The sequence below is a fragment of the Nicotiana tomentosiformis genome, chromosome 10, assembly GCF_000390325.3.
Source record: "Nicotiana tomentosiformis chromosome 10, ASM39032v3, whole genome shotgun sequence".
NCBI classification, from domain to species: domain Eukaryota; kingdom Viridiplantae; phylum Streptophyta; class Magnoliopsida; order Solanales; family Solanaceae; genus Nicotiana; species Nicotiana tomentosiformis.
Genome location: NC_090821.1, coordinates 29,786,879 through 29,858,967, shown reverse-complemented (window position 1 = coordinate 29,858,967; position 72,089 = coordinate 29,786,879). Strand labels below are relative to the sequence as shown.

At 40.9% G+C, this 72,089-nt stretch overlaps 1 protein-coding gene across 1 annotated transcript; it reads left to right on the top strand.

The window, feature by feature from the left end:
* The first annotated feature begins 25,680 nt into the window (after window positions 1-25,680).
* On the top strand, window positions 25,681-28,737 carry LOC138899940 (uncharacterized). The gene is made up of 2 exons (XM_070186641.1): window positions 25,681-26,180; window positions 28,659-28,737. Exons 1-2 carry the CDS (start codon window positions 25,681-25,683, stop codon window positions 28,735-28,737), a joined length of 579 nt encoding a protein of 192 aa, XP_070042742.1.
* The last annotated feature ends 43,352 nt before the right edge of the window (window positions 28,738-72,089 follow it).

The following is a 72,089-nucleotide window of genomic DNA, read 5'->3' as shown; positions in this document are numbered from 1 at the left end:
TGCGATCAGTATAAATAGATACGTATAGGTCGCAAGCTAAAGTATAGTAAAGCGACAAGGATTTATGAGCGGAATAAGGATAAGAAAGGGCGAGTGAGAAGGTGACGAGAATGGATAAGTCCTCAGGATTAAGCCCAAGAAAACAAGAGAGTTGATGATTTTTCTAAGTTATAGAAAGCTCAGTATAGCCTGAATGAACTCAAAGGAGTCTAAGACTAATAATATCTAGAAAATAATGGAATGCTGCCCTGGTAGTGGAATGAGGGTGAGATTGTGATAGATAAAGGATGACGTTTGGGCCTTCGACTGAGTACTGATTTGAAGAGGATTTCATGGATTATACGGAATTAAAAACGTAGGGTGAATCACATTGGGATGCTATAAAATACGACTATTGAAGTACAGTATCGCCCCTAAGTGGATCAGGAAAATCACTTCAAATATTCCTCGATACAGCATAAGCCTAGTGGCAATGTATTACGTAAGAAGTTTCAAGTTATCAATGGAAGATTGTAGATCAACATTGAGGTGAATCGACAATGGATGGATAAAAGATACAAAGTACGAGATGAGATTAGACCATCATTCTCAAGATGAACAGTTATGAAAGAGCGTTAAAAGACTTAGCTTTATGCATATAGGATAAGCAATAAGAGTAACCTAGAGTTTGGTCGCAGACCTCAGTAACAATAAATCGAAGTAAGAGTTATGGTATAGTATGATCAGACTTGAAGGTCTTCAACCATACTCACCCCTACGAGTTCTCAGATAGTTCGGGATGATCCAAGATGTTCCTATGTGGACAAGGACAACGCTATAAGAGGATGAGTACAACGGACAGATTCCAATCCCCGGGATAAGAAGGCTCCAAGAAGAGTGGAACGACCTGGTCACAATGCCGATGGGTCAAAACTCGTGGTGCACTCCTAAGTATTATGTCTAGATCAATGAGGAAGATGAGCTAGCCCGGTCAAGCTGAGAGGGTATAGCCTGGTTAGAGGTCGCAGTGGCTACTTTGAAAATTTACCATGAGATACTGCCATATTACCTTGTGACTACTTTGATGTACCGTCAAGTGGTCCTAGGATCCATCGATCATATGTTGCCACCTGCTGAAGATGACGACCGGGTAGTGGAGTGCATCCAAATAGAGTCTATCATAAATATAGAAGAAGATCCAGAGTAGTAGTCAGAGTTCAACGATGACGAGTTTGAAAAAGACCCGGAGGAGGATCCGGAAGAAGAGCTAGAAGAAGAAGAGGAGATAGGAAACGAGTCAGGGGATGATTATTAGAGTTGGTTGATTTCCCCTTCTTTCCTACTTTGTACCCTTATTCCCAGCTATCTCTTACTTTCTATAAGGGCAACTTGTCTAAGCCCATGCAGTTCTATGAAACAGTAATGTAATCTTTGTTCCCACTTATATCAGTCCAAATTCTCAATGAAAAAAAACTTACTTCGGATCTAAATGTGTCAAGTCTAAATATTTGTATAATATCTGCGATTTAGTCCTACCTCCGGAAATGAGAGGTCCCCCACGAATTCTAGGAAACACGCTAGCCTTAATGCACGAATTAATTTGTGATTTCCTTATTGTATAAACGAAGAAGGTGACTCCTGTTTCTTTTTCTTTTTCTTTCTTCTTATTTTTATTTTGCTTTATTATTACCCCCAAAAGAAAAAAGATAGTTGGTTTATGTCGACCGAAACTGGCGGAACCACCATACAATCTAAGATCAAAGGGAAAGATGTCATCTACAGAAAACCCGACTGAACATGCTCTGGTCATAGCCAACAGCCCGGGGAGATCGGGGGAGAAAGATGATACTAGGAATGATGAATACGTGGCCAGGATGGCCCAGGAAATGGAGTCTCTAAGGGAGGAAGAACAACATATTAGGGAACTGGCGCATCTGGATGTGACAACGCTTCCTCAACCACCTCGATTTCCTTCTTTGGATTGAATTCCTGACCACTTTCCTTCCACATCACACCAAAACAACAATACCCCAACTTCAGCTCCAACCACACAAGTCATACCTCTAGTAACCCCTGCAAACCCACCAAATCCCACTATACACACTCCGTACGCACCACAGTACGTTCAGACACCACAAAACCCTCCTATCACCAGCAATGCAACTCACACCCCTCCCCATGACTGAGTCACTTTTAACACTAACCAGCACATACATGTGGCAGATACCGCCACCCATGAACGGTATGCTCCCCCTGTATATGCCATTTTTGAACTTACCTTTACCGTGCCTGTCATGGTTAGGGTGCCTTATGAGATTGACCAATACACCGAGATGGAAAGGGAGGCCAGGTGTAAGGAAGAGGAGTCAATATCTGAACAACTACAAATCTTGAGAATGCAAATAAAGAACCTCCAAGTTGCCCGAGGAAGTGAAAGTTTGAACTACGAGGATCTGTGTATTCATCCAGATGTGGATATGCCATTAGGGTATAAGCCTCCAAAGTTTGATATCATCGATGGGACAGGTGGTCCCCATGCATATTTGAGGGCATACTGTGACAAGTTAGTCGGAGTGGGGAGGAATGAGAAGCTAAGGATGAAGTTATTTATAAAGAGCCTGACGAGAGAAGCTGTTACATCCTGTACTTTTGAACGTAGGATTTGTCATAAGATAATTGACATAAGTTCAAGGACAAGACTATTTTTGAGGTTATAAGTATTTATAATATTTGTATCAAGTGATAAGTAAGTGTTATCAAGGTCAGGGGGTAAACGAATCGAAGAAAGTGAATATCGCCGAAGTTTGATATTTTGGGATGAAATATGCCATGATCATAAGAAGTGCTAGTTCTTATTCAAAGATTTAAAGGAGCAAAACTTGTTCTTGGAAAGCTCAAGTGAAAGTAGTTGATAATTTCATCAAGTAAGGTATGTTAAGGGTATCCCTTCTTTTCTTTTGGCATGATCCATATGATACACACTAAATGAGTAAATGCACAACTTTCATAAATGACTCTATTTATAGAAGTAATATGGTTGCCTATGTTCTTGATTCCCCATATGTCCTACTATAATATCGTCTGTTCATGGGCCTCGTGACATTCCAAGAGATCGTATTGACTTACTTCATTATGCATTGCATTCATTTATACATGTGTATTTACCCATGACCGGATGGCATTATATATGCATATATTATATGTATATGGGGTATGTAAAAAGGTTACGGCGTTATATACGCACCACTACCTGATCAGTTGGTATACGTTAATAATTTTTCCCATAGAGGTCGAGATGATATGATGGGATACCCTCAGAGGCTTGATGATGTGCATTATATGATATTTATATGCATATGCATGACATTATACATATTTCATGATTTACAGAGCTATACAGATTTATAGGTTGAGTCCTTTATTCCATGTTTCTTCCATGTCCTTTATATACTGATTTACATGCCTTACATACTCAGTACATTACTCGTACCGGCGTCCTATTATTGTGGATGCTACATTTATGCCTGCAGGTATAGATAGTCAATTTGACGATCCCTCATAGTAGACGAGGTTAGCATTCAACGAAGGATCGGTAAGACTCCAATTCATTCGGAGTGAAGCCGAGTCTATAAGTCATCATGTCGGAGTTTTGCTATAGACTTAAGGGTACGCCGGGTCTCTATTCCAACCATGTTTTCATGTCGAATAATCTTAGAGTCTTTGTAGACACACACAGGGGTTTATTTTTTACAGTATGTCAAAGGCCTTGACGGCCCATATACATTCTTATTTTAAGAGCGATGGTTCATTGATACAGCGTTTGCCCACTTATAGTTATACATTACGAGTCGTGGCCATGTTGGCCCATGATAGTTGCAGAAGAAAAAGAAATGAGTTACAAAGTGGTTCACTCGGGCCAGTACAACACCGGGTACCAGCCACACCCCCCAGGTTTGGGGCGTGACAGAGTGGTATCATAGCGGGTCGTGTCCTAGGAAGTCTACAAAGTCGTGCCTAGTAGAGTCTCACTTATGGGTGTGTTGCGCGCCACATTTATAATTGAGAGGCTATAGGGAATTTAGGAAATGTTACCCTTCTTTTTTTTCCAGATCGTGCCATAGAGCTGAGTCGTAAGAATTCAGTATGAAGATTTCACCGGATTTTGTATGCACCAGAGGTGCAGGTATCATAGTAGAGCTTTAAGGCGTAGATATAATTTCTACCTATGTGGAAGGGAGGTTATGAAAGCGCTAGAAGATACGATGCGAGATTGAAAGGTAAGTAAGGTAAAGGTGAAGAAGATATGAGATACTCGGGTACAAAAGGTTGTGAATAGTCAAGACTTCAGATAGAGGTTGGGTTTTAGATTAGTTTACAGAGGAGACCCTAGCAAAAATTTTGTAAATCTCTAAGAGTTAACATTCGAGGACGAATGTTTCTAAAAGGGGGAAGGATGTTATATCCCGTACTTTTGAACGTTAGATTTGTCGTAAGATAATTGACATAAGTTCAAGGATAAGACTATTTTTGAGGTTATAAGTATTTATGATATTTATATCAAGTGATAAGTAAGTGTTATCAAGGTCAGGGGGTAGACAAATCGAAGAAATTGAGTATCGCCGAAATTTGATATTTTGGGATAAAATATGTCATGATCATAAAAAGTGCTTACTTCTTTGTTACATCTCGCATTTTCGTATGTTAAAGTTTCGTCTTCAGTTAATTGACATAAACTCAGGGATGAGATTATCTTGAGGTTAGCATATTTATGCTATTTATAACAAGCAATAAGTAAGTGCCATGAAGGAAAGGATACACGAATTAAAGAAAATGAGTTTCGTTGAAGGATGTCGATTTAGGATAAAATACGGCACGAGCTATAATAACCGATATTGATGGACTAGTACCATGCAAGGTACCATATTACCGTGATAGTATGATGTATAAGGTATATTAAAAAAGAATAAATAAAATTTTAAGTAATTTCAGACAATTCTTAATTATGCGGGTAATTGATTAATTACCGGATAACGGGATATTACCTAATTAGTTAATTAATTATTAGATAGGATTAAACTTTCCCACCCCCATCCCCACGTGGCAGCCCCCTCACCGTCTAATTAATGACTCATTAGTCATTTAAAATAGGTGTCACATTGTTAGAAGATATAGTCCACTTTACTGATGCTATAACCTTGCACCTATCGATTGTCTTTAGTTGATGTATTTTGACCCAAAAAAAAATAGTTATCTACTTAGGGATCAAGGTATAGCTATTGTGTATAGCTACCTAAAAACAAGATTTGAAATACAAAAAAAATTCCAGAAGTATCAAAATTTAAGGGGATGTTGAGTTGTCAAACCAAACGTGTTTCTTCTTTGTTTTCAAATATATGGTAAATGGGGTATGGTGCAAAGTTTGATGCATATGATGGCTTACACTTGATCGCTGAACTTCAATATGAATCTGTCCATTTCTGAGAATTTGCATATAGCTATCTTTAATGTCGCACTTGACGTATATTAAAAGGATTGTCAAGAGAATCGGCTCAGGTATGTTAAGGCTATTCCTTTTTTTTTTGGCATGATCAATACGACACAAACGAAACGAGCAAATGCACAATTTCCATAAATGACTCTATTCATAGAAATATTAGGGGTGTCTATATTCTTCATTCCCCATGTGAATTATTATTATATCTTCTGTTCATGGTTCTCAGAAGAAACGTATTTGATAAAATTTATCCAACAGGCATATTATTTTTATGACATTCCGAGAAAATCTTATTAACGTATTTTCTATGCATTTCATGCATTTATACATGTACATTGACCCATGACCAGATGGTGTTATATACACGTATATTATACGTATATGGGATATGGGAAAAGGTTACGGCGTTATATACGCACCACCACCTGATCAGCTGGTATACGTTGATGATTTTGCCCACAGTGGCCGAGATGATATGACGGGATGCCCTCAGAGGCCAGATGATGTTATGTACATCTATACCTATGCATGACATGACATTTATACGCACGTGTATGACGTTATAAATGTTTCAGGATCTGCAAAGTTATATGGATTTTACATGCAAAATTCATTATTCCATATTTTATCTATGTCTTTTATGTATTAATTTTCATGCCTGACATACTCAGTACATTATTCATACTGACGCCCTATTTCCCGGGGCCTATGTTTCATGCCCGCAGGTACAGGTAGGCAAGCCGACGGTCCCCCTTCTAAAGATCCTTGATCAGCGAGAGTTGGCGTGCTCCACTTGATCCGGAGCTGCTTTTGATTTTGGAACGATATGATTGTATATATATATATGGGTATGACATGGCTCAGTCCCGTCTTTATACAGTTGTATTTCTATTAGAGGTCTGTAGACAGTTATGTGTAGTTGGATAGTATGTGGCCTTGTCGGCTTTCATTTTATGGTATATTGTTGTCTATAGCAGCCTTGCCGGCTCGCCCTACTGTATTCCGCAGTATATGTGCATATGTCTTTTGGACAGGTTTCCCTCATGTATGTTATTTATGTTTATATCTTTGATGCATGCTTGAGGGTGTTCGATAGGTAGGACTCGGGCACCCATCACGGGCCATCGATTTGGATCGTGATAAAAGTGGTATCAGAGCAGTTCTGTCCTAGGGTTGTCTACAGACCGTGTCTAGTAGAGTCTTGTTTATGGGTGTGTTGTGCACCACACTTATAGACAAGAGGTTACAGGACATATAAGATGTTATCCTCTCTTTTCATCTTAGATCGTGCGATATAAGAATTCATGTTCCTAACGATATGTTATATTTTCAGCGATGCCTCCAAAGACTATGGCCGCCCAGAAGGGAAAGTCCGTGGCTGGTGAGAGTACTAGTCAAGTGCCACGAGCGACCAGAGCTCGGGGGGAGTCTCATAGTGAGATTCCATCTCAGACTTCACATACCCCGCCCTCTCCAGGAGAGCTCCGAGGGACACCAGCTCCAGCGCCCGCCCCTGTATGTTCAGCCCCTCAGCCAGATGCACCAGGTCAAGAGATGAGAGATGCTATTCTGCTATTAACTCGATTAGTAGCCACACAGGCTCGGCATCAGGAAGTAGGTATTGGTCATTGCAGATAGGTCTGTCAGTGCGAGGGTTCGTGGTTTCATTAATTTAGACCCTCCGATATTCATGGGGGCAGATCCAAAAGAGGACCCTCAGATATTTATTGATAGAATGCAGAGGACATTGAGGGGTAATGAAGGCCACTGCGACTGAGTCAGTTGAGCTAGATTCCTATAGACTCCAAGATGTTGCAATTAATTGGTACGAGTCTTGGGGATTGTCCAGAGGTGAGGATGCCCCTCCAGCAATATGGCAGGAGTTTACATAAGCTTTTCTTCGTCATTATCTGCCAACAAAGCTTAGACGGGCCAGAGTTGATAGGTTCTTGACCCTTCGGCAGGGTAAAATGAGTGTTCGAGAATACAGTCTTCAGTTTGATTCGTTGGCTAGGTATGCTCCCACTATTGTATCTAAGATGGAGGATCGGGTTCACCGGTTCATGATGGGATTAGAGCCGCACTTGCTTAATGATTGTATGTCGGTCTCACTTCAGCCAGACATGGATATTTCTCGTATTCAGGCATACACTCAGGGTGTAGAGGAGCGTAAGCAGAAGAAGAGGGCCGATCGTGAGCATAATAGGGCCCATAATAAGAGAGCGAGGTCTTCGGGTCCTTCTGGTGAGTTTCGAGGTGGTCAAAGACCATAATACTCGAGGTATCCAGCCCAGCCATCGACTAGCGTGCCCCCTCAGTTGGGCGGTAAGAGATTTGATCGTTCCACATATTCAGGGTCTGGTCAGAATTTCAGGGCCTCAAGTTCTCATTATAGGGATGAGTCAAGTCAGATGAGGCCGGCCTTGCCACGATGTGCTCGGTGTGGTAAGTAGCTTGTCGGGCAGTGCGTATGGGGTTGGGTGTTTGTTATACTTTTGGTTATTCGGGCCACGTTATGAGGGATTGTCCGACGAGAGGTGATGCAAGCATAGCTCAGCCAGCAGGATCTGTACCTGCTTTGTCATTATTAGTATGCCCCCTGGGCAAGGTTCACAAGCACCAATGAGTCGTGGTAGAGGCAGAGGCAGAGCATCTAGCTCAAGCGGTCCTCAGAACCGCATTTATACGTTGGCAGGACGATAGGATTAGGAGTCATCGCCTGATGTTGTTACAGGTATATTATCAGTCTTCTCATATGATGTATATTCACTGATTGACCCAGGTTCCACCTTATCATATGTTACTCTGTTGGTTGCTAGTAAGTTTGGGATAAAACCTGAATGGGTTAAACCTTTTGAGGTATCTACACCTGTTGGGGACTCAGTGGTAGCTTAGCGAGTATATAGGGGTTGTATAATAGTGGTTCATAGTCGATCTACCATAGCGGACCTAATCGAGTTAGACATGGTAGAATTTGATGTTATAATGGGTATGGATTGGTTGGCTTCTTGTCATGCCAACGTTGATTGTAGATCAAAGATAGTCCGATTTCAATTTCCAAGGGAGCCCGTTTTGGAGTGGAAAGGTAATACAGCGTCGTCGAGAGGTAGATTTATTTCCTATCTCAAGGCAAGAAAGATGATCAGAAAGGGTTGTATTTATCACTTAGTTCGGGTTCAGGATGTGGAAGTAGAGTCACCAACCATTCAGTCCATCCCTGTGGTTAATGAGTTTCCCGATGTTTTTCCTGATGAACTTTCGGGTCTTCCGCCAGAGTGAGAAATTGAGTTTTCTATTGACCTACTACCAGATACTCACCCAATATCTATTCCTCCTTATAGAATGGCCCCCGCAGAGCTGAAGGAGTTGAAGGAACAACTAAAGGACTTGCTTGAAAAAGGATTTATTAGACCTAGTACATTACCGTGAGAGCACCTGTGTTATTTGTGAGGAAGAAAAATGGTTCCTTACGAATGTGTATTGATTATAGACAGTTGAATAAGATGATGATCAAGAATAAATACCTGCTCCCGGGGATTGATGATTTATTTGATCAGTTGCAAAGTGCCAAGTATTTTTCAAAGATAGACTTGAGGTCCGGATACCATCAGGTAAGGGTTAAGGAGGAAGATATTCCGAAGACAACATTCAGGACCAGATACAGGCACTTTGAATTTCTTGTTATGTTGTTCGGTTTGACCAATGCCCCAGCAGTATTGATGGATTTGATGAACCGTGTGTTCAGGCCCTTTTTAGATCTATTCGTAATTGTATTTATCGACGATATATTGGTGTATTCTCGTTCAGAGATTGAGCATGCAGATCATTTGCGTACTGTACTCAGAGTTCTACAAAAAGGAACGTTGTATGCAAAATTCTCTAAATGTGAACTCTAGTTGAAGGTAGCTTTCCTTGGGCATATCATTTCAACTGAAGGTATCCGGGTTGATACACAAAAGATTGAGGCAGTAAAGACTTGGCCTAGACCCACGACACCGACGGAGGTTCGTATCTTTCTCCGTTTGGCAGGTTATTACAGGAGATTTGTAGAGGGATTTTCTTCCCTTTCAGCACATTTGACAAAGTTGATTCAGAAAGGAGCAAAGTTTCAATTAACTGATGCTTGCGAACGGATTTTCCAGGCATTAAAGGACAGATTGACTTTTGCACCGGTTCTAACGCTCCCAGAAGGGACCGATGGTTATGTTATCTATTGTGACACCTCGGGCGTTGGGTTGGGTTGTGTACTGATGCAGCATGGCAAGGTTGTAGCTTATGCTTCTAGAAAACTGAGAAAGCACAAGAAGAATTACCCGACCCACGATTTAGAGTTAGCCGCAGTGATTCATGCACTAAAGATGTAGAGGCACTACTTGTATGGCATTCATGTTGATATCTATATGGATCATAAGGGCCTCCAGTATATCTTCAAGCAAAAAGAATTGAATTTACGTCAAAGGAGGTGGTTGGAGCATCTTAAAGATTATGACGTTGATATTTTATACCATCCGGGGAAAGCGAACGTGGTAGCCGATGCCCTCAGCCGTAGATCTATGGGTAGCCTATCATATTTACAGCCAGAGAAGAGGGTAATAGCCCATGAGATTCATCAACTAGCTAGTCTTGGAGTTCGATTACTGGACTCAGGTGATATTAGAATTACTATTCAGGATACGGTAACATCCTCGTTAGTAACTGAAGTGAAGGAATGCCAGTACGAGGATCTTGTGTTAGTTCATTATAGGGATACCACCCCACAGAAGGAGAAGACACCATTTGAGATTACAGAATATGGGGTCCTCAGATATCGAGGACGATTATGTGTCCCTAATGTTGCAGGGCTGCGTCGGCAGGTTATGGGAGAAACTCACTATTCTCGTTATTCTATCCATCCAGGAGCAACAAAGATGTATCATGATATCAAGGAGGTATATTGGTGGGATAGAATGAAAAAGGATATAGCGGAGTTTGTTGCTCAGTGCCCTAACTGTCAGCAAGTTAAGATTGAGCATCAAAAGCCCGGTGGATTATTGCAGGCTATGGAGATTCCGACTTGGAAATAGGATGTAATTAATATGGATTTCATCGTAGGCTTACCTCGTACCCAGCGTAAGTTCGATTCTATATGGGTGATTGTTGATAGGCTTACAAAATCAGCCTATTTTCTGCCCGTTAGGACTACATATTTTGCAGAGGATTATGTAAAGCTTTATATTAAGGAGATAGTACAACTACATGGTGTCCCTGTCTCTATTATCTCGGATCGAGGAGCTCAATTTACGGCTAACTTATGGAGGTCCTTCCAAAAAGGACTAGGGACTCAGGTAAGTCTTAGTACAGCATTTCATCCCCAGACAGATGGACAAGCTGAGCGTACTATTCAGACACTTGAGGATATGTTACGAGATTGTGTAATAGACATTATGGGTAGCTGGGATGATCATCTGCCGCTTATTGAGTTCGCATATAATAATAGCTACCATTCCAGTATTCAGATGGCTCCATATGAAGCTCTTTACAGACGAAAGTGTAGGTCGCCTATAGGGTGGTTCTATGTTGGGGAAACTACGTTAGTAGGATCAGAATTGGTACAGCAGGCAATCGAGAAAATTAAGCTTATACAGGAAAGGCTATTAGCAGCTCAAAGCCGTCAGAAGTCTTATGCGGATAATCGACGGCGAGACTTGGAATTTCAGGTTGACGATTGGGTATTCCTAAAGGTATCACCGATGAAAGGCGTTATGAGGTTCAAAAAAAGGGGAAAACTTAGCCCTCGGTACATTGGACCATATAGGATCATACGGAAGGTAGGCCAAGTAGCATATGATTTAGACTTGCCTTTTGACTTGGAGTCTGTACATCCAGTCTTTCATGTGTCTATGCTCCGTAAATGTATCAGAGATCCTTCCATAATCGTGTCAGTTGACGACATTCAGGTCACCGAGCAGCTATCATATGAAGAAACTCCCATTGCTATATTAGACAGACAGGTTCGGAGATTGAGAACTAAAGATGTAGCTTCGGTGAAAGTATTTTGGAGAAACAATAATGTGGAAGAAATGACTTGGAAGGCCGAGGAAGACATGAAGTCTAGATATTCCTACTTATTTCCTCCTCCAGAGAAGGGTCCGACTGAGACGTCATAACCTTAAGGTACGTGTATGGATTCTTGTGTTAGTTATTGTCATTGGTCGTGTGAGGCCATTGTCATTATTGATGATTGTGGTCCTATGTGGCATTGAATTATTGAGTTTCTACAGGAAGAGTTGGTAGTAGTATTGTTACAAAGGCGACTCTGCCAAAGTTATACAGATCCTGGGGAGATAAAAATTTGAGGACGAATGTTTCTAAGGGGGAAAAGATGTTACATCTCGCATTTTCGTATGTTAAAGTTTCGTCTTCAGTTAATTGACATAAACTCGGGGATGAGATTATCTTGAGGTTAGCATATTTATGCTATTTATAACAAGCAATAAGTAAGTGCCATGAAGGAAAGGGTACAAGAATTAAAGAAAATGAGTTTCGTTGAAGGTTGTCGATTTGGGATAAAATACGGTTCGAGCTATAATAATCGATATTTATGGACTAGTACCATGCAAGGTATCATATGACCATGATAGTATGATGTATAAGGTATATTAAAAAAGAATAAATAAAATTTTAAGTAATTTGAGACAATTCTTAATTATGCGGGTAATTGGTTAATAACCGGATAACGGGATATTACCTAATTAGTTAATTAATTATTAGATAGGATTAAACTTTTCCACCCCATCCCCACGTGGCAGCCCCCTCACCGTCTAATTAATGACTCATTAGTCATTCAAAATAGATGTCACATTGTTAGAAGATATAGTCCACTTTACTGATGCTATAACCTTGCACCTATCGATTGTCTTTAGTTGATGTATTTTGACCCAAAAAAAAAAATAGTTATCTAGTTAGGGATCAAGGTATAGCTATTGTGTATAGCTACCTAAAAACAAGATTTGAAATACAAAAAAAATTCCAGAAGTATCAAAATTTAAGGGCATGTTGGGTTGTCAAACCAAACGTGTTTCTTCTTTGTTTTCAAATATATGGTAAATGGGGTATGGTGCAAAGTTTGATGCATATGATGGCTTACACTTGATCGCTGAACTTCAATATGAATCTGTCCATTTCTGAGAATTTGCATATAGCTATCTTTAATGTCGCAATTGACGTATATTAAAAGGATTGTCAAGAGAATCAGACTCATAGAGCCCGGTATTGTTATTTATTGTCACTACCTCCCCGTGTCAGGATTGGGTAATTTGCGCGCCTGCTGCCTTCCTTGGATGTGGTAGCCGTTTCTCAGGCTCCCTCTCCGGAATCGAACCCTAATTCTCCGTCACCCGTCACCACCATGGTAGGCCACTATCCTACCATCGAAAGTTGATAGGGCAGAAATTTGAATGATGCGTCGCCGGCACGATGGCCGTGCGATCCGTCGAGTTATCATGAATCATCGCAGCAACGGGCAGAGCCCGCGTCGACCTTTTATCTAATAAATGCATCCCTTCCAGAAGTCGGGGTTTGTTGCACGTATTAGCTCTAGAATTACTACGGTTATCCGAGTAGTAGATACCATCAAACAAACTATAACTGATTTAATGAGCCATTCGCAGTTTCACAGTCTGAATTTGTTCATACTTACTGTTACGCGGCGCCTTCCTGAAGTTCCTTGGAAGGGCGACGTAAGGCTAGGCAACCGATGTCAGTACGGTTGCTGTCCGCCAACTGAGGTCCCCTCCGTACGCTAGACTAGATTGTCAGTGCCGTACGGGAAAACCAATGTCATGAGCAATTGAAAGAGAGCAGAAAAGAGAATTGAGAATGAAAGAAAGCTTGATTGCATTGAATGAAAGCTATTACAGAAAACAAGACGGTGTCGGGGGGGAGAGACACCAGTACAGAGAATTGTTTGCTTGCTTGAAAGTTTTGATTGCTTGGTCCCCCTTAATAATGCTTAAAAAAAATAAACCAAAGTTACATGACTAGACCTATGAAAGCTGGAAAATCACACTTAAAGAAAATGCAGCAAAACTACTCTATATTTACAATGAAAAGGACTTAGTCTTCTACAAAGCAGCAGCAAGTCCGTTGGCAGCAACTTTGTCTTTAGCATCAGGGTCTGCGCGCGCGGCATTGTCTGCGCGCGCGGCGCTGTTGGCTTTTGCCTGTGGCTGGGCGCTGGCGATGGCTATCGGTGGGGCGACAGAGGCACATGCGCGCTTGTCACTTGGAGCTGCCGAGACCACGGGGCCGACCGTGGCGACGGGCGTTGGGAGGCTGGCCAGGACGCCACGGGGCGCGTCCAAGGGATCATGGGGCATGGCTGGAAAGCCGCCCATGACATTCTCCCCCACCTGAGTTGGCGACGTCCTCGGCGCCTTCCTTGCAAGGTAATCATCAATCAGGCTCTTGTAGGCTTTGAGGTTTGTTCCCCTCTCCCAAGTATTCTCCTCTGCATCACATCCCTGCCATTTCACCAAGAACTCCTGGTGATCTTTTCTTGAGGCGTGAATCACTCGATCATCAAGAATAGCTTCAGCACGCCTTTTCCCGGTTGAATTGGGGCCTCGAATACTTGGTATTGTGAGTTGGCTTCGTGAAGGATCCTCCATATCTTCCCGAAAAGGTTTCAGGAGACTTGACATGGAAAACAGGATGGATTTTCCACCAAGCTGGGGTATCCACCCGGTATGCAACTTTCCCAATGCGCCTTTCAATGGACAAGGGTCCAATATATTTTTGCAATAGGCGAGGGTCATGGACCCCTGCAAACAAGTACCGCTTTGGGATTTTGACCATCACTTTGTCTCCCACCTGGTATTCCACAAAGCGGCGATTCTGATCAGCATGCCTCTTCATCCGCTTTTGGGCTTTGACAAGATAGCTCCGCACTATCTCCAAATTTTGCTTCCATTCTTTTGAGAAGCTAGCAGCCCGAGGAGATTTTGACATGTTTGGTGCGTTCACTGTGTGTGGGAGTAGCGGTTGCTGTCCGGTAATAATTTCAAAAGCGCTTTTGTTGGTACTTGAGCTCTTTTGTGAATTGAAACACAGTTGAGCAGCATCCAGAAGCTTCACCCAATTCTTCTGCGATCCGGTCACAAAGTGCCGGAGATATTCCTCTAGCATGCCATTGAATCGCTCCGTCTGGCCATCAGATTGCGGATGAAAACTTGAGCTATGACTCAATTTTGACCCGAGGCACTTAAAGAGTTGGGTCCAAAAATTGCTAGTGAAGCGTGAGTCGCGATCACTAACAATGTCTTTAGGTAAGCCCCAATACTTGACGACATGAGAGAAGAATAGTCGAGCTGTATCTTCTGCTGATATATATTGTGGGGCTGCTATAAAGGTAGCATACTTGGAAAACCGATCCACCACAACCAAGATAGTTGTGAGATCTCCGACCTTGGGCAATCCGGTGATGAAGTCCAGGGAAACGCTTTCCCAAGGTCTTTTTGGTACAGCTAGTGGTTCCAAGAGCCCTGCCTGCGTCAAGCGGTCTGACTTATCTTTCTGGCATACTAGACAAGTCTTCACATACTGAGCGACGTCATCGACCATTTGAGGCCAATAATATGCACGGCGAAGCAATGCCATGGTGCGTTCCTCGCCGGGAATGACCGGCCCACAAAGTATCGTGGCATTCTGCAAGAAGAGTCCGTCGCAGATCTCCTCCTTTAGGAACATAAAGTCGGTTCCCTTTCACCTTCAGGAACCCATCTTCGGTGTAGAACTGGCGAGTCTTGCCCTGTCCTACCAAATCAACCAAATACTGTGCAGCAGGATCCTTGATGAGTAGATCCTGTATCTGGTCTTTTATGGTGGTGGTTACTTCGCTTCCCTTTAGGGCGGCGAGAACACACATCGATGCTAGATCAGCTCTCCGACTGAGTGCATCAGCAACATGATTGGTCTTTCCACTTCGGTACTCCAGGTTGAAGTGAAATTCCGCTAGGAGTTCCTGCCACCTAGCCTGTCGTCCATTCAGCTTTGGCTGGGTCATGAAATGGCTAACGGCTGTATTGTCTGTCTTGACCACGAATGGGGCTCCCAGTAGATAATGCCTCCAAAGGCGTAAGCAATGAACGACAGCCAATAATTCTTTCTCATGGGCGGCATAGCGTCGCTCTGCATCCTTCAGTTTCCGGCTCTCGTACGCTACGGGATGCCCTTCTTGTAGCAATACTCCACCAAGTGCATAGTCGGAGGCATCCGTTTGCACTTCGAATGGCTTGGCCAAGTCAGGGAGGGCCAAGACTGGGCTACTGGACATAGCCATCTTCAATGCGTCGAAGGCCTTTGCCCGCTTGGGGCCCCAATCCCACGGGGTGGCCTTCTTGAGAAGTTCTGTCAGCGGCACTGCAATGAGGGAGTAACTTTTCACAAACCGCCGATAGAAGTTGCATAGGCCAAGGAACGACCTCAAGGCATGTATATCCTTAGGAGGCGGCCATTCTGTAATGGCCTGAATCTTCTGCTGGTCCATCTTGATCCTCCCTTCCTCGATGACATGTCCGAGGAAGTCAATTTGTTTCTGAGCAAAGGAGCACTTGGATAGCTTCGCATATAATTCGTGCTCCCGCAATCGGGCTAGGACCTTCCGCAAATGCTCCAGGTGTTCTTCTAGTGTCTGGCTATATACCACAATGTCATCCAAATAAACCACGACGAATTCATCAATGTATTCTCGGAAGACTTGGTTCATCAAGGTGCAAAATGTGGCTGGCGCGTTAGTCAAGCCAAAGGGCATAACCAGGAAGTCGTACGACCCATATCTTGTCACACAGGTCGTCTTGTGCTCATCACCATCGGCAATCCGAACTTGCCAATAACCTGTCCTCAGGTCTATTTTGGTGAATACCGTCGCACCACCCAGTCTATCAAACAAGTCTGCCATTAGCGGAATAGGGTACTTGTTTTTCACGGTGATTTTGTTTAGAGCCCGGTAATCCACGCAGAGTCGCAAACTACCATCATGTTTCTTTTGGAATAGCACAGGGGACCCGTATGGGGACTTAGAGGGCACAATGATCCCTGTGTCTAGCATTTCCGTCAATTGTCTCCGAAGCTCGGCGAGTTTGGGTTGTGACATTCTGTATGGCGCCCGGGCAGGTGGCTTCACACCCGGCACCAACTCAATCTCATGGTCCATAGTTCGCCTAGGCGGAAGACGCTTTGGCATGTCTTGTGGCATAATGTCTTCAAATTCCAGAAGTAACTCCTTCACGGGTGTAGGAATGGGACCCGAGGAGCGTTCTATATCTTCCATGCAGAGGGTAGCCAGGAACGTGGGTTCATGTCTTTTTACCCCCTTCTTCAACTGCAAGGCTGAGATGTTCTCGGCTGCCATCTTCATGGGAATGCACGGAATAATGCAGGGCTTGGCCCCATTTGCCCCCATCATCAGTAGCATGTCTGCATACGGTGCGGGCATGGTATTGGTCTGTCTCAGGAATTCCAACCCCATGATTAACTCAAAGTCATCTATGATCACTACGCGCAGGTTGAACTTTCTTTCATAAGGGCCAAGCTTCACTGGTACTTCTTTGGCTATTCCACCCACTGGTTGAGGTGGTGAGTTGATAGCCTTCACACGACCTTTGCCCTCTCCTACAACTAGTCCAAGACGCTCCACCTGAGTCGAGGCTAAGTAGTTGTGGGTGGCACCCGTGTCTATCATTGCCCGAATGGGCTTGCCATTTACCTTCATGTCAACGAACATTAGGGTCCTCTCTTGATGAGGAGGAGTCCTCAAATTCGCCTTCTTATTTCCTTTCCTGGCAATTGGACAGGGGTCCTTCTTCTTGCGGATACCGGCACTGGTTCCCGCTAAGGGCTCAGAAATGGAGCCAACAATTGCATTGAATGCACCTACTGGCTCGGTCTGGTCCGCATCATCGGCGTCGTCATCCGTCCCATCCTCATAAGCTTGATGGGCGTTCATCTGTGCATGTGGACATTCATTATTCCAATGTGGTCCGCCGCAATGGCGACATCCTGAGGGGGGCTTCCTCCCCCGATCATTGTTGTTAGATGCAGCACTAGTACTGCCGGAAGAGGGAGTCTTGGATTTGGGTGCACTCCGGTCTCCTCCACTTCTGCTAGGGCCACTAGTGTTTGGTTGGCCCCCTTTGTATCCTCCTCGGACAGGCTGTTGAGGCCTATCCTTCCGGGCTTCCACTTGGTAATCCCCAAGGCACTCTGCTGCTTGGATTGCCTTAGGCAACGTGTCTACCCTTTGTCTCTGCAACTCCATCCGGGCATAAGGTTTCAACCCTTCCAGGAAGGTGAAGAGTTTGTCTTTGTCCCCCATGTCACGGATGTTCAGCATGAGCGCGGAGAATTCCCGCACGTAATCTCGCACTGATTTGGTCTGGCGGAGCTCCCGCAACTTTCTCCTGGCATTGTACTCAACATTTTCGGGGAAGAACTGTAGGCGTATGGCTGCCTTCAGTTCCGCCCATGTGTCGAGGGCATCTTCACCTGCCTTGATGGCTTCGTACTTCACCCGCCACCAGAGTTTGGCATCACCCTGAAGATACATGGCAGCAGTTGCTACCTTCTTAGCTTCTTCCAGGCTTCCCACGGCATCGAAGTATTGCTCGATGTCGAAAATGAAATTTTCCACTTCTTTGGCATTCCGAGCTCCACTGTATGGCTTTGGCTCAGGAATTTTCAGCTTTTGTGCCATGGGGGCGAGGTTCACACCACCCCCAAATTGGTTTCCGCCTCCTCGAAGTAGGCCTTGTAAAGCAGCATTGACAACATTGAGCTGGCCTGTCAAGTTGTCAATGGTTTGTTGCATGGCAGTCACCCTGTCTGCCTCTTGTTCCCTGTTGGCTAAATCCTCGGCACGCTCCTGCTGGAGGACCTCAAATTTACCAAAAATTTCAGCTGCCTCTGTGGCTGCTGTTTGCCGGTCTCCTTCAGAGTCGCGGCTGATGTTTTCTATGTCAACTTCGGCCTGGATGAGTCTGCGGTCCAGGTCGTCCAACCTTTGCACTAGGCTGGTTTTTAGATCGGGCACCATTTCCACGATGGGCCGTAATGCGTCAACCGTTCCCTCAAGGGTCGCGATGCGATCCCCATAATTCACCATGGTCAGAAATGGTGGTAATTGCAATGTGATCCCTCGTCCGATGTCGAGCCTAGGCTCTGATACCAACTGTTACGCGGCGCCTTCCTGAAGTTCCTTGGAAGGGCGACGTAAGGCTAGGCAACCGATGTCAGTACGGTTGCTGTCCGCCAACTGAGGTCCCCTCCGTACGCTAGACTAGATTGTCAGTGCCGTACGGGAAAACCAATGTCATGAGCAATTGAAAGAGAGCAGAAAAGAGAATTGAGAATGAAAGAAAGCTTGATTGCATTGAATGAAAGCTATTACAGAAAACAAGACGGTGTCGGGGGGGAGAGACACCAGTACAGAGAATTGTTTGCTTGCTTGAAAGTTTTGATTGCTTGGTCCCCCTTAATAATGCTTAAAAAAAATAAACCAAAGTTACATGACTAGACCTATGAAAGCTGGAAAATCACACTTAAAGAAAATGTAGCAAAACTACTCTATATTTACAATGAAAAGGACTTAGTCTTCTACAAAGCAGCAGCAAGTCCGTTGGCAGCAACTTTGTCTTTAGCATCAGGGTCTGCGCGCGCGGCATTGTCTGCGCGCGCGGTGCTGTTGGCTTTTGCCTGTGGCTGGGCGCTGGCGATGGTTATCGGTGGGGCGACAGAGGCACATGCGCGCTTGTCACTTGGAGCTGCCGAGACCACGGGGCCGACCGTGGCGACGGGCGTTGGGAGGCTGGCCAGGACGTCACGGGGCGCGTCCAAGGGATCATGGGGCATGGCTGGAAAGCCGCCCATGACAATACACACGTGCATGGCGTTATAAATGTTTCAGGATCTGCAAAGTTACGTGGATTTTACATGCGGAATTCGTTATTCCATGTTTCATCTATGTCTTTTATGTACTGATTTTCATGCCTGACATACTCAGTACATTATTCGTACTGACGCCCTATTTTCCGGGGCCTGCTTTCCATGCCCGCAGGTATAGGTAGGCAAGCCGACAGTCCCCCTTCTTAGGATCCATGATCAGTGAGAGTTGGCGATCTCCACTTGATCCGAAGCTGTTTTTGATTTTGGTACAATATGATTGTGTATATATATATATATATGGGTATGACGTGGCTCAGTCCCGTCTTTGTATAGTTGTATTTCTATTAGAGATCTGTAGATAGTTTTGTGTAGTTGGATAATATGTGGCCTTGTCGGCTTCCAGTTTTGGGTATATTGTTGTCTATAGTAGCCTTGCCGGCTCGTCCCACTGTATTCCGCAGTATATGTACATATGTCTTTTGGACAAGTTTCCCTCATGTATTTTATTTATGTTTATATCTTAGACGCATGCTTGAGGGTGTTCTATAGGTAGGACTCGGGCACCCGTCGCGGGCCATCGGTTTGGGTCGTGACATTCTTGTTCAAAAATTTAAAGGGGCAAAAATTGTTCTTGGAAAGATCAAGTGAGAGTAGTTGATAATTTCATCAAGTATGGTATGTTAAGGTTATCCCTTCTTTTCTTTTGGCATGATCCATATGATACAAATGAAACAAGCAAACGCACAACTTTCATAAATGACTATATTCATAGAAGTACTAGGGTTGTTTATGTTCTTGATTCCCCATATGTCCTACTATTATATCATTTGTTCATGGGTCTCATGACATTCCAAGAGATTGTATTGACTTATTTCATTATGCATTGCATTTATTTATACATGTGTATTTACCCATGACCAGATGGCATTATATACGCGTATATTATATGTATATGGGGTATGGGAAAAGGTTACGACGTTATACATGTATCACCACCTGATCAGTTGGTATACATTAATGATTTTGCCCACAGAGGTCGAGATGATATGATGGGATGCTCTTAGAGGCTTGATGATGTTATGTACGCACAAACCTATGCATTATATGACATTTATATGCATATACATGACATTATAAATATTTCATGATTTACAAAGCTATCCAGACTTACAGGTTGAGTCCTTTATTCCATGTTTCTTACATGTCCTTTATATACTGATTTAAATGCCTTACATACTCACTACATTATTCGTACTGATGTCCTTTTGTTGTGGACGCTGCATTCATGCATGCAGGTATAGATAATTAGTTTGACGAGACCTTATAGTAGACGAGGTTAGCATTCAGCGAAGGATCGGTAAGACTCCACTTTATTCGGAGTGCAGCCGAGTCTATAAGTCATCGTGTCAGAGTTTTTCTATAGACTTGTGGGTAGGCCGGGTGTCTGTCCCGGCCATGTTTTGATGTCGAATAAACTTAGAGGCTTTGTAGATACACACAGAGGTTCATTTTGTGCAGTATGTTAGATGCCTTGACGGCCCATATGTATTCTTTTTTTAAGAATGATAGTTCATTGATACAGCGTTTGCCCACTTATAGTTATACATTACGAGTTGGGGCCATGTTGGCCCATGATAGTTGCAGAAGAAAAGAAATGAGTCACAGAGTGGTTCGCTCAGGCCAGTACAGCACCGGGTGGCAGCCACGCCCACCCAGGTTTGGGGCGTGACAGAAGTACTCACCTGGTATACTCGACAGGATCCGCGAAATTGTAGAACTTGGCAAGATATGGCAAAGGACTTCATGAATCTCCTTCGATTCAACACAGAGATCACTCCCGATCAGTTTGCACTGGTGAACCTGTAGAAAAAAACCATCCGATTCATTCCAAGAATATGCACGTCGGTGGAGGTCAGAGGCCGCCAGGGCACAACCTCCGTTGGACGACAGTGAATTAACCAAGTATTTCATCAGAGCCCAGGAAGGGATATACTTTGAAAAGATGATGAGAATGATGGGATAGAAATTCCCCGAGCTGGTCAAGATGGAAGATTTCTTAGAAGAAGGTATAAAATCCGGTAAAGTACAATCCATGGTAGCACTGCAAGCGGCCAGCAAGGCTATCCAATCAGGGTCAATCGATAGCGGAAAGAAGAAGAAAGAGGAGGTCTCGGCAGTCGTCCCTTACTATAAACCCAACCCACAATACAAAAACACTTCCTATTCCCCAAACAATCATTCACCACCACCCACTTACGTTTCAGTCTTTAACACCCAGCCATATTATCATCCTCAACCAAAATACAACCCTCCTCGAGCCAACAACAACCCGAACCTACAATGACAATATACTGTTGTCCAAACCACTACTCACCAAAACCGACCCGCTTATGCGCCACGCCCTTGTCCCAACTTTGAAGATAGGGATCCTAGAAATTATACCCCGATTGCTGAGCCTCTGGACCAATTATTCGACAGATTGGGAAGAGCAGGATTGATACATCCAGTTGAAGGAAGGGTTCCTGAGTATCCCTCCAAGTATTTTGATGCAACTAAAAGGTGCGTATACCATTCCAATGTACCTTGTCATGATATTGTAGATTATTTTTAGCTGAAAATAAGATTGAAACACTGAACAAGAGCGGAGCCATCCAGTGCACTCCGGCACCATCCAATGTGAATCGCAATTCGCTGCCAAATCACTGAAACTAGGGAGTTAACAATATCACACTGGATGAAGAGTATGACCTAAAGGGAATGATTCTCACTATAGGAAATACAGAAGTCACTAGGATCCCTCCTCAAAGGGCTCTAATGATTACAGTACAAGTGAGGCCTACAGTGATATTTCAGACTTATCAACGACCACCTGCCGTTGCTACAGGAGACGAAGAAAGTTAGGAATACAAAAACCGTCCCATGGACGTACCAGCAAAAGTGGAAGGCCAAAATGATAGACTCTGCCGAAGCCTGGTATGACTAGGTCTGGGAGATGCTACGCTCCTGAAGATGTCAATCGAGGGAATTTGGGAAGAGAGAAAATTCAAAGAAGGAACATAACATACCTAGAAGTTGTCGAGTTCTAGAAGAGAATGTCAACCAAAGAGTATTCCGTGGAGGAGCAACTGAAGAAGACTTCAGCACAGATATCAATAATGGATTTATTAATAAGTTCTGACAGTCATAAGGATGCCCTATTGAAAGTACTAAGTGGGGTAAGTGTAGCAAGTAACACCACCAGTGAGGCGTTGGCCGCAATAATTGGGAAAGTGGTCGAAGCAAATATGATCACTTTCAGAAAAGACGAACTTCCTGTCGAAGACGCAAGTCACAACAAAGCTCTTCATATCACTGTCAAATGTGGGGACAAAGTGGTGTCCCGAGTGCTGGTCGATTGAGGGTCAGGAGTCAACATTTATCCACTCTCCACCCTATGGGAATTAGGAATTCATTTGAGGGAAGTCAAGGAAAGCTACGTAAGGGTGAGGGCCTTTGACGGTTCGCAAAAGGATGTTACTGGAGATATTTATTTGGCCTTGGAGATCGGGCCGGTCGAATTCCAAATATTGTTTCAAGTAATGGACATCTCTTATTCCTACAACTTGCTGCTGGGAAGGCCCTAGATACACATGGCAGGGGCCGTCCCATCAACTTTACACCAATGCATGAAATTTGAGTGGGGATGTCAGGAGACCGTGGTCCACAGAAGGTGGGGTCACTCCGCTTATTTGGAGCATGTTGTTCCATTCATCGAAGGGCTAGACGGAGTTGCTTTCCATGTAGGGAAATCATGCAGACTACCGAAATGGAAGAGACTAAACAAAACCTGGGAATGCAGACACCGTATAGATCCAAGATGGCTATGAAGGAGATGATAAAATATGGATACATGCCAGGAGCAGGGTTGGGAGCCAAGTCGGACGGGATCACAGAGCCAATTGAACCTAACAGGCAGAAAGGAAGGGCCGGCATAGGATATCAGCCTCCAGAGGGGAAAGCTCTGTTAGCTCCGGGAAAAGGGTTTTTATGCCACAGCATGATCATGTCCGGGTCAGGTTTCAATACTAGAAGATGATATCATCGACGGGATGGGAAAGTTGTTCGTGCATATGATTGAAGAATGCTGTGAAGGGACTAACATCAAGACACCGATTATCAAGGATACCGAACCAGGGAAAGAGGTACAGAATTGGACTGCCAGTCCGTCTTTGGTTCGCGGGAGTCTTGGTAATATGGAACTGTAAATGTTTTCTTTTGAAAAGCTCACAGTCAATTGAGGCTTGCACCGTGCCTGTACCTTTTTGTCATTTTCCTCTTTTGAATGCTTAAGACGTTCCCCTTTTGATGAAATAAAAAGAATCATTTTCTCAAATATTGCAACTTTCTTTGCCGCTTCATTTATACTTAGATGTCTTTTCAGTAATCAAAATGCTAAAACCCCGCGTTCCGCGATTGTGACATGTAATGAAACCATCGAGCGCAACGACCTAGATTACAAGGAGTATGATAAGAGTATGATGCCAGAAAATCTCCCGTAGGAGATTGAACTGTTGGAGAGTCAGAAAAATCCCAACCTCAAAGAAATTAAAGTGGTCAATCTTGGAAGTGAAGAAGGCGTGAAAGAAACCAGAATCAGCATTCATCTAGAAGCCAAGCAGAAGGTAAAACTGGTTGAGCTCCTCCAACAGTACATCGATGTGTTCGCATGGTCATATGATGATATGCCGGGATTAAGCACTGATATTATCTCGCATCGACTGCCCACCGATCCTACCAGACCGTCGGTCAAGCAGAAACCCGGGAAATTCAAACCAGATTTAAGTTTGAGGATAAAGAAAGAAATGACCAAGCATACAAAGGTAAATGTGGTGAGGGTCACCAATTTATCCCATCTAGTTGGCAAATATCGTCCGAGTACCCAAGAAAGACAAAAAGATCAAAATATGTGTGGATTACCGAGATCTCAAAAAAGCCAGTCCAAAGGACGATTTCCCTCTGTTAAATATCTACATCCTCATCGACAATTGCGCGAAGCATGAACTGCTGTCGTTTGTGGATTGTTTTGCTGGGTATCACCAAATCTTGATGCACGAGGAAGATTCAGAGAAGAAAGACTTCACCACACCTTGGGGAGTTTACTGCTATAGAGTCATGTCGTTCGGTCTCAAGAATGTTGGCGCCACCTACATGAGGGCCATGATGACCCTTTTTCATGACATAATTCATAAGGAGTTTGAAGTGTATGTGGATGACATCATCATAAAGTCTCGAAAGAGTTCAGAGCACTTGGACGATTTGAGGTAATTTTTCGAGCGCCTGCCAAGGTACATTTTGAAATCGAACCCGGCAAAATGCGTATTCAGAGTCCTTGCAGGAAAACTATTAGGCTTCATCGTAAGCAGGAAGGGAATAGAACTGGACCCATCAAAAATCAATGCCATTCAGGTATAACCATCACTGAAGAGTAAGAAAGATGTAATGAGTTTCCTGGGTAGATTGAATTACATTAGTTGCTTCATAACTCAATCCACAGTAATTTGTGAACCCATTTTCAAGCTGCTGAAGAAGGATACTGCCACTAAATGGACAAAAAAGTGCTAGAAAGCCTTCGACAGAATCAAGGAGTATCTGTCAAATCCACCAGTGTTGGTTCCGCCCGAACCCGAGAAGTCATTGTTACTATATTTGTCAGTCTTGGATAATGCCTTCGCCTGTGTGTTGGGACAGCATGACAAAACTAGGAGAAAGGAGCAGGCCATCTACTACTTAAGTAAGAAGTTCACGCCATGCAAGGCTAAGTATACTTTGATAGAATGCACTTGTTTCGCTCTGATTTAGATTGTCCAGAAACTAAGGCATTATATGTAAGCATACACTACGCATCTGATATCTCGGCTCGACCCACTAAAGTACATCTTCTAGAAGCCAATGCCTATCGAAAAGCTAGCTAAATTGAAAATTCTCCTCGGTGAATTTAACATTGTGTACATAACTCAGAAGGCTATCAAAGGGCAAGCGTTAGCCGACCACCTCGCAGAGAATCCGGTGGATGGGGATTACGAGCCACTTACTACATATTTTCCCGATGAAGATTATTTGCTGGAGAAGATATTGCAGAATCATACCCTGGATAGAGAATGTTCTTGGATGGAGCAACAAACTTCAAAGGAGTCGGAATTGGGGCAGTACTAATTTCGGAATCTGGGCAGCACTATCCAGCATCCGCAAAGATAGGATTCCCTTGTACCAATAACCTGGCTGAATCCAAAGCATGCATTATAGGGATCAGAATGGCAGTCGACATGAATGTCAAAGAACTTATGGTCATAGGGTATTCCGATCTATTGATACACCAAGTCCAAGGGGAATGGTCCACCAAGAATGTCAAGATACTTCCATACCTGCACTGCATGAAGGAGATATGCAAGAAGTTCACAAAGATTGAGTTCAAGCACGTCCCCAGTATTCAGAACGAGTTCGCTGACGCCCTTACTACCCTATCATCTATGATTCAGCATCCAGACAAGAACTACATCGACCCTATCGGGGTAGAGATCAGGGATCAGCATGCCAATTGCTTCCATGTAGATGAAGAACCAGATGGTAAACTATGGTATCATGACATCTGGAAATTCCTTGCAACCAGAGAATACCCAGAGAATGCTACTAGTGGTCAAAAGCGAACCCTCAGGAGGTTGGCAAACCACTTTTTCCTCAACGGGCAAATCCTGTACAGGAGGACCCCAGATTTAGGTTTGTTGAGATGTGTAAATGCTACCGAGCCAACCAGGTTATTGGAAAAAATAAATACAGGAATATGCGGACCCCACGTGAATGGGTTCGCATTAGCCAAGATGCTCTTGATAGCCGGATACTTTTGGATGACTATCGAATGCGACAGTATTCATTATGTACAGAAGTGTAACCAGTGCTAGATTCACAGGGATTTCATCCGGGTTCCGCCAAATGAGTTAAACGTAATGGGTTCACCCTGGCCGTTCGCCGCATGGGGCATGGACGTGATTGGACCTATAGAGCCTGCCGCATCAAACGGGCACCGCTTCATCTTAGTAGCTATTGACTATTTCACTAAATGGGTCAAAGCGTCTGCTTACAAGGCCATCACAAAAAAGGTAGTGGCAGATTTCGTCCGGAACATTTGGAAAACCGGAATCTATCAACACTGACAATGTCGCTAACCTCAACAACGACCTCATGAGAGAAATCTGCGAGAAGTTCAGAATCGTCCACCGCAATTCTACAGCCTACAGACCACAAATGAATGGTACAGTCAAGGCAGCCAACAAGAATATCAAGATGCATGTGCGAAAGATAGTGGACAATTGCAGACAATGGCATGAGAAACTATCTTTCGCCTTACTAGGTTATCGGACCACCATGAGGACATCCACCGGGGCAATGCCGTACATGTTAGTATATGACACTGAAGCCGTGATACCCCACAGAGGTCGAAATACCATCTTTAAGGGTCATTCAAGAGGCAAAACGGGACGACGCAGAGTGGATACGGGTCAGACAGGAGCAGCTCATGCTCATCGATGAGAGAAGAATGGATGCAGTATGCCATGGTCAGCTATATCAAAACAGGATGGCCAGTGCATTCAACAAGAGAGTTAAGCCTCGCCAGTTCACACCGGGGTAGTTGGTCTTGAAGAAAATCTTTCCTCACCAAGAAGAAGCCAAAGGAAATTTCGCACCAAACTGGCAAGGTCCTTACGTGGTTCCCTGAGCATTGTCGGGTGGAGCTCTAATCTTGGCAGAAATGGATGGACGAATCAACACGAAGCCCATCAAATAAGAGGCAATTAGGAGATACTATGTTTGAAGAAAAATAGTGTTAGGTTTTGCTATAACAGAACTACGTTCAACCTGACTTCCCACAAAGAGATACGTAGGCAACCCACATAGGGTTTGGTTTCTCTCCCCCTTCTCATTTTTAATAGAAACACCAAATATCACTTTTGTATGTTCCTAAGGAACTACGCCGACTTGATTTCCTTAAAAAGGAATACGTAGGCAATCCTCATCGGATTCAGTCATCTTTTGAACTACGTTCGGGCCTGACTCTATTTGGATACGTAGGCAGTCTGAGTCAGACTCAGCCATTTTCATTCTTAAACTCATCATTTTGTGTCTATTATAATCGAACTACATCTTGACCTGATTCCATTTGGATAGGTAGACTGCGTGAGTCAGGCTCGGTCATCTTCATCATATTTATCATAATCCACGAACTACATTCAGACCTGATTCCATTTTGGATACTTAAGCAACCTGAAAAGGTTCGGCCATAACCTTATGAAATCCTTTGTAATGCATTAGTTCGAATTAGGACGCACTAGCTACGGCAAGCGGCCGCGTTGTCAGGAGCATCACAGAAGATCGACATCAACAGGACGAATTTTTCAAGAAGAAACATTCGCGTATGGAGAACTTTTCGTAACATGTCATAATCCAGAACGACGACATTTTCTTAAAAACAAAGTATTTTAAAAATGTTTTTTAAAAATATAGTAATTTGTTCTGCCTACCGAACTTCGTGGCGCAACCATATCAAAAGTCGGGGCAAACCAACACTGTGGTTGACACAAACCAACTTCCCCGCCCCCACTAAAAAATTTTCTTTGAATGTAGTGTCAGCAGGGAGCAAGGAAGCACTAAGACCACACTGGGGCAAATGACGGATCCGCCACTTGCCTAAAATTATCTCTCTTTCTCCTTTACTTGAATTTTTCTGGTACAACTAAGGCTAATCTTTGAATTCTTTGCAGGTACCTCGGATTCAGACCGTTGATACGGAAAAAACCTGTACATAGCAAACTGCCTGCTCAAACAATCAGAGCACCCTATACAAAATGGACTGTTGGCTTCATAAATTAAAGCCCTGTATATAGCAAACCGCCTGCTCAACTAATCAGAGTACCTTGTACAAATGAGCCATCGGCTTCACCAATTGAAGTCTTGTATATAGCAAACAGTCAGCTCAATCGATCGGAGCGCCATGTATAAATCGAATGTCGGCTTCGCCAATCTGAGCCTTATATATAGCAAACTATCCATCTCGCCAATAGAATAATTTACATCGTCGTTCCGTCGCAACGGATGCCAGAATAGACAGTCGCGAACTTCGTCACTGACGTTCTACCAATCGATGGCCGCACTTAGCTTCGCAGTCAAGAGTATCTCTTAGGCATGCTTTTATTTCCTTTGTTATTACATTGAATGTTTTGACGTTTTGCTCATGCAGCTTCAGCATGATTACAGTTTTAATCAATCACTCCCAAGAGGAGATTACTGTACATTTTAGTGTAAAGCTCTCCCAATAAACGAAGACGCACTCTACAAATCAAGATCTCCCAGCAAGCAGAGACATTTCTCAATGGAAAGCTCTCCTAACAAGTGGAGATGCACTCTACGAATCAAGCTCTCCCAACAAGCGGAGACAATTTTCAAATGCTCCGACATCTGCGAAACGGTACACAACCTGGCTAACAAATTGAGTCAAGATCAAGTATCCCATCATCTCGATCCCAAAATAACGGCTCACCGGCAGCCATGCATCATTATTCCTACATCATTTAGATAACATCTTAATATATTCCGCATTGCAATATATGGGTATACGTGTATTTTATTTGTTTTGTAGGAACAAACATCGCAGTGTGGAACCTGTTCTAAGCATCAAACCAAACAACATGTCACGCCCCAACCTCGGGAAGCGCGATCAACGTTCAACCGAGTGAATTCGGCCGAGCAAGCCTGTTAGATACTTTCTAACCAATTCACCCAAGATCAAGACAATACGTGATTTCATTAATTAACAGTAGGAAGCTCATTCATAAAATCCTAAATCGTTTCATTAGACATTGCGCCGTTAAGTCTCAAAATACACATTTTTTATAGTTCGAGTTGAACAAGTGATCAAAGACAACATAACTTGTTTAGCATTCCCAACACCCATATACAACCACATAGTGTCTACGGAGCCTCTAAAGATACAAAAGAGAGTAAAGATGGTGCCGGCAATAAGGCCTCGGCTATACCTCAAAAAGTGACTATAATATAAACAAAAGGTACAATACATGATCCCGGAATGAAATGGGGCTCACCGAGTCCGCTAAGAAGAGGATGCAGCACTATCTGTGATCAACATTGTCTGCTATGTAACCGCCTGCATCCTTTTAAAGATGCAGCTCCCCCGATAAAAAGGACATTAGTACCGTCGAATAGCACTAGTATGTAAAGCTAAACACCAACTCAATAGAATGAATAATAATACAAGAGGAACAGTCAAGAATTCAATAAGGGCTTCAAATAATATTAAAACAACAAGTTAAGGATCATATACGTTTTCAAGTCAATTTCCATATTATTAGGTTGGGTGATCTTTAGTACCGATATTCTACATTTCACAATACCTCCGTATTCTTACACGGAGTCCGATCTCGGCCCGATTGGCTAGGCCATCTCATTTGAGACATTACCACAATTTCATTATAATTTCCAGCACATTGCCACCATGTGTTCGGTATGGCGTCCGATCACGGCCCGATCGGCTAGGCTATCTCATTTAAGACATCAACCCTTTTCACAATTTCATCCACAATACCACTGTGTTCTTACAGGGAGTCCGATCTCGGCCCGATCGGCTAGGCCATCTCATTTGAGACATCACCCATGTTCAATCTGTCATCTCAATTCATATTTCTTTCCCATACTTTCAATACAATGGCACTAGTGGCCCCAATTATAAAGTTATTCTTGGCGCTAGGCCGTATTTCATAATTCAAGTTCTTTTCCACATTCTAACATTATTATTATCAACAACAATAAGGCTTCCCATTCAAGCTGTTAAATTCATATATGAGCAATTTGGGAGTCTTAGACACATAGAGGCTTTTCATACAATTTGGCATAACAACTTTTATTTCGATCTCGACATGAAGTCTTAACCTTGCTAGCACATATTCCACATTTGGAACGCATCCTCAAATAACAAGATAACATGATTAAGCATTTAGAATAAATATTGAACTTACATCCTTCAACACAAACACATTAGAAATCGCCAATTCTATGATGATCAAGGGCTTACTCTAATTACATGAACACCGTGGGGTTCAATTCTAAGAAGAAGGGGATTTAGCCAACATACCTCAATTGAGCTTCTCAAATTCTAAAATGATCTGAAATTCTTAGCAACTTTAATCTATTTTAGAAATATAACAAGTTGGACCAAAATTAGGAAGATGAACATGGTTTTAGCTCATTTGAGCATATTATCAAACACTAGGTGTGCATCAAGGTTCTAAGGCTCTTTTGTGAAAGATTCCATCATTTTCCAACCCACTCTCTACCATTTATAGCTCACAATCTTTCCACATACTTCAAGGACACATGCATGCAAGACAACAATCTACACACACCCACACCCAATAATTGCCTCTCTAATTACCCCATTTTTACAAAATTTCGAAATTGAGAGCTAGGACATAGATTCTTACCTTTAGGGTGAATACTTCCTTTGTTAATCCTCATTGATTGAGCAAAAATTGATGGGTAATGGTTAAATATTGCTCCCCCACTCTAACAACTCTCCCTCTCACTCTAAAATATCAGAAATATGCTCAAAATGGTCTATGGTGTGTGTTTTAATGGAATTGGTTCGGGTTTAAATACCACAAAAATGAAGCTCTAATTCAGGTTTTTAAGAAAACTTTTACGGGGTCGCTCAACCGAGTGAACCCGGTCAAGCAAGCCTATTAAACCTTTCCTACCCGACTCATTCATAATCCAAAAAGGGATCGCATCACCATTTGTAAAACAAGGGGGAGATCAGTTATATAAATATATAAACGTTGCTAGTTTAGTTTTCCTTATATACAATATGTCATAGTTGAGTTCCCAAAATACAACTCGATCCAACGACCACCCCAACATACATACATGACCCACATAAATGTCTACGGATCCTCTAATAGTACAAAAGAGCAACATGACAATACCGGCAACAAGGCCCCGGCTATACCTCAAAATATGAAAACCTATACAAAAGAAGGTCTACATGACCCCTGGGAGAAATGAGGCTCACCAAGATTGCTATGAGGGGAGAAAGAGAGCACCACCTATCTGCGATCGGCACTATCTGCGATGGAACCACCTACATCCATTCAAAGATGTAGCGCCCCCGGCAAACGGGACGTTAGTACTGTCGAATAGTACTAGTATGTAAGGAAAACACCAATCTTAGTAGAATGAACAGTGAAACAAAGATAAGGCAGTCATAAAAATCAATAAGAGTTTCATAGAAATACAAAGAAAACACCAAGTAAGGGTCACATAGTTTCCAATTCAATCTTTCCATCTTTTTAGATTAATAATCTTTAGTGCCAAAGCCATAACCCATAATGCCACCGAGTTTTTACACGGAGTCTGGTCTTGGCCCGACCGGCTAAGCCATCTCGAGTGAGACATATCCATATCCACAATGTAAATCAATAATTCCAACACAAATGCCACCATGTGTACAGCATGGCGTCCGATCTCGACCCGATCGGCTAAGCCATCTCACTTGAGACATAACCTCTTTCAATTGTTCACTCAATTCACATTTCTTTCCCATCTTTTGTTACATGGCACAACAGCCTCATTTATTAAGTAGTTCTTGGCACTTGGGAACATTTTACAATTTAAGTCTTTCCCTTTTTATTCGTTCAAATAACATCATAATTCATGTCGATAAGTACCATCACATAAGGCAATGCGCACATACGGGAAGGAGCTTGGAAAATCATAATTACATTCTCAAATAGCATGATGACATGATAACCATCTAAAACAATTAGGGAACATAAATCATTCAATCCAACACACTAAGGCAAACAATTCTAGTATGATCCAGTTGGAACTTACACCAATTATTCGGACACCAGGAGTTCGATTCAAAGAAGAAGAGAATTAGCCATACATACCTCAATTGCGCTTCTTTAGACTCTACAATTATCCGAAACCCTTAGCAACCACAATCTATTTTTGTAATATACAAATTGAACCCAAAATTAAGAAAACGTTCATGGTTCTAACTCACTTTTCCCCCACACTCTTTATCACACATGCATGCAAGATAAATCACCCTCATACCCATGAAGTATCACCCTAGTACCCCATTATAGCTATGTTTGAAATTAAGAGCTGGGGTGATGAAGTCTTACCTTTTAGGGTGAAGAATTTTGGTGCTATACTTGAATATTTCCAAGGCTTTGAGTGATGGTTGAAGATCAATTGATGAAAATTAGGTCCTCCCTCTAGAACCCCCTCTCTCTCTCACTCTAGAAATATCAGAAATGAGCTTCAAACTAGACTAAATGGGTGTTTTAACGGAATGGGGGTCGGAATTTAAATTAAAAAAAATGATTCCCCGACACAGGTCAGCGGTCGCATATGCGACCGCATAATGGTTATGTGGTCTGCAAAGTGACCGCAGAAATGGCCCTCAGGAGCCTAAACTTTTGGCTCAGGTATGTGACCAGTATGCGGTCCGCATACTTATTCTGCGGTCGCATAATGCACCGCAGAACTCCCTCCGCAAAAACCCAAGAGGAATTATGCGACCGATATGTGGTCCTCTTATCGATTATGCGATCGCATAATCCACCGCAAAACTGACCTCAAGTTGGCCAAACTAATTGCTTCACTCTGCGGCCATTATGCGGTACGCAGAGTGATTATATGGCCGCATAATGGGTCGCAGAAATGCATTCTTCTGCGAAATATTTTCCTCTCAGTCCGTAGGGTACTGTGCAATCCGAAGAATTTCTACTATAGTAATGCATGAATCTATCTTGGCACCACGAAACCCCGAGTATTTTGGTTAAAATTTTTACGGGCCCTTACACAAACACATACAAGATGCACATATTAAGCTTTCCAGAGTGATTCTATGGGAGAGCATGGTTCAGAATTAGTCCAAAAGGGATTTTAAAGCTATGAATCTAAGTCAGGAAGGTCTGATAGAGTCATAGTCAGAGGATGACAATTACATATAGTAAATAAGCAGATAGGCATGATCTATAACAGCAAATAAGAATCTCAATCATGTTGAGTACACAAAGGTTCCCACGTTCAAAAATATCATAGAAGGAAGACATGTCAACTTAAAGTCAAGTAGAGTAGACAGATTTCAGAACTTAAGCCAGTCAACCATGCATAATACAAAAAGATAAGTATATTGGGATTCAACTAGATACCTAGGCAATACTAAAGAGTGTAGGATTGTCCAAACACCACATTACAGTTCTTAAAGCCACATGTTTGGTTAAAACATTGCGACAACAATGGGGTTCATGTAAGCAAGTAAAAAGTAGAGCCCACATAAAGGATTTATCAGGAGAAGTTCATTAAAGCAAGTTCTGGGTAGGAGATGATTCCCTATGAATTTCAGTGCGAGAATCCAAGACAAGGCATGAAAAAAAAACTCGCAATAAACAATAAGTGATCAGAACAGCAGAGCAGACTTAAAGATATACAAATCATTCAAGCTAAACCTAATGAGCATATATTAAAGTTTAAGAATCTAGGCAGGTTGTGACACTAGGAGGTTCAGAAGTGCAGAATAGCTTTAAAGTAAAATCGCCAATGAAAAATAACACAATATCAAAGTCATATTGATTCACAAAATTCAAACAACATGAATATGCCTGGTAGAAGTTATGGATTTCTCTTCTAAACTTGCCTGTCTTAGCTGATGAGAAATATTTATCAAGAAATATTCTGGTCATCTCATCCCATGTTCGAATCGATCCATTAGGTAAGCTTCGAAGCCACTGCTTTGCATCATCTTTGAGTGTGAAGGGGAATGCCCTTAAGTAAACTGCATCTTGTGACACACCATTGTATTGAAAGGTGTTCATAATCTCCTCGAAGTTCATTAGATGGTTGATTGGATCTTTGTTCATCTTCCCTCTGAAGACACAACTGTTTTGAAGGGTTTGGAGCAACCCTTGCTTCAACTCAAAATTATTAGCTACAATTGGAGGTGGTCGAACACTAGATAATCCTTGATTGTAGACCGGTTTAGCATAATCCCCAAGTGGTATCCCATGAAAGGGTTGATGTTGATTAAGTCCGAGACCCCTCTCTTCTTCATAGATATTCTACGCATCTCTAATAGCTGCTTCCTCAGCATCCCGTGCAGCTCGTTCTCTTCGTTGGGCTGCTTCTCTCACAGCCAAATCCATATTATCTTCACCTTTTCCAGCCATATCTTTGGTTGAGGATTGCCCAACCTTTTCTAATATCTCAGTGAGATTTATTTCCTTCTTCAGCTGTCGCAGTTGTTTTTCTATCTTAGGTTCGTATGGTAGCACTTCCTTCGCAGAAGTTCTAGTCATGCACCACTCTGAACCTGTAATCTGCGCACAGTCAAAGAACACCAAAAGTAAAAAGGGAAAAATAAAATAAAATAAAAAGAAAAATTCCTGAATTAGCACTAAAACTACTTCAAACACTATTGATTGCCAATCCCCGGTAACATCGCCAAACTTTGACGAGCACAAAACACACACTTAAATATGCGAGCGCTAGTCAAATATAGTATAATATAATATCATATCCATAGGGATTGGAGTTAAACAGTATTATCGTAGTTTGTAGCTAGATTGCTATCCAAGATGATCAAGAATTTTGATTTATGTGATTAATACTAAAATTAACTAAGAACCTAGAGCTAATTGACTAATGACAATCGGAGCAAAGGTAAGCAAGGAAGTTATTAATGGGAGAAAATAGGGGTTGATAGGATAGGTGCAAGATAGTTGTTTGGGATCTAACTCTAGATGATTCACTTCTAACGTTCAAGTGAGTCTATCGAATTTACTCAATTATTAGTTCAAACGTTTAGTAGAAACTCCTCCCTCGATTAAGTCTCAACCTCACAAGATGAACTAATTTAAGCACGTGAAGATATGCAAGAATGCGTAATGGATTGGTCTTTAGGAGAAACTCTTTCGATTACTAAGACGAATTAATGAACACAACCAACAAGATGATGCAAAGATATCACAAGTTATGCCTCTCTCGATTACATGATCAAGTGAATATAGATGCAACAGTTAATTTATCCAAAAATGCTTCAATACATAAAACTAGAGTTATAATCCAAAAACAAATATCAATACACCAAATCCATCAAACCCTAAAGGGAACTACTCCATAGATATGGGGGCAATTCATCACAAGTATGTTTAAAGTAAAGGAAAACATAAAATGATCCAAACATGGGTCTTGAGTGAGGATTGAATGATGAACTCCTTGTGCTTTTACTTCTCCAACTCCTCCTTAGCCTCCTTAGGTCTCCAATATGTCAAAAGTCCAGAAAATAATTTTTTTTCATGTATTTATACCAAGTAGGGTCGGGCCCAAATGAAATCATCTTTTTCTACGCGAAATAGGACAATTACTCTGTAAAGTTTACACAGGCGTGCCGCATGGGGCGACGCGCCATGTAGGGTGTTAGTGGAGAAATACAGAGAGTTGAAATCTATCAGGCAGCAGCAAAATACACACACGCCGCGGCTGTGGCGATTTCTCAGAGTATGAAATTTTCCTTGCTTTTTGATATCCAGACGTGGTTCTCGACCCCGAACGCGATCTCGACTTAATCCCTTGGGATTTTACTCAGACTTCAAAGCTCCAAATAGCTCGAATTCATTCCATACATCTACATAGCTCAGAATCACTCCTACAAGGCATAAAACACATAATAAGTACAAAATACTAGCTATTAAAGCTCAAACACAATAAAAGTGCAGTAAATTAGAGTGCAATAAGTGACTAAAACACAAGATTATAGCCTACCATCAATTCATAGCTGGCACAGTCTGGTTTGTATAGATAGGGTTACTTCTATATCTGTGAATAATCACCTCTGATGATTCCACTTGAACTTTACAGCCTGGTGCAGGGTAGAAGCGACTGCCCCAGCTGCGTGTATCGATGGTCGTCCCTGTAACAATTTATAGGTGGCGGATATATCTAGCACCTGGAATTCCACGTCGAACCAGGTCGGGCCCATCTGCAGGTCGAGGTTGATTTCTCCGATAGTGACTCTCTAAGACCCATCAAACGCCTTCACATTCATGCTTCCCATCTGTATCTCAAGCAGGCCTATACCCAGTATTTTCAAAGTAGTCAGTAGGCATATGTTCCGACTCGAACCCCCGTCTATCAGAACCCTGGCAATGAACTTATCTTCATATTGCACAGTGATGTGCAATACTTTGTTGTGACTCAACCCCTCTGGTGGTAGCTCATCTTCGTGGAAGGTAATCTTGTGGCTCTCCAGTATCTTCCCTACCATATTAGCCATCTCCCCACTAGTGATACCGGTAGGCACATAAGCTTCACTTAATACCTTCATCAAGGCATTCTTGTGCGCATTTGAGTTTTGCAACAGCGATAAGATGGATATCTGGGCGGGAGTCTTGTTCAGGTGATCAACAACGGAGTATTCCCTCGCATGTACCTTCCTCCAAATATCATCAGTTCATGTCTCCATGACATGTGGAATAGATGTGGTCTCTCTGCTTGTTCCTCCAAGATTCTCGGGTGTGTAAACTATGCCAATTCTGGTCATTCCTTGTGCAGCACCTATCTCTTCCATCTTGGCTTTTCCTTTTCTTCTTGCTTCCACCACATAATCCCACGGGACAACATCAAACTTATAAGATGGTGTTGGACATCACAGTGAAGGGCGTAGCTACCTCGACCACAAATGGAGCCTGAGTTTGCACCACAATCAGCGAGAGGATGACCGGAGATATTTTGGGAGCATCCCCCTCTCAAATAAGTCCAATGGATCCCTCCTGATCCCATTCTTCATCAGTTCTATCACATTCACTCCCCTATATGATGAGGAAGAGGGTTATTGCGGACATTTGGCACGGACTCCTTTGCTTGTATAACTTTGGTGCCAATCAGCATCTGGATCTTGTCCTTCAATATGCAGCATTCCTCAATAGTATGACCCTTCATGCCTGAATAGTAGGCACAAGTCTTGTTGGGATTAACCCACTAGGAAGGGTTTTCAACAGCAACAGCAGGAATGGGAGTGACGTAACTAGCTGCCTTTAGTCATTCATACAGTTGGGCTATGGGTTTAGCGATAGGGGTGTATTGTCTAGGAGCTCTGCGGTCAAAGTTTGGTCATGGCTTTGGGTAGTTTTGGCGAGCGGGAGGAGGTGAATGGTAATATATAGGTTGGGCGTTATAGGTATGGTAGGTGGTGGCAGGGTATTGGTATTTTGGAGGTAAGGGTTGATTTGTGGGTAGAGGTGTTTGGTATGTAAGGGGAGACTTAGGGCCCTGGGCTACCATCACGGCACCTACTTCTTTCTTCTTCGAAATACCTCCTAACTGTAAGGCTTTGTTGGTGGCTTACAGTGCCACGAAGTTTGTCACCATACCGCTCTTGATCCCTTCTTCTATCCTTTCTCCCAACTTGATAATGTTGGAGAACTTGTGATTCTCTATAACCATCAGTCTTTCGTAATATTGTGGATCTTGAGCTCTGATGAAAAACTTGTTCATTTGTTCTTCTTCTACTGGTGGCCTCACCTTGGCGGCCTCTGATCTCTAATGAGTAGCATACTCGCGGAAGGTTTCTATTGGCTTCTTCTTGAGGTTCTGGTTATAGAAAACATCTGGCGCGTTCTCTGTGTTAAACTTGAATCTATCTATGAAATTGGATGCCATGCTTACCCAATTCGCCCACTTCTTTGGATTTCAGCTAATATACCAAGATAAGGAATCACCTATGAGACTTCACATGAATAGTTTCATACGGATTTGCTCATTCTTGCCCACTCCTACAAGCTTGTAGTAGGTTCTCAAATGTACCTTAGGATCACTGGTGCCATCAAACATCTCAAACTTGGGAGGTTTGTAACCCTCCGACAGTTCTACATCTAGCAGGATACACAAGTCTTCGTAGTTTAAACCTTCAACGCCCTTTCTGCCTTCAACACTCTGGACTCTTCCTGTCAGTTTCTTTAGCTCCTCCGCCATATTTTGGATAAGAAGTGATAACGACAAGGTCGGGAATCCAAACTAGAGTAAGAATTTGAAAAGTAAATGCAGAAGCAATAACAATAAGGAATTGAACAACTAGAACTAAAGGGCAAAAAATAAAGGATATGGAAAAATTCAAGGAAAGAATTCCAAGAACTTCCATGAACGCAAGTTCTATAGCCTTGACAAGATCAAAGCAACAACGTCTTGATTTATTGAAGAAATCAAACGCCTTTACTTAAAAGCAAATCAAAACAATAGATTCGGATCTTGACCGCTTTACAAGTAACTTGAGACAATAATTAATAACTAGTATTAATCACCTTCTAAAAATACCACAAAGAAATCAAAGATATCACAATAGAGAAGTATTCTTACTACCTTGAACTATGAACTAGTAAAGGTTGAAAGATAAATCTCAAAGCACAAGTAACAAAGGTTTAAAAGAACTCTCAAAGTATGATATACTTAATCAAAAATGAAGTGTCTCAATGAATGAGAAGAACTCCTTATTTATAGGAGTACTAAGGCATAAAAAGTCATTACAATTAGGTAGGGGACTGCTAAGGGGTAACAAAGTCATCAAAATTAGGTAGGGTGGTTGCTAAGAAATAAGAAAAGTCACAAAATTAGGTAGGGGCGGCCAAATCCCTTTGGGGAAGATTTGGGCCTTAAAACTACTAGTTTGGGCCATTGGTTTGGACTCCAATTGGGCTCCATTTCAAACACCCCCATTTGGACCTCTTTTAAGCTCATTTTGGGCTCTTCTGGGTGCCTTTTTGCTAGATTTCAAGGGCCGAGTTCGGGACTCAATCTTCCTCCTCTTGGACTTCAATTTGGGCCACCAAATAACTGTAAAACTTGTATAATTTATCTCCTTTGGTCTTGAGCTCGTCCTCCATAATTAAAAGCTTCTTTATTTGCACTTGAAGTCTAATGGCCTTATTTTGTAACTCTTTAGCTTGACATATTGTTAAAGGCCATCTTTGAGATTCCAAAGCTTCATCCTTGTCCTTGAATAGAGTTGAGCTTCCTAGGATGCTATCATTCCCCTCTTCTTGAAGAAAATTCATCCTCGAATTTCGACCTTGCAAGAAAAAGAAAACACGCCCTTGTAAATGGCATCCACTAATCTGAAAAACTAGTAGGAATAAAATAAGATAGTGACCATGTGTCCATTTAACCCAATTAATCCTAATAGGTGTAAATAAAGCATATGGATATCATCATCCCAACAAAATTTATGCCTACCTAGATCAATACAATAAAAACCTCTCGTAGATGCGCCATGCAATGGAACTTGCAATTCGATCTTGTCGGTAAGGTAGTCCATAGGTATACATGACAAAGAAATTATAAAAGATTGACCACACATCCATTTAATATAAGTATCTCTACCACATGTATCAAAAAAGATACTTTTATGATATAGCCAACTATCTACAATTAAAATCTCATGGATTCCTCTACATGAAAGAGTATTTGATCACAAGTGTTACAACAATCATGCATATCATCTTTACTAGTAACAAATACTTTTACAAGCTCACATTGAACATGACTTGAAGAATAACTCCCCATCACATAACAAAAATCAGATTCTAGCAATTTATCACATGAAAACTCATTAGCCACTTGAATAAGAGAAGAAGAAATATTTAACTCATTCACAAGCCTCTTCTCATAAATTTCATGCCTCTTTCCACCAAGTTGGAATACATAATTATTTATGTCATAAACAATTTCAAAAGGAAGCAAATTACTCTTGCACTTTAACTTAGATCTTACAGTTAATGACTTGATGTGCATCAAAATATCATCATCCACAAAAATTATAAAGTCACCAATATAAGAAATAAGAGTGTAATTCATTACCTCCAAAAATACTTTAGGTGTTCTAGAAAGGCCAAGAATGCAAATAAACCAATTATACATACCATACTTGGACTTATTTACCAATGGAACATCATCACCTTGTATTCTTTTATGCAATGGCTCCAACTTAGCAATGCTTTTAGGAAACTCCATGTCATAACACTGTAAATAAGAATGAAAATAGTCAAAAGGTTCAATAACAAAGAATTTAACCAAGCTTTTATCTTTCACCATCCAACAAGAATAGATATCGCCAAATTCATGTTGGAATCCAATTGGATCTTTTGCTACCATCTCCTGCGCCTCACCACCCCTTTCAAAAGGTATTTCAACACGTGGTTGCACAAAATCACAAGAACTAAAACAAGAAAGAGTTAATGAGTTAGGAAGAAAAGAAACTTTTTTCTTGCTTATACTCTCTTTGGCTTTTATCACAAGACTAACGTTTTCCTCGCCCTTAGCCTCTTTTCTCTCACTAAAGAGTTTTTCTTTGCTTTCACTCAATCCCTCTTGCTTTTCTCTCTCTACCTCACAAACTTTGTTCATCTCATTACCTTCTCTCTTTTCTTTTCTTTCAATATCACTCTTTACCTCACTTGACATCCCACTCTTTTCACTCAAGACAACCTCTCCTTTTTCCTCTCTTGGAATGTCAACATGCACTCCCTTACACCTCTCATTCTTTTCTCTCTCATATTTTTTCATATTCTCTTTAATAATCTTTTCATCTTCACAAATTTGTGAGGGAGCAAAAGGCCCAAGAATGAGTTTCTTCCCATTAATCTCAAAAGAGTATCTATTTTTTTCAATACTATATGAAGCACTTCTATAGACATACCATGGCCATCCCAACAAGATATGAAAACTATTCATCGAAATGACATCACACCAAATCACATCCTCATACCTTCCAATAGAGAATGGCAAGAACACTCTTTTATCTACTTTTACCCCTTTCAACATATAGGGTTCAATATGTTCAACACAAGGCAAGTTCAATTTCTCAACCATATAAGTTCTAATTAAGTTATAGCCAAATGCTTTGTCAATTCTAAGGGCATAAATTGCAGACATCACTTTAGCTCTTGTTTGAAAAATAACTTTACCATTGTCTTCCTTCCATTCGGTATACTGTAAGTTCGACTTTTCAAGTTGTTGAGTCATAGCTTTCCTCCTTCCACTGTAACTACCTGTTTGAGACATCTTGACATAGATTAAGGGAAATATGTATCTCTCAAATTTGGCTTTTTCCCTACAATGCTCTCACCTCTCTTGCCTTTTTTTCCTCTCGAAATAACCTTTGAACAAAATACTTTGTAGATTTATGGTTAAACCCAACTCATATAAAGTTCTTAGTAGTAAAATATAGATTTTTGGGGAACAAATGAAAGAAGAACCAAATCCTAGAACTATTAGGCTCGGTTGAAACAAGACACGAACAAAAAGGAAATGATTACATATTTAGATTAGAAAGAGTAAGAAAAATTAAATTTGTCTTATCTTTGAAATCTGGGATCCCCTCTTCTTATTTCCTTTGATAGTTTTTGGAAATAAATTAGATACAAAAGAAAGTTCCTGGAGAGCAAGCAATTTTTTTTTTAAAATTGATTTTCGTTTTTTTTTTGTTTTTCTTTTTAACTTGTTTTTTTTTTGCTCTTAGTATTCAAGAAATCCCCAGAATTATCAAGAACGAAACCTTGATAGAACCACTCTGATACCACTTGATAACGACAAGGTCGGAAATCCAAACTAGAGTAAGAATTTAAAAAGTAAATGCGGAAGCAATAACAATAAGGAATTGAACAACTAGAACTAAAGGGCAGAAAATAAAGGATATGGGAAAATTCAAGGAAAGAATTCCAAGAACTTCCAAGAACGCAAGTTCTATAGCCTTGGCAAGATCAAAGCAACAACGTCTTGATTTATTGAAGAAATCAAACGCCTTTACTTAAAAGCAAATCAAAACAATAGATTCGGATCTTGACCGCTTTACGTGTAACTTGAGATAATAATTAATAACTATTATTAATCGCCTTCTAAGAATACCACAAAGAAATCAAAGATATCACAATAGAGAAGTAATCTTACTACCTTGAACTATGAACTAGTAAAGGTTGAAAGATAAATCTCAAAGCACAAGTAACAAAGGTTTAAAAGAACTCTCAAAGTATGATATACTTAATCAATAATGAAGTGTCTCAATGAATGAGAAGAACTCCTTATTTATAGGAATACTAAGGCATAAAAAGTCATTACAATTAGGTAGGGGCCTGCTAAGGGGTAACAAAGTCATCAAAATTAGGTAGGATGGTTGCTAAGAAATAAGAAAAGTCACAAAATTAGGTAGGGGCGGCCAAATCCCTTTGGGGAAGATTTGGGCCTTAAAACTACTAGTTTGGGCCATTGGTTTGGACTCCAATTGGGCTCCATTTCAAACACCCCCATTTGGACCTCTTTTAAGCTCATTTTGGGCTCTTCTGGGTGCCCTTTTGCTAGATTTCAAGGGCCGAGTTCGGGACTCAATCTTCCTCCTCTTGGATTTCAATTTGGGCCACCAACTAATTGTAAAACTTGTATAATTTATCTCCTTTGGTCTTGAGCTCGTCCTCCACAATTAAAAGCTTCTTTATTTGCACTTGAAGTGTAATGGCCTTATTTTGCAACTCTTTAGCTTGACATATTGTTAAAGGCCATCTTTGAGATTCCAAAGCTTCATCTTTGTCCTTGAATAGAGTCGAGCTTCCTAGGATGCTATCAAGCAGGTCCTTCTCAGTTGGTTCAGGTATGTATAGGATTTGTTGCGGGGTGTATGGTAGGGTCTCCACGTATATTGGGTTGCCTTGGTGTGTTCCTGGGACTTGGGTATATGGGTGATTATTGATCGAGGTTTGAGAGGGATCGAGGGTAAGTTGTGGTGCATTTTGGGGAGTATGATAAGTGTTGGTTTGCGGATACCTGGTCGGGTGATGGTGATGTTTTTGAGGGGTCTATACTGGGGGGGTTAATGTTTTGAGGAGGTGCAGGGTTGTGATACTGGTGCGTTGCGGGGTGATTTTGTAGAGCAATGGGTTGTGGATTTTGGTTTTGGGTGTTTTGCAGTGGTGTTTGATTCAGAGTGGCGGTGTTTTGATGGTTAACGTCAGGAACATTTAGAGTAAAGGAGAGGTTTTTGAGATTTCGGACCTGCTCAAGCTCACCTTGTAGCTCCAAGATTTTCTGTTCCAGCCGTAGGAACAACTTGTCATGTCTTGGCGCACTTCTTCCACCCGAGGTTTCAAAATTTTCTGCCACGATAGCATTGTCTTTTCGATTACCACTTAGTTCATCCATCTTCCCTTTGCCTTTGCCTTTGCTTTTTGGGTCACTAGGTGGAGGTGGAGGTGGAGGACCTCTGGATCTGGTGTGGTATGCCGATAATGCCAGAATGCACGAACCAACCTTTGAGAATGGGAGTAATCAAAAGAAAGAAAACAAAAGGTAACCGAGTCAGTAAGATGAAGTAAAAGAGTGTTTGCAATATTTAAGTGGGTATCATGTAAGGTCATGCAATAGTTCGTGTCCTAATTTGGGGACCTCATTGTGCATGAGGTAGGCCTAAGCGACACATAGACTTGGAAAAAATTAATGCAAACGTTGCCTCATTCCATTAATGCAAAAACAAGTCAAATCAGTCTTTCACTAAATCGAAATAATAATTATAAATCACTAAGCCTTATTACATCGAAATCTAACAAAATCTAATCTTGAAAGTAGTAAAGAATATTATCTCCTAGTCTACTTGGCCCTAGAAGGATCTTCTCTGTGCTTAGATCTTTTGACTCCATCAATCACATTTCCCAAATCATGCATGTCAAGTAGGAAATAAGCCATTGCCAGCTTCCCTCTTTCATCATAGTCCATGCATTGACAATCCCAAAGCCTCTTTATCATATTCCCCTCTAGCTCTATCAATCCTTGATCTAGATATTCTAACCTCTTTGTCGACTTATTTGCAATCTCCTTCCATTCCCTGATCGCCTCCATATCTACCGTATGTTGTTCCAGTTGCTTAGCTTCAGATTCAAACACTCTTTTACGTAGCCTCTTGTACTTCACCTATGCCTCAGCCACCTCATCTATGATCCTATCCTTCAGATTGACCCCCGGTTTGACATCCCCGATTATGTCATCATCCAACTATGAGAGATAGTAGTACATGTGACCAGCGTGATACCTGTCTCTCCCTCCATGATGATCTTTTGATACCACGTGTTGGGCTTCAAATTTGAATGGGATGGCATCTCCTTTGAAATATGCTATGTTCTGAACCATGTTGGAAACCCGAGGTATGACTTGTTTCCTCCCAGCTTGCCTCATAACTTTTATAGGGGCATAAGGGTAGATTTCTCGCAGTCCGATCAGTAGTAAGTGAGTGGTCCCTTTGGACCTGATGATGAACTCGCTACTAGAAAACCACTCGAACATCCAATGCACTTGCTCATATGTCAGATTACTGAAGAAATGCACCCAACCTACAACATTTCAAGGCTTTTCAAACCTATCTAGAATGAATGTCACCTTCTTTGGATGATGACGGGCTATGTAGTCATTCAGCGGTCTGCATAGAAGCTCCTAGCGATAATCACCCCTTTGAAAGTGTTCCAGCAATAAAACTTGTAGTAAGATATTACAACCATCGAAGTGTCCGAACCCATACTTGCACCGATCTAGAGCACGGTACATCTCGGCTAAGATCATAGGGATGATAATGTATTTCTTCCCTTTGATACCCTCCATTAAGGTCCTGGCGACCATGGCTAAGTAAGTGTGAATTCTTTCCCCCTGTATTGGAAAGATCAACAGACCCAAGAAACAGACTATGAAGATATAGACCCGGCGGTGTACCCATCCCAAAGAGGTAATGGCTAGCTCCTCATGATGAAGGCGATATGATTTGCTATGCCCATAATGCTCATAGAGATATTCAAAGGGGATGTATGATTTCTTCAGGCAGACCAGTTCGTCATTCTTCTTAAAACCCAGCATCTTCAGAAAACAATGTGGGGTGCAATTGGCACCAGTAGACCCGGACTATCTCGTGGTAACTTGGTGAACCCGCCTATTTCTTCCAGAAGAGTCATTTCTATATTGCTAAACTGGAAAACAACTCTTTTCTCATCCCAGAACATGGTGGCTGCCTCAGTTAATTCCCTATTGGGTCGAATATTAAGTAAAGATGGCAAGTTACCCAGTACTCTCCTCACGTGATTTCTGTCACGTGGTGCAAAGTCGTTCCACCACTCGATTAGTAGAGGTAGGATATTCTGGACCATACCAAACCTGGGGATTTCGTGCTTCGTTTTCGGCAAGCAAATAAAAGTTAGTCCTTTCCCCCTCCAGATTCGACTATTTACGCAATAATGATCAATGTGTTGGCATGTTTTCTCTAAGTAATGCACATAATATGATGGTGTCCTTTGGGGTTATGGAAATCCCGTTGGACTTTGGACAAGGTTTATCTAAGCGGGTTAATGCGTAAATGACGTCTCAATCCATACTAGGTTTAGCATGATGTATGTACATTTCAAATCAGAGTGTAGTTTTTAGAAGGGTCTAGACTGGTACTCTCAAGTGGACAACTTGAGAGGGAAAGGCACGGGACCATCGACTGCACCGCTAATCGACTAGTCTACCTCTAATAAGTCGTTCCAATTTAAAAGGGTGTTTATAGGAAAGCGCGGACACTCATCAAGCGCCTCTATGTTGATAATAAGCACGAGTGGAGTATGATGCTGAAAGCATGCTTTATGCAAAAATAGTAACACGTTGCCAGATATTTGCATGATGGAAGTACGTAAATAGTAAATAATATGATAAAGATGAAAAATAGAAAGAAAAGAAAAAAGGAAAGACAAAAGAGAGAAGTCGGTTTAACTCATGAAAATGTGCGAGAACGTAATTAATTGAAGCAAATAGGGAGATAGGGATGTGAGAGACATGATATAGCAGTCTTAAACAAGATAAAGGAAATAGGGAGGGGATGTACATGTCATCAAATAATCCATTAATCCACATAATCAAAAATTCATTTTGGTAAGAGACTAAGTATTTCCCTAGCAGAGTCGCCATGCTGTCGCGCCCCTTTTTCTCTTGAAATCGGGTTTCGACATGTAACAACTCTTTAAATGGGTATTAAAAGAGAATAGTTGTCACCTAACGATTTTGGAGATGTGTTAGGGCACCTATTTGCAAATAACTTTGATTTGACTAGTCGATATCACCAAAGATCGGGTAAGAGCTCAGATTACCTCGAAGAGAAGGTATTAGACACTCTTCGAGGTCCACAACTGTGGGTCCCATCCGAAATTCATGCTCTGTGGGATTATTGGATTATAATTGTCCTATATGATCATGTAGGTGAAGGAAGATAGGGAATTTAAAAGTTCTATTACGATGTAAATAAGTTTAAAGAAAGTCGCACGTGGAATTAATCTATACATATAAATGATCAATACAAGTCTTTAGAGATTACAAGATACAACCTAACTATTCTAAGTTCAAAGAAACAAGGCGCAAACAATAAACATATAAAGGCGGGGTCCGTCACGACCCAAAACTAACCCCTTGTCATGATGGCGCCTATCGTGGAACTAGGCAAGCTGACTCATTTCCAAAACAAAACGATATTTTCATTTCAAAGATAATTTCAAGGTAAAAACCTCCATTTAAAGAGTTCAAATCAAAGGAAAACAGAAGTGCGGAAAAGAAAAGCCCGACATCGGGGTGTCACTAGTCATGAGCATCTACTATAATTTGTCTAACAATATCAAGGCTAACTCAGCCTGGAAAAATAGCTAAATACTACTAGAGGAAGATAAGAGGGAGAAGAGCAGGGGCTGCGATCGCCAAACAGCTACCTTGCTATCTCCAAGAAAATCTGCAACCAGAACACTCAATAACCGCTACCGTGTCCAGCCACACCTGGATCTGCACAAAAGGTGCAGGGAGTAACGTGAGTACGCCAACTCAGTAAGTAATAACAATAAATAAAGATTGAGCAGTAGTGACGAACAATAAAGCATATAACGTTCATATCAGGAAATCTCAATAAAATACCACATGCTCTTAAAAATCAGGATTTGAATCAAACATCTCGTTTAAACCCAGTTCCAATAAAAATCATTTTAAAGACATTTTTATTTTCCAATAGTTTTTCAAACAAAGGCTCAATGCAAAGGTGATAGCATCCTAGGAAGCTCAAATCTATTCAAGGATAATAATGAAGCTTTGGAATCTCAAAGAGGGCCTTTAACAAGATGTCAAGCTAAAGAGTTGCAAAACAAGGTCATTAGACTTCAAGTGCAAATAAAGAAGTTGTTAATTGGGATGGAGAGCTCAAGGATAAAGGATATGAGTTATCTAGGTATTATAATTATTTTATGGTCCAAATTCATGTCCAAGAAAAGGTGGATTAGATCCCAAGAGGCATCCTCTGAAGAAGGTCCAAATCAGGCCACTATTGGACCTATCTGGCACCTAAAAATGTGTCCAAACTTGCAGCCCAATAAGTCCTACATGAAGCCACGTTTTTATAACATAAAAAGGACTTACTTGCTGCCCAAGAAAGGTTCAATAGGCGTGATAGAAGTTGGGTACAAGTTGATGCCAAGTTGCTTGCAAGTTGCCTTCAAGATTTCCAAGATCCTATCCATGATTGGTTTGCGACTTTCAAGATTCTATCCAAGATTGGTTTTAACTTATTTTCATATATTTTGGTACTAGATTTATTGCTTTTCTAGGTAATTAAGGTTATGTTTTCCTTTTCCTAAGATTGTTGGAGTTACTTTCCAAGATTGACTTGGTTTTTGTTTCCTAGTATTTTTCCTTTTCCTAAGGTATTTGGACTTGTTGTCCAAAGTAGTTTAGGACTTTATTTCCTTGGTTTTATGTAGGAATTTCGTGACCCCTATCTATATAAAGGGGTGTCTTCTTTGTTTTTATATTTTAGATTATTATAGACTATTATCCATAAAAAATTGTGAGATTTTTCTTGCACTCTTGTGTGTGGCTACTCTTGGATTTATTCTTCAACCTTCAAGACTCAACTTAAGGTGGTAAGATTAAACTCTTTCGAAATCTTAGATCACTTCTAGGTATTCAAGAAAGGTGATAAGTTTAGGCTTATTGTTGTTCTTGTTATTCTAAAGGGTCGGGTTTCATAATCTATCTCTTGTTTTTAATTCTCTACCAAAGGCGATTAGTTCTTTGTTAGCTAATTGTTGTTGTTAGGATTCAACTTCAAGAATAGACTTCTTGACTTCAAGAAACTCTTTCTTGAATTCAATCTATCTTTAATTTTCCGTTGTTTTTTTGTTTCTTTATTTTCTTTTAGCTTCCGCACATTTTTTGATTTTCTTTAGTAATTCTTGGACCACTATCGTGTTGTTATCAAAAGGTGAGCAAAAATGATGAAATCATAAACAGCCACTCGGGCAGACCTCACAGTCACTCGTGCCACTCGGGCATACCTCACAATCACTCTTGCTACTCGGGCATACCTCACAATCACTCTTGCCACTCGGGCATACCTCACAATCACTCTTGCCACTCGGGCATACCTCACAATCACTCTTGTCTCCCAGTCACTCAGCACTCGGCACTCGCACTTTGTAGGTACCTACGCTCACTTGGGGTATGTACAGACTCTGGAGGGGCTCCTTCAGCCCAAGCATTATAATCTGCATGGACAACTCACGTGCGATAATAATAAAGTATGCTGCAGGCGGGCAGCCCCGATCCACACTCATCCTCACCAATCAGGCCCTCGGCCTCACTCAGTCACAAGTATGCTGCAGGCGGACAGCCTCCATCCACACTCATCCTCACAAATCAAGCCATCGGGCATTCCAGTAAAACAGGGCATTCGGCCCAAAATATTTATATGCATCAAAATAGAGTCATAAAACTGAGTTATGCGGTAAACAAATATAAACATGACTGAGTATATATTTTCAATCGAAAACAGTGAGAGGATGATAAGAAACAGCCCCTGAGGGTCCAAACAGCATTGGCGCAAGGCCCAAACATGGCATTCAGCCAAATTTACTAAAATTCTTTCTAAAACATATAAGTATCAATGGTTTCGACAAAGTATGCAACTTTACAGTTGCTACGGGACGGACCAAGTCACAAATCTCCAATAGTGCACACCCACACGCCCGTCACCTAGCATGTGCGTCACCTCAAACATATAGAATGATACAAAATTTGGGGTTTCATACCCTCAAGACTAGATTTACAATCGTTACTTACCTCAAACCGGTCAAATCTCTACCCCGCAATGCTCTTGCCTCTGGACTCTGCCTCCAAATGCTCCAAATCTATTCACAATCAGTATAATACCATCAATATACGCTAATAGAAATGAATTCCACAAGAAAAGCTTCAAAATTAGACCAAAACCCGAAATTGGCTCAAAAATTGCCTATGGGGCCCATATCTCGGAACCCAACAAAAGTTACAAAATTCGAAAGCCCATTCAACCACGAGTCTACCCATACCAATTTTACCAAAATCCGACCTCAACTCGACCCTTAAATCTACAAATCTAATTTCCAAATTTCTAAGTTTCAATCTCTGATTTACACCTCAAAATCATGTAATCTAGTCGGGTTACTCGATGATAATTCAATATTATGGAGTAGAAATGATCACAAGGGACTTACCTCAAGTTTTCCTTGAAAATATATCAAAAATCGCCTCTCCCCAAGCTCCAATTTGTCAAAAATGGCAAATGGGACGAAGTCCCTGTTTTTATAATTCTGCCCAGACATCCTCGATTCTACCTCGATCTTGGTCCTTGGTCCTGCCCCTCGATCCTGGTTCTCGATCCTGAGCTCGATCATGGCTTTGATCGTGCCCCTCGACCATGAGCACGATCTGGGCTTCGATCGTGGCCCTCGACCCTGAGCTCGGTCATGGCTTCGATCGTGGCCCTCGATTCTGGGCTCGATCATGGCTTCGATCGTGGCCCTCGACCCTGAGCTCGATCTGGGCTTCGATCGTGGCCCTCGACCCTGAGCTCGATCTGGGCTCGATTTCTGGGCAGAAGCAATTTCCAACATAAGGAAATTGCAGCAGCTGTTCTAGTTCAATTTTTGATCCGTTAACCATCCGAAACTCACCCGAAGCCCTCGGGACCTCAACCAAATATACCAACAAGTCCTAAAACATCATACCAAGTTAGTCGCATCCTCAAATCACCTCAAACAATGCTAAAACCATGAATTACACCCCAATTCAAGCCTAATAAACTTTGAAATTTCTAATTTCTACAAACAACTCCGGAACCTATCAAATCACGTCCGATTGACATCAAATTTTGCACACAAGTCCTAAATGACATAACAGAGGTATTCCAATTTTTAGAATCGGATTCCGACCCCGATATCAAAAAGTCAACCCCCGGTCAAACTTCTCAAAAATAAAACTTTCGGCATTTCAAGCCTAATTCCTCTACGGACTCCCAAATATTATTTCGGACATGTTCCTAAGCCCAAAATCACCATACGGAGCTATTGGAATCATCAAAATTCAAATCCGAGGTCGTTTACATACAGGTCCATATCCGGTCCACTTTTCTAACTTAAAATTTTCAATTATGAGACTAAGTGTCTCATTTCACTCCGAGTTCCTTCCGGACTCGAACCAACTAACCCGATATAACATAATATAGTTGAATAACACAAAAAGAAGTAGGAATGGGGAAAATAGGGTTACAACTCTCGAAACGACCGGCCGGGTCGTTACAGGGTCCTAAGTTTTTTAGCCTAAAGGATCACCCCGTGCAACATAAATAATACTTTACAACTCCCTTTGGGTAGGGAGTTGCTCATATTATTCAGCGGGCGCAGACTATCATCTCCTGCTACCCAATTACTATGTTAAATTTGTTTACCTAAAACACTTTAATTCAAGTCTAAATCGTGTCCTATGTGTGCACTACCCGTCCCATGCCTATGATCCAGGAGGCTTTGGACCTACTATTTGAGTGGCTCTAGACTTTACTTAGGGTGCTAGAAAATGATAAAACTAGGCGCACATTCAAAACATATAGGACTATACATAAAGATAATAAATGGATGAAGTTAGCCTCCATACATAAGCAACAAAAGCACGCAGCAAATTTTGCATTAGGCAGTAGACAGTTTTAGAATTAAGGCGTATTAGAGTCGTTAAGTCCTATAGACATGGCTTTTATGTGATTCTAGTTTTAAGCGACCTACAGATAGGGCTACCGCTTCACACTATCGAATTTGCAGATCACAGGTATTGTAAAACCTATAGACATAATCTCTAAGTTGTTTGCACAATGGGGTAGTAAAACCATTTGATAGCTCAAAATTCCCAGCGCTTGATTTTATAGGCATGCTTTTTAAGCGAGTAGCAGTACCCTATAGGCAGGTTCACTAATAGTTGGTATTTAAACACAGATTCATCATGCATATCCCTATAAACATGTTATTTAGGCGGGCAGTATAATAAGAGCAACAGAAGCAGTCGATTGATTAATTAGTTAAAGCTCTATAGACATGGTATCTAGATGAGAATTAGCAAAGTCATGTATTATTGCATCCTATAGGCATCTATCTAGTAATCATATTGCAATTACACAACTAAATAAGTTGTTATTCGATTCCTATAGGCATGCTGTCTAATAACGCATGAAGTAGACATGGAAGCAGGTAAAGCAATTACTCTAACTAACATGCTTTTGGATAGTGTACGGGTATTAGACAAGTTACCTGAAGTGTGTAATTTCCTATAGTGTGTAGAATTAAAGCACGTCAAACAAATAGCAGGCAAAGTAAATAAATCCTATGGACAGGTTTTCTACCCATTTAGGCGGAATTTAAATTTACTCGCTTCCCCCATTTCACTATCTCCCCAATTGTTTGTTTGCAAATTATTACTGTAATGACCCGATCGGTCATTTTGAGCTCTAGCATATCGTTCGATAGTTTGAGGCCTTGCGTAGCTTCACTTCATGTATTATGACTTGTACGTGAGGTCGGTTTTTCTTTTCGGTAAGTTCGGGTTGATTGGAAGAATAATTCTTAATTAGAAAGCTTTAAGTTGGAAGAGTAGACCAAGATTTGACTTTTGAGTAAACGATCTCAGAATTAGGATTTGGAGGTTCCAATAGGTTCGTATGATGATTTTGGACTTGGGAGTATATTCGGCTTGACTATCGAGTGGTCCGGGAACATTTCAACGCTTATTGTGGAAAGTTAGCATTTAAAGGTTTAGAATTTTCCTAAGTCTGACCATGGTTTGACTTTAAGGTTATCGGGCTTAGATTTTTATTTTGGGACTTGGAATAGGTCTGTTTCGTCATTTTGAACTTGTGTGCAAAATTTGGTGTCATTTGGAGTTGATTTGATGTGGTTCGGACGCTTGGTTACAATTCAAGAAATTCTTGAAGTTCATTGCGATTTTCATGCGTTTTGGCATCTGATTCTTGATTCTAGAGGTTATTTTGGTGTTTTGATCACACGTTGTTTGACTAGTTCCGGGTCGATGTGCATCGATTTGAGGTGTTAGAGAGGTGTTGGAGCCGGTTATGGAACTTCGGAGTGAGGTAAGTCTCCTGTCTAACTTTGCGAGGGGGAAATTACCCCGTAGGTGATATATTAGTCATGTGCTACATGTTGTAGGAGCCACGCACGTATGAAGTGACGAGTGTCCGTGCGTATGCTAGAATTCCTGATTACGTCCAGGTAGACTTAGACTCACGCCATGCTTTAATTGTATTATTTGCGTTATTTTTGCCTGTTCAATTGCTTTAATTCGCATTATGACCTGAGACTAGACTCGCATAAAGTAATGGACTCGCTATTTTAGATACTTGACGAGCTACTTGTTCAGCCGTAGAAATTATGCTTCCCTTACTGATTTCTTTCGCGTTGTGTGTATCCATCGGAAAGTTTTATTGAATCTCATAACTCACACGTATATTCGTGAGTGGGGCCAAAGACCCGTTAAAGTTTCATATTCTAATAGGATCTAGTCGTTCGCCTCGACAATTTCATGATATACTCTTATGGGATTTTGGCCGATCGCCTCGACAGGATATTGTACCACACTCTTATGGGATCGGGTCATTCGTCTCGGCAGGATATTATACCACACTCTTATGGGATCGGTCCATTTGCCTCGGCAGTATCATGTAACACACTCTTATGGGATCGGGTCGTTCACCTCGGCAGTATCATTTAACATACCCTTATGGGATCAGGCTGTTCGCCTCAACAGTATCATGTAACACATTCTTATGGGATCGGGCCGTTCGCCTCGGCAGTATCATGTATCACACTCCTATGGGATCGGGTCGTTTGCCTCGACAAATTCATGAAATACTCTTATGGTATCGGACCGTTCGCCTCGGCAGAATTGTGCGTAATATTTGACAAGAAGCCAGTATATCTGTGAGTTTTCCTGACTTGAGTTGTGATGACCTATTTGGTGGGGAACATATTATATACTCCATTTGATGAGGTAACCGATATTTGAGGACTTGTATTTACTGTTCAAATGAGGATTGTATCATGTACCTATATTTGTTTTCACTGTTTAATTACCATGCTTCATACTTGTTTACTTTCTACTATACTTGATTTATTGGACCACTAGTAAGTGTTAATGTCGCTCTCTCGTCACTACTTCTTCGGGGTTAGGCTAGATACTTACTGGGTACACGTTGATTTACGTACTCATGCTACACTTATGCACTTATTGTGCAGGTATATATTTCTGGTGGTCTTTTGGGCGCAAAGGCGCAGCTATTACGGAGACTTTACGGTGAGTTGCATCCCATATTACGATCCTCATCATGCAGAGTCTCCATCATAATTATTTACATTATCCTGTCTATCTTGTATTCCAGATAGATGGGGTATTATTATTGTACTTCCTAGGAGATGCTCATGCACTTGTGACATCGGGTTTTGGGGTGTTCTAGAATTTGTTTATGATTTTGCTTACCATTGAGACACTTTTACCTTATATTTTACTTAAATCATATGTATCTACGATTTTTGATGCATCAATCTCTCTATCTAATAAGATTCATAATTTCAAAAATAATAAAATAAATAATTAAGTTGGTAGTTCACCGTTGGGTTTCCTAACAGCGACGTTGGGCGCCATCACGACCTATAGTGGGTTTTGGGTCTTGACAGCTTGGTATCATAGCACTAGGTTCACTTAGGTCTCACGAGTCATGAGCAAGTCTAATAGAGTCTTGCGGATCAGTATGGAGACGTCTGTACTTATCTTCAAGAGACTACATTGTTGTTAGGAGAAGTTCCCTTCCTTGATTCCTCATCGTGCGACTTGATTTCATTCAAGCTTGTGCTTTCGGTGATTTCCTACTCATTCATAGGAGACATCGGGCATTTGTTGTCATTGAGCACCGACGAGTTGTGAAGATGCTACAGATGCGGTGCAGGATGCTTTTCCCTGCGAATGCAGGCAGGCCATTATCGTCGCCTTGTGGAGGAGTATTCTGTCATTTCAGCCCAGTGTTGGTATTGCCTACGGACGAGATTTGATATTTCCGAATTTGGTGGAATTCTCTTTAATATAGTGGTGTCGCCATCCTTGATTGAATGCATTGAAGCTCATTGGCATGTTGGTCTTCATTTGTTTGCCTCTAGGCATGGTGGTGTGAGATGGTGCTTAAGAAGAAGTTATCAGAGATGGTTGTGTGTTGCGGCTTCAAGATCGAATCGGCATCTCCAGTGTTGATGGTTCGAGGGAGATGATCCCTAAGGTGGTCTCTGTTCTTAGGAATTTTGAATGTAACGAGAAGGTCTTGATTGGGATATAGGAAAATGTGAGTACTTGATCATTAATTTGGATGCAATACGACATCGAGTTTCAAGCCTACTATGGGGGCCTTCGGGTGGTGTTAAAGAATGAAAGGATTCTACGGCCAGCGGATCAGTGTGGACCCAAGGAGATTAATTGATTTCAGGATGGATGTAACTATAACAATGACGTTGGAGGAGGTCAATATGAGGTTACACAGGTAGGCTATCTCCTATGAGCAGATTAGCTGTTGCGTGGTTTTGATGAGGTTCTTATGAAGAGTTCTACTTTCTACCCAACATGGGATGCATGTATTGCGATGTGAGCTCGAGTCGCTTGAAGAAGATGGTATGACCCCTAGGAGGTTGAGCGTGCGATGGTGGTTGATAATTCGGGATGTGTATGGTTGGTGCAACAAGAGCTCATGAGAAGCTGGCCGAGTAACGGTGTGGGATCATGGTAACTGAGAAGAAGAAGTTGTAGTGGGGTCTGGATCTATGTGATTGTAGTGTAAAGCTAAGTGGGGGAGCCTACCGTTTACGATTGGGTCACGTGGTTATGTGCCTATGCAGTTTCTGGTTGTCAGTGCATTGGTAGATTAATTATGACTAAGAAAATAAAACATCAGGAGTAATTCAGACAAAGGAATTGAGGAATGTGTGCTACATCTCACCTTATCGATTCATGTACAGGTATTGGGATGACTCGGGGTTTATGCTTCTGGTGGATGTGATGTACAAGGAAAAGATTTCATCAAGTTGCTTCTTTGGAAGTGTTGATGTGCTAACAGAGCACCAATTTTTGGTTATGTACTCGGGACCAGGTCAGAGTGGGTGACTCTTGACAATGGTTTTAGTGGGTTCAAGAAGTAAAGTATGGTGTCTAAGGATTTTCAAGTTCGTCGTGTGGCTAAGGAATTAGTTTTGCAGCGAGGTATGAAAGAGACTTGGATTATTTCCATGAATGTCACTGGGTCTGCGGTGCGATGTTCGAGAGATGGATGAAACAACTTCGGATTCGCAGGAGGTCTTTCAAAACGGGTGTATCAATTGGAAATACTATTGAGTGCATGAGGAGGGTATGCGATGGCTCATGGGTATGGAGACGAGGTAGTCTTGTGATTTGGGTCACTCAGGATGAGTGTTGTTTGAGGTCCGTTATGTGTTTGAATGAAATTATTATTTCAAAGGCAAGTCAAGAGTAAATTGGAAGAAGTTGAGTCAATTAGTAGTGGGTTGAATCAGCATGGTTAGGGAAAAGGGTCGGTTCCTTCGATGTGGTAAGACTATACAGGTGATTTGTAGTTGTACATGCGGGCTTGACGGCCTCCATGATTTGATTCATTTGGAGGTATTTGATTCTGATGATTATGTGATGTGTAAATGGATCCCGGAAGAGTTATGGCAGTTTAGACTACGACCTGAGGTTTGCATCTTCTGTGGTTATGGGAATTCGGTTGCGTGTTGCAATTATTGCTCTTCTGAAACAAGTGGAGTGAGAGGGGTTCTAGCCTATGAAGTGTTTATTCTACTGGTGGTTCAGGGTTTATGATGAAATCATTGGACTCTTGCATAGCGGCATGATAGGTGCAGTGAGCGGTATGGTAATTGGAAGTTGAGGATCAAGGTTGCAGTTCAGTTTTGATAAGAATGTCACAAGCACAGAGGAGCGAGGGAGTATTTCAGATGTTCAGTGTATGCTAGCACTATTTTCGGGCAGCCTGAGGATGGCCTGCTTTGGTGGAAAAGTGTTGGGTATTGAAAATGTGGATGCTTGGCTAGCACTATAGAAATACATGGTCAATGGCCATTAATGTTCAGATTTTACTACCTGGTGCGGAAGGTTGTGGGGGTATATCATACGAGAAGATCGTATAAGTGTGACGTGTTAGTCATTCGATTATTAGAGATTTAAATCAGGTATGGAGATTTTTGTATTGTCGCCAATGGGAGAGTTTATGACTGAGAGGCGCTCTATTCCTTTGGTTGTGGACTATTGAAATTCGTTCCGGATTTGACAACTGCTCGTATGTGTCATGAATAGGGTCATTATGGATCCTTGAAAGGTTATTAGCCCAATATGGGATGATCGGAATCGGCTTGAGGTCCGTTATAGATATAATGTGAATGCTCTACATTAGGTCGTATGTGATCATTTAGCACAGCATTGCTTATGGATGAGTCTTCAAGCGTTGAATGTTTTCCGTGTCGTCAGTTATTCTATGTGATAATCTATTATGCCATGTGGGTTGTGATCCCGTGTAGCTTGTGATGTTATATAAGCAATATGTCTCTCGAGATACAGGACATTTATTGCACCTTAGTCGTGCTTGGGACCTTGTAGATAGAGTAATGTTATGCACATGGCATACTTGTTGTTGATATACGTGTGTTTCGTGGGTACGAGCATTATGGCATGGTGGGTATTTCCTTATTGATTGTCATGTGTGGATCGGGTTGTGCGCCGCAATAGTGAGATGTTGAGTACGGTTCCTTACATTTATTTTGTGTGCCTTGTTATTCATTATATCCGTTATGAGGTATATTACGGGCATCTGCTTCATGAATTTATAGCTATTGTGGTTCAAGGATGTTATTACGGGTATATGAATTATGCAGAGCATTGTGTGGTTTCAGCATGGGTGCACAATTATATTTGGTACAGTGGGTTGAGATTGATACGATGTTTGTATGTTAGAATTAGGTCTCGTAGAGAATTCCGGATGGTGGAATTTGGTTCTAAGGTTTGTGGGCCAAGGAAAAGGAAGGATCCTCAGTCCGGCTAGAGCTAATGTGCTCACATCGGTCATGGTGGCACGGGTAGGTGCACGAGGTGTAAAACAGTGGTTTGGGATAATTCTGGAGCGATTCTTGGCACGTTCGAGGACTAACACATGTTTAAGTGGGGGAGAATATAATGACCCGACCGGTCATTTTGAGCTCTAGCACGTCGTTCGATTATTTGAAGCCTTTACAACTTCACTTCATGTAATATGACTTGTACATGTGGTCGGTTTCGATTTTCGGGAAGTTCGGGGTTGATTGGAAGAATAATTCTCAATTCGAAAGCTTTAAGTTAGAAGAGTTGACCAAGATTTGACTTTTGGAGTGAACGATCTCGGAATCGGGATTTAGAGGTTCCAATAGGTTCGTATGATGATTTCGGACTTGGGCGTATGTTCGGGTTGAGTATCGGGTGGTCCGGGATTATTTCGGCACTTATTGTGGAAAGTTGGCATTTAAAGGTTTGAAATTTTCCTACGTTTGACCATGGTTTGACTTTAAGGCTATAGGGCTCAGATTTTAGTTTCGGGACGTGGAATAGGTCTGTTTCATCATTTGGAACTTGTCTGCAAAATTTGGTGTCATTTGGAGTTGATTTGATGTGGTTCAAACGCTTGGTTGCAATTCTAGAAATTCTTGAAGTTTGTTGCGATTTTCATGCGTTTTGGCATCAGATTCATGATTCTACTGGTTATTTATGTGTTCTGATCGCGCGAGCGAGTTTGTGTTATGTTTTTAAACTGGTTTGTGTGATTGGACAGGGTTTCGGGGGCTTAGGTGTGTTTCAGATATGTTTGAGTTGTGTCGCGCTCTTATTTGATGTTTCGGCATCGTTTTCTTGGGTATAAAGGATACTATATTGTGAAAACGACCTTTGATTTGTGATTTGATTGAACCATTAGATCTGTATCGTAATTACGGAGTCAAAGCAACAAGAATCATCGATTCCGATGTCATATGAGAGAGTTATGCCCATTTCCGTATCAAGAAAGATTGCTAGTGTTGCTGGTGCTCAGGTATCACAATTGTGAAATTCCCTTCGCAATTGCAAAGATTGTAGATTTTTTCCTTGTTTCGCAATTGCAAACATTTGTTCGCAATTGCGAAGCCTGTAGATTTTGCCTTGGTTTACAATTTTGAACACTTCTCCGCAATTGCTAGGGTTCGCAAATGCAAACCCTGTGTCGCAAATGCGAAATCTGCACCTAGTAAAGGGGCTGGGAGACGGTATTTTGAAGATATTCTCTCAATTTTGGAACCCTAGGCTCGGTAGGGGGCGATTTTGAAGAGGGATTTTCATCTACAATATTTTGGGTAAGTGATTTTGTTCAATTTCCAACTATTTTACATAATTATACATGGGATTTAACATCAAAATTAGGAGAATCAAGGTGAAAATTTAAGAAACTTTAGCTATGTTTTGAGAAATGAGAATTTTAGTGCTGAGAGTCGATTTGAACTTGGACTTTTAAACAAAATGCATGTATGGACTCGTGAGGTTACGGGTAAAATTTATTTACAAAAATTTCAGAATCCGGGTACGTGGGCCCGAGGGTTGACTTTGTTGACTTTTCGAGCGGAGTTGGAAATTTGTTATAAATTTATTAATTATGAGTGTTGGAGTATGTTTTTATTAGTTTTCACGTTGTTTGACTAGTTCCGGGTCGATAGGCATCAGTTTTCGGAGCGAGGTAAGTCTCCTGTCTAACCTTGTGAAGAGGAAATTACCCCCGTAAGTGTTATATTTGTTATGTGCTATATGTTGTGGGAGCCACGTATGTATGAGGTGACGAGTTTCCGTGTGTATGCTAGAATTCTTGATTATGTCCGGGTAGACTTAGACTCACGACATGCTTTAATTGTATTTTTTGCGTTATTCTTGCCTGTTCAATTGCTTTAATTCGCATTATGTCCTGAGACTAGACTCGTGTAAAGTAATGGACTCGCTAATTTAGATACTTGACGTGCTACTTGTTCAGCCGTAGAAATTGTACTTCCCTTACTGATTTCTTGCGCGTTGTGTGTATCCATCGGAAAGTTTTCTTGAATCTCATAACTCACACGTGTATTCGTGAGTGGGGTCAAAGAGTCATAAAAGCTTCATATTCTAATGGGATCGGGCCGATTGCCTCGGTAGGATATTGTACCACACTCTTATGGGATCGGGCAATTCGCATCGGCAGGATATTGTACCATACTCTTATGGGATCGGGTCGTCCACCTTGACAGTATCATGTAACACACTCTTATGAGATCGGGCCAATTGTCTCGGCAGTATCATGTAACATACTTTTATTGGATCGGGCCATTCACCTCGGTAGTATCATATATCACACTCCTATGGGACCGGGCCGTTACCAAACACATACAAGATGCACATATTAAGCTTTCCAGAGTGATTCTAGGGTAGAGCATCGTTCAAAATTAATCGAAGCAGATAAACATGATCTATAGGAGCCAATAAGAATCTCAATTGTTGATACCCAATTTTGCCTTCATATTTTTATAAATATTAAATATACTTTCAAACTATCATTTTTGCATCATCACCAATTTACAAGAGTCATATAAGTATTTTCTATAATTTTTCATAATTTTTAAGGCTTTAAATTGATTTTCTTGCATTTAAATTATTCAAATATTTATTAATTACTCCTTCAAATTATTTTTGTGATGACTTAGTCTTCCAAATTTACTATTTAATTACATTTGTATTTTTGAGTTAGGTATACAATTTTGCAATAATAACCTATATTCTATACATAACTACATTATTTGCATTGTTTATACTAAAATAGCATTTTTTTAAATATTTTTATAATACTAAGCTATTATTTTCAATTATTTTACTGCATAATTAATATTTCTCTTATTTATTAATTAGTTTTATAAATTACTTTTAACAAATTTCGTATATTTAATTTTATAGCCCAAGACAAGGCTAATTTCGGAGCAAATATGGCCCAAAACATTTGGCCCACCCCAGCTCACCCTTTACCAGCCCAAAACCAAACAACCCTTTCATAAACCTGGTCGGGACCCGACTGACCCGCCCCATCTCTCATTGACGGTAAGAGGATAAACGCAGTGTGTCACGGTCAACTCTACAAGAATAGAATGGCTAGGGCTTTCAACAAAAAGGTTAGATCGAGGCAATTGGTGTTGAAATGGATCTTCCCGCATCAGTACGAAGCAAAAGGGAAATTCTCGCTTAACTGGCAAGGCCCTTACATGGTTCATCGAGTACTGACATAAGGAGCGCTTATACTCGCAGAGATGGATGGATAAATATGGCCAAAACCTATTAATTCAGACGCAGTCAAGAGACATTACGTTTAAGATTATGTTTGCACCTTCTATTTGATGTAATCTGAACTACGCTTGACCTGATTCTCGTTTAAGAGAGGATATGTAGGCAGCCCTGTGGGTTCGGTCACATCATAATAAAATCTTCATTCCCCTCAATGGTCAGAAACTGGGGCAAGATTTCGAGTTTGTCAATCTCATTATGTCAAGGATCGCCAAGAAGTACATTGCCTAAAGTATTTATTTAAACTGGGGCAGAAGTTTGAGGAGGATCCTCAAAATTCTGAGTTGAGGAAGTTGCAATGTCTCAAAGCGTGTCACAGTCTCCGATTCGACAAAATTATTTGTTTTATGCATCATCACATAATTTGAACTACTGCAGTTTCTTATGAATAATTTATCACAAATGCATATTTTTCAAAAATTTCATTTTCCGTAGTAACCAGACGTTACCTAGGGTGACTCCAACAAGGCGTCGAGACAAGGAGCAAAGACGAAATGAAGAATCAAAGGCACGAACCAACCTTCCCCCGAAATCACGTTTTTTCTTTGGTCGCAGGCACAATGAACATAACAAGCACGTCCGCAGATATTTACATATAATAAGGTCACTATCTTATCACCGACATAAATCGCCAAGCAAAAATGCATCAAGCTAAGGCCCGCTCTTCCCTCTTACATTTAATCATTGCTCTTATTGCATAAGGCTAAACACTGCCTTCCTTTGCATGAGACTAAACACTGCATTCCTTTGCATGAGACTAAACACTGCCTTCCTTTGCATGAGACTAAACACTGTCTCCATCACATTGCATATAAGGCTAAACACTGCCTTCTGTTGCATGAGACTAAGCACTGTATCCATCGCATTGCATGAGGCTAAGCACTGCCTCCATTATTACAAAAAGCTAAGCAATGCCTTCCTTTGCATGAGACTAAACACTATCTCCATCATATCACATATGGCTAAACACTGCCTTCCGTTGCATGAGACTAAGCACTGTCTCAAAATCGCATTACACGAGGCTAAGCATTGCCTCCATTATTGCATAAAGGCTAAGCACCGCCTTCCCTTTCATGAGACTAAGCATTGTCTCCATTACATTATGCGAGGCTAAGCTCTGCCTCCATTATTCCATAAGGCTAAACGCTGCCTTCCTCTGTATAGGGCTAAACATCACCCTCATCACATACAACTAAGCATCAGTTGTTCCCGCTATCAAACGATCCATATCTTCACATCTTTGCATTTCATAGGTTAAAACATTTCCACATTGTCTAAAGGCGTCATAGTCTGAAGGCTGATTCATCCTCATAGCCCGAAGACATCATGCCATGGCATGTGGATCTCTCAAAACTGCACATCATTATTCAAAGGCTTCATAGTCTAGAGGCACCATCCTCATGGCCCGAGGACATCATTTATGGCATGCGAATCCCTTATCATACGCTTCATTACCCAGGATGTCATGGTCTAAGGACATCATCCTTATCGTCTAAAGACAACTCTCATAATCCGAAGGGAATTTGCATTATGTTTAAATTTTTGCAATAACCATGTATATATTCGCATGCATCGTGTTTTATGTTTTGCAGGTAACTCAAGAGGTAGCCGTCCTATAAACAAAAGCAATTCTCTCTCCGGTTTTTGTTCACAACGTTCATATCCTTCGATCATCTCAAATGTAGCCGAAAATCAGCAATTGTTTACTCTTTGTCCTGTAACCGTTCAAACATTTACCTCAAATAGCCATAAAGTTCAAATCTGCACTCATAGCTCCGCCTGAAATTATCCGTTACCCGTGACACCATCCTATGAAAAAGATCTTTCCTTGAAACATATAACCATTCTTATAATAACTTCATCGGTTTCATTCGTCGTTGGATCCAGAACTACACATGACCTGATTCCCGTAACACTAGGGATATGTAGGCAACTCAGGAACCAGCGTTCGGCCCCTATGTTTTCAAAAACACATCATCCTCACTCAGTCCGGACAAAATTAGTCATCAATTTCTTTACCCGACAACTCTTTCATCATTCCCGGGTAAAGAGGGGTAGTTGTCGATACCCAATTTTGCCTTCATATTTTTATAAATATCAAATATACTTTAAAAATATCTGTTTTGTATCATCACCAATTTACAAGAGTCATATAAGTATTTTTTATAATTGTTCATAATTTTTAAGGCTTTAAAATTGATTTTTTTGCATTTAAATTATTCAAATATTTATTAATTACTCCTTCAAATTATTTTTGTGATGACTTAAGCATCCAAATTTATTATTTACACCCACATATATGCTTTATAATATTTTTACTTTATTTTATATAATTACATTTGTATTTTTGAGTAATTTATATAATTTTACAATAATAGCCTATATTTTATACATAACTACATTATTTGTATTGTTTATACTAAAATAATATTTTTTATATTTTTATAATTCTAAGCTATTATTTCCAATCATTTTACTGTATAAGTAATATTTTTATTATTTATTAATTATTTTTATCAAATTTCGTATATTTAATTTTATAGCCCAAAACAAGGCTATTTTCGGACCAAATATGGCCCAAAATACTTGGCCCACCCCAGCTCACCCTTTACCAGCCCAAAACCAAACAACCCTTTAATAAACCCGCTCGGGACTTGACTGACCCGCCCCATCTCTCTCTTTAAAATCACAGTCGTTGATCTCTCAAGATTAACGGCTCACAATCCTCTCTCTTCTTTCCTTATATCTCCGTACCCAACTCTAATGTGCAATTCCTCTGAGACAGTCGCCCTCAAATCCTTTCAACCTCTCTTCTTCTCTGAGAAACCCTAGCCGCCGCTGCTTAGTTCCTCTCCGATTCCAACCCAGAAATGAAATCTACCTATGATATACTTACCTTATTAATCTTCTCTCATTATTGGTCATCCGTTTATGGTGTTACTTAGGCACTTGCCTAAGTTTGGCAAGTATCACTTCCGAGATTGGACTGGAATGAATCAAATATTTGATTTTGGGCGTTATTTCATTTATATACTGTAACACCCCAGAAAATTTCATAGTATTTAAGTGTAAAGCCCCGTAAAATTTCGTAAATTAATTTAAGGTTTCGTGGTGCCGAAGTAGGTATACGTGTTTGAGGATTTCAGCTAAAGCTAGTATATTTCCTTGGCTCGGACTTTTTAGGTTGAACCATGCACTAAGGAGTAAAGAAAAATAATTGGGCAGAAAAATGCATTTCTGCGGCCTACTATGCGGTCGCAGAATCACTCTACGGACCGCATAATGGCCACAGAGTGAGACAGGAATGGGCAAGTTGGGGATCAGGTTTGCGGCACATTATGCGACCGCAGACCAAATTCTGCGGTGCATTATGCGACCGCAGAACAGGTCTGCGGGCTGCATAATGACCGCAGACTGAGTCAGTCATGCACAGTTTTGGAGGCCACTTATGCGGCCTATTCTGCGGACTGCAAAATCATTATGCGATCGCATATGCGACCGCATATCTTGTTCTAGAGCTTCATGTTTGGGTTTTTATAACCCGACCCTACTTTGTTAAATACACACAAAGGACCATTTTTGAGCTAAAAATCTGATGTTTTAGAGAGAAGTGAGAGTGTTTTAGAGAGAGAGGAAACCCTAGGCTAATTATTCATCAAGTCTTGCTCAAATCTTGGAAGATTGACAAGGAAAACCCACAAGGTCTTCATCCTAAAGGTAAGATTCTACACCCTAACCCTCAATTTCGAATTTTGTCTAGAATTGGGCAATTAGTAAGATAATTTTTGGGCATGAGAGTTGTCCATCATGCATGCATGTGTTATCAAAGGGTGTAAAAAGATTGTTGAGATAAGAATGGTAGATAATGGATTTGGGATGATGGAACCCACCATAAAAGAACCTTGAAACTTTAATGCACACCTAGTGTTTGATAAAATGGTCAAATGAGCTAGAACCATGACCATCCTCCTAATTTTGATTCAATTTGTTACATTTTCAAAATAGATTGAAGTTGCTAAGATTTTCGGAATATTTTAGAGTGTAAGGAAGCTCAATTGAGGTATGTTGGCTAAACTTTCTCTCTTAGAATCGAATTCCATAATGTTCCCGTCAGTTTTAAAGTATGGGTTGCGTATTAAAATGTTATAGCTTTGAATCGTATTTCAAATGAAAGCTAGTATGAAAAATTATGTGGGAAAAACTTGATATGTTTAAGGCTCTAAATTGCTCACATGTGTACCTAAAGTCTTGATTGAAAATATCTTGTTGCTGATAATCTATAAAGATGCTTGAAAATGAAATAATTTCTTGCAATACTCTTTCCCAGAAATGACAATATACAATTTCAACACCTGAGTATGTAAGAACTCGAAGTACGCTGGATATATTTATAAAGCAAAGAATTAGTTAAAGAAGCCACTTGTGGGCATGAATTGAGTACAAAAGCTTTTAGGCAATTCTATTTTCGAAATTATTTTTAAACAATTGAGTCGAGGCTCATTTCATATTATTTATCGCATCCTCTCATTTCATATGCACTACTAGCCACAACCATAACTTAAATTCTTGGCACGTTGTCCACACACTATATCCCTAATTCAATGGTGTATTGATTGTTTATGATTTTGACGTGTGCTTGTATTGCTGGTCGGTATGCCCCATTATTTGGGAATAAACCTTTTGTATTTAAAGTTTCCATTACTAATAAATTTGAGGTATATGATTGCTGAAATATTCTATATGTTGATATTTGATGGTGATCTATGAAATTGAAAGAGATAAAAGTGTGGAATATGAAATAAGGCCACCGTGCCTGGAATAAAGAATCTTGTGAATGGCCAAATGAGCCAAGGAAATATTGTTGTTATGAGTAACTGGAAATATTAATGAGAATTTATACAATGTGAAAGATGTACACCTGAAACTACACGTGCCGGTGTAGGGGTGGATTGTGATTATTCCTCTTATTTGGGATGAAATTGAAATATTGGAGAAATTGTGATATTATTCCCCTTAATTGGGATGAAACTGGCAAAATTGTGGATTGAAAAAGTCAACCCACACGGCATATGTGGGAAGGCGACCTAACTGATCGGGTGGAGATCGGACGCCATGTTGCGCACATGGTAGTACTACTCTTGGTAATAACATTCTTTTCACATTACATGTCAAACCACATTATTCGTGGGGAGATAGCCTAGCCGATCGGGCATGACCGGACTCTGAGCTAACAAAGACTGTGGTATATCAGTGCTAATGATCTCCTAACCAAAATTTTATACGAAGTTCGTATTTTGAAAATTATTATGTTTTAACTGGACATTTGGATATTGTTGATTGTGAATTGTTGTTTCTATGTGTTGCCTTTTCTTATATGGGCATTCTATTTTGGATAGTACTGTCGAATAGCACTAGAAATGTTGGTATTTGAAAATCATATTTTTCATTAATTCTATAAACTCGTAATATTTTGAAAATTATGAATGAAGCTGCTAATGGGAATGAAAAGGAAGTTGTTAATAAGATCTTTTTAGTGTTTGATTAATGGAGTACATCTCTTCTTCATTCATGGGTGAGTTTGGGTAGAAGAAAATCTAACAGGCTTGCTCGACCGGGTTCTCTCGGTTGAGCGTCGGTCGCGCTCCCCGAATTTGGGGCGTGACATATACGCTCAACAAAGAGAGATTGTGTAAATGTTTTATTTGCTATCTCGTTTGACATGCTCTATTTCTGTACACTGATAGAAAGCATGCTTATAGGAACCCAAGCACTTCACTTGCTCAACATGTTCTATTCCTGTACACTATTAGAAAACATGCCTATAAGAATCTAAGTGCTTCACTCATTCACATGCTCCATTTCTATATGCTATTAGATAGTATGCCTATAGGATCCAAACACCATTGGTCATTTGCTCAATTTGATCCATTACTATGTGTTAGATATCATACCTATATGATCGCGTTAAGTAATAAAGACATGCTCCTATTGATATTCATCTAGATATCATGTCTATAGGACTTTCATTGATTAATTAAACTGTCGTTGTTGCTATTCTTATCACACTGCCTGCCTAGAAAATATGCCTATAGGGATAAAGTATTATAAAGATCAATCTAGATTGTCAATCGCTAGAAATCTTGCCTATAGGATGCTATTACTCGTCTTAGACAGCATGCTTATAAGATCAGCGTCTTTAATCTTGGGCTTTTGAATATCATTATTACCTCGCTGCACGAACGATGTAGATGTCATGCCTATAGGTTTGTAATGCCTTTAATCTACAATTCCATTAGTCAAAAGTTGTAACGCTTCTTGTACACTGCTGGAAATAAGAATCGTCTAGAAATCATGCCTATAGGACTTAACTACTATAATGTTTCTTAACTCTGAAGTTGTCTACTGCCTGATCTGCCGCGTGCATTCGCTGTTATGTGCGGGGATTAACTTGAGCCTTTTCTTGCATTTATGTGAAGTCCTACATGTTTTGAATGTGCGCTAGTTTTGTCACTTTTGAGCATCCTAAATAGAGTCTAGAACCACCTAATAGCATGTCCAAAACCTCATGGACCATAGGCATGGGACGGGTAGTGCACGCGTAGGATGCGACCTAGAATTGAATTAGAGTGCCTTTAAGTAAATAACTTTAACATAGTAATCGGGTAGCAGAAGATGATAGTCTGTGCCCGCTGAATAATATGAGCAACCCCTACCTTAAGGGAGTTGCGGAGTATTATTTATGTTGCACGGGGTGATCCTTTAGGCTAAAAAACTTAGGACCCCCTCCCCCCTTTCTTTTTGTATGTTTATTGTTCATACTTAGTTATCAAATATAGACTAGCGCAGTTGTATCCTATAACATCTAAAGACTTGTACTGATTATTTATATAGCTTAATTATTGTGCTATTTTCTTTACACTTGTTTATATTACAATAGAACCTTTAAATTCCATGTCTTCCTTCAATTATATGATCAGTTAGCTTAATTATAATTCAATAATACATATAGTGTAAACTTCGGCCGGGACCCACAGTTGTGGACCTCGAAGAGTGTCTGCCTAACGGTCTCTTTGAGGTAATTTGAGCCCTTACCCATATTTGGTAACACGGACTAGTTAAAATAGAGTTTTTTGCAAATAGGTGACCTAACGCACCTTAAAAATCGTTAGGTGGAAACCTTTCTCTTTTAAACACCCTTTAAAAGAGTTGTCACATGTCAAAACCCGCTTTTGCGAGAAAAAGGGACGCGACACTGAGTATAACACAAAGGTTCCCACGTTCAAAGATATCATAGTAGGAAGACATGTCAACTTAAGGTCAAGTAGAGCAGACAGATTTCAGAGCTTAAGCCAGTCAACCCTGCATAATACAGAAAGCTAAGTGTATTGTGATTCAACTAGAAACCTAGGCAATACTAAAGAGTGCAGGATTTTCCCAACACCACATTACAGTTCTTAAAGCCACATGTTTGGTTAAAACATTGCGACAACAATGGGGTTCATGTAAGCAGGTTAAAAGTAGAGCTCACATAAAGGATTTATCAGGAGAAGTTCGTTAAAGCAGGTTCTGGGTATGAGATGATTCCCTAAGAATTTTAGTGTGAGAATCCAAGACAAGGCATAAAAAAAACTCACAATAAACAATAAGTGATCAGAACAGCAGAGCAGACTTAAAGATATACAAATCATTCAAGCTGAACCTAATGAGCATATATTGAAGTTTAAAAATCTAGGCAGGTTGTGACACTAGGAGATTCAGAACTGCATAATAGCTTCAAAGTAATTCGCCAATGAAAAATAACACAATATCGAAGTCATATTGTTTCACAAAATTCAAACAACATGAATATGCAGAGCACTGAACACAAGCAAAAGAAGATAGAATTGCAAGAGTCAAGATACTCACCAGTTTGCAGATTCAACAAACAAAATTGAAGAGAAGACTAAGTGCCAGCAACAACTTGAATATCAGTAGCAAAGAGAACAACCCTAAACTCAAATCATAGTGCGTCAAAGTTCACAGGAGCTTCAAATGAGCCCCGAGCAGTGCTCGCACTAGGGTGGTCGATAGAGAGGATTCTTGTGGCCTTGGCTTCAGTCGGTCACAATCAAGAGTGCAGAATAATATAAAAAATACAAGAGTGAGAGAATAACAATAGTACTAACAGTAGTTGTAGCAGTAGTTGTTAAGTCTTAGAGGGGAAAACGGGGAAATAAGGGTTTGTATAGTAGTAAAATATCAATACACAAATAAGGAAATATAGTCAATCGAACATAAACAAGGAAAGAAGAACATGCAAAAGCAATTTAAAATCGAATTAGGAAAAGAAATCAGGTAAATCCTAGTTTGACAAGGGTCAGAATTAGCCGTACATCTTGGTGAATCGTGTCACGACCCAAACCGATGGGCCGCGATGGACACCCGGTACCTTACTCAATGGAGTACCAATGTAACGTATCTTGCGTATCATTCTATCATAGGTAAATGAACCGGAGTAAAGCATAAGGGAATACAAACTTATACATATGACATACTGGCATATAAGACCAAAATGATCACTCGTACACTGAACATAGGCCGACAAGGCTGTATAATCTTTCAAGTATACGACATATATCTACAAGCCTCTAAAAGTACATAAATGTCATAAAGGTCGGGACAGGGCCCCGCCATACTAATCAATACATGTCCTAATCATACTGACCACATAAGCAACTCCAGAGCAAATAGAGCGCACCAACACCTTCCGCTGAGCTGATAGCCTACTTGGAGGACTCTCAACTTATCTATCGGGATCTGCGGGCATGAAATGCAGCGTCCCCAAGCAAAAGGGACGTCAGTTCAAATGATGTACCGAGTATGTAAAGAATAAAAATCAATAAAACAATAGACTTGAGAGAAACATGGAGTAAAAGACTCAACATGTAAGTCTGAATAACTCTGTGAATCATTTAATATTATAATGTCATGCATATGCATATAAATGTCATACCATGCATATGTATATGCGCTCATAACATCATCAAGCTTCTGAGGACATCCCATCATATCATCTCGGCCACTGTGGGCAAATTATCAATGTATACCAGTTGATCAGGTGGTGGTGCGTATATAACGCCGTAACCTTTTCCTATATCTCATACACACACACACACACACACACACACACACACACACACATATATATATATATATATATATATATATATATATATACGCGTATATAACGTCATCTGGTCATGGGTCAATATACATGTATAAATTAATGCAATACATGAGAAGTACGTTAATAAAATCTCTCAGAACGTCATAAGACCATTATGCCTTTGATTGATGACATGAAATAAACTTTATCAACTTACGTATTTTCTGAGACCCATGAACAGATGATAGAACAATAGGACACATGGGGAATCAAGAACATAGGCATCTCTAGTATTTCTATGAATAGAATCATTTATGAAAGTTGTGCATTTGCTCATTTCGTTTGCATCGTATGGATCATGCCAAATGGAAAGAAGGGATAGCCTTAACATACCTGAGCCGATTCTCTTGAAAATTCCTCTAACACACGTCAATTGCGACAAAACACGTAACGGCGGATCGAAGTAGGGGAAAATCTGTATGATATTCTTGAGAAAGATTGCACCGTACTCCCTTAGAATCACAAAATCCCGCTGCTATTATGCTAAGAAGTTTCGTATGAATCTCTTGCTGAAGCTAGTTACGTTGCTATGAAGATAAGTATGTCTCTCTTTTGTGAATTTTCTCATAATCTCATATAAAATTTTTTGAATTTGAGAAGTCTTTCATGGCTTTTGTTGAAGTTGAAGTTGCCCTTCCCATCTCTTTGTGAATTTGTGTCTTTTATGGCTTTAGCCAAGAGTCACTCTAAAGGTGCCACCTAGTTTCATAACATCCTTAGTCACCTTAGGCTTGATTAAGCTTCACACATGCTGCCATGTTGGGAGCACTTAGTCTTATCCAAATTACACTTAATTAATTAGTTAATCTCTCACTAAAAATTAATAATTACCCAATTATCCACATAATTAAAAATTATCTCAAATTACTTAAAATACTACTCACTTTTAACATACTTTATACACCTTACTGTCATGTATGACATTAGTCCATAAATACTGGGTATTATAACTTGGACAGTATTTTATCCCCAAATTGTCAAACTCCTATGGAACTCATTTTCTTCGATTTGCTTACCCTCTCACCTTCACGAATTTACTTATCACTTGTTTGAAATAGCGTAATACTTATAATCTCAAATAATCTCATTCCCGAGCTTACGTCGACTAGCTTACGACGAAACTTTAACGTACGAAAATGCGGGATGTAACATCTCATTTTCGAGCTTACATCAATTACTATGGCGTACTTCCACGTACGAAAACAAGGGGTGTAACAACATTCCCCCCTTTGGAACATTCGCCCTCGAATGTTGACTGATGCACTTATTTGTCTCATAATCGGATAGCTCTTACAAATGGTTTTAATACTGACCTTGCTATTTAGGCAACTGTTCTGTGAATAAATCCAAAGGCCAGGGCATTCCCCCCTTTAGGCCTCTTTCTCACACCATGACTTGTGGTCGGAATTCTTCCAATCTCGTAACTATTGCTACCTTCCATCATGCAGCATGTATGACTCTGACCTTGTAAGTGCGCCTATGCGACTCTTTTTACCTTTTTCCTCCAGTTTTTAGCCAATCTCTAGGCCTCACTTTGTAAACATATACAGAGCTTGACAAGATGTCCCTCTGGGCATCTATGGGTATGCT

Bases quoted from the DNA above. Each gene is read 5' to 3' on its own strand.
- LOC138899940 (XM_070186641.1), top strand. From the start codon at position 25,681: ATGGCAGTCGACATGAATGTCAAAGAACTTATGGTCATAGGGTATTCC. The intron at 26,181-28,658 runs GTTATTGGAAAA...TTGCTCATGCAG, and splicing joins AATGCTACCGAGCCAACCAG to CTTCAGCATGATTACAGTTT.